Source organism: Sciurus carolinensis, chromosome 2, assembly GCF_902686445.1.
Source record: "Sciurus carolinensis chromosome 2, mSciCar1.2, whole genome shotgun sequence".
Lineage (NCBI taxonomy): Eukaryota > Metazoa > Chordata > Mammalia > Rodentia > Sciuridae > Sciurus > Sciurus carolinensis.
This window is the reverse complement of record NC_062214.1, coordinates 16,973,080-17,045,168: the sequence shown is the minus strand read 5'-3', so window position 1 is coordinate 17,045,168 and position 72,089 is coordinate 16,973,080.

The window sequence follows — 72,089 nt, the reverse complement described above, 5'->3', positions numbered from 1 at the left end:
ATTTCGGCCCCCCACCTGTTGCTGCTCTAGTTTGTTCCTGGGTGGTCCTTAGTCCTGCCCTGCACCCTAGGACAAAAGGCAGAGCTGGAAGAACCTGAGTGCTGGGGCTATTGAGTCTGGAGGACCTAGGCCTGGGAGAGTGAGCTGGGCAGGGATGCTGGTTGCCTGATTGGTCTCAGATTCTCCAACTGATACTGAGTTTTCAGATCTGAGATTAAGAGCCAGGCTTTCCGTTGGACTGACTGGGTTGGTGTGCACCAGTGTGTAACTTCTGAGTCCCTGTTTCCTCATCTATGAATTGCCATTCATTCTGTTGATATTAAGTTCCAGGCACTGTGTAGGAGGATACTTTCACAACTATTGCATGGATTAGGTAAGACTGGGTCTGAGATTACATTGAAAAATGGATGCTCTCATTGAAGAAGTTTTTGAAAAAAAATTATCCATATTTTTCTGCTTCTTAGTCAAGTTGCCCTTTGAAGAGATTTGGGGTCTTTCCTAAAAGAGTCCAGCCTGGGGGTTGACAGCTACCCTGGGCCGACCCTTTCAATCATCCTGACAATGCAGTGTGAAGTGTCAGGACCAAAGTCCAGGGAGTTTTACCAGATGAGACCAGACTGCTGGATTCCATTAGAGCTGTCAGCCTGGCTAACAGAGTGTGCATAGTTATTTATGCACTAAAGTACCCTGATAATTAAACTCATTCAACGTCATGATGATTGGTTGCTTAAGAGACCCAAATCATCATAAGTGAGGACTGTAATTTGAATGTACGCCACACTGTTCCATTCAGAAGTACAGCACAGTTCATTGCAATGAGGACAAAGAAAAATATGCTCATGTGTGGGGGCATAACAGAAATATCAAGTTGGACAAACCCTGCTGTGATCCACAAGGCGCCTCAAGGCTTGAAGACACCCTGTTCTCTTGGTAGAATCCAAGAGGATTCACCACCTTCTACATGCAACAGGATTCGGCCTTGTCAGGAGGTGTGACCTTCTGGAAATATGATTCCAGGATGTCCATGAAGATGAGAACCGTTGCTTGGCACATCTCTTACACTGTCTACCTTGCAGCCTTAGCTACCAGTCCTGCTTTTGGGATTTTGACAGCTGAGATCCTGCAGAACATGTGCAGACCCTCACCTGTGTGGTGAAGGGCACAGAAGAGCCTGTTTTAACTGCAGGGCAAGGTACTGAAGGCGGTATGGGAAAAGTCTGGGTTCTGACTCCAGAATCTTGAAATACCACCTCTTCCATTGACTGCTTGGCTTACCCTGGGCTTGTTTGCTTAACATCTCTCTGAGTTTCAGTTTCTTTATCTGCAGAAATGGGGATGGCAGCTCTCATATTAGATATTCTGAAGATTGAGTGAGAGACTGATTATAAAGTACTTGGCTTGGTGCCTAGCCCACAGTAAGTGCTAAGTCAGTGCTACCTGTCCCTGCTGTCATTGTTGGAAGTCTTCTGTGGTGAGGAGCAACTAGTCAGACCCTCTCTAGATTACAGTTTCCTCCCTTCCCACCTGCTTGTCTTCTAGCATCCTGCCTCCTGTTTCTGTTGGCTTCCTGTCTCTGTTCCTGGGAAAATTCTAGCACATTCCTCTCTTGGTCTTCCTAAAACAGAATGAGTGACCCCTGCTAATAAGGCTGTAGGATTCTGATAGGAAAGTTCTTCAGAATCTTGAGCAAGGTCAGGAAATGTCTCCTTCTGACCTCAGTTCTTGGAAAGTTAGCCTAAATGGGGTCAGTGGAGGTGAAGGACCAATTCTTAAATTGGGACATTTGCACCACCCAAGAGTGGCCTGTTCTTGGATGAATGGTTTAACCATTCTGAGCCCGGGGCTGTTGTAGCTGGGATGGTGACGTGTCTACTGCAAACTCATCCCCCCTTTTCTATAGTATGATGTTATCACAGAGAGGTGCCTGTTGAGCCAGAAATCCCACATCCTGGCTGTACTTCCACCTAAATGGGTCCACAAGACTTATTCTCTCAAATGAGGTGGAAGTGGCAGGAATGTGTCACTCCTGAGCTGGAGAAACAGCAAAGAAAAAGACAGACAGGGGGCCTACTTGTATAAGGAATTTATATGTTCTCTTACTATGTTCTCTTACTGTCTCTATTGGCTAGAAATAAAGGACACTGAGGCTCCCAGAGGATGGTAGAGCCACAAGATGAAAGACCCTGGGATCTTAAATCAGCATGTAGAGGAAAGCAAATAGCCAACTATGAATACTGGCATTGGACATCTATGTAAGTGAGAAGTAAATTTTTATTGTGTAAAGATATTGAAATGTTGGGTTTATTTGTTACAGCAGCTAGTGTTAGTCTGACTTAAAAAACTGTCACATAAAATGGATGTAACTGGTTTGAAGTTCTCCTCCAGCCCACCTTGCAGAGCCCCCATTTATTGATGTATTCATCTGTTCATTTGTAAAAGTAAATATTTATTGAGAACTATTCTGTAGGCTTCACTCTAAGAAGTGGAGAAACAGCAAAGAAAAAGACAGACAGGGGGCCTACTTGTATAAGGAATTTATATTCTGTTTGAGAAAATACCAACAAATAAACCAATAATGAGATTAACTTAGATAATGTTGAGTGCTACAGGAAAAGCGAAACAGGGTGATGTGATAGAAAATGATAGTATTTTGGTAGGATGCTCAGTGAACGTCTTTAGGGAGGTGGTGACATTTGAGAGGGGCTGGCTGATGATGAAATCATCTCCTTCCTCTCTTCCCACATTGAGATGTGGTGCTTCGTCCAGACCATGCACCCTCCCACCTCCACACTATTGGAGAACATTTCTCCTCCAGCGAACCCCTCCCCATAGAGCAGCCCCCAGGGAAAGGGGCAGCAGCTCCCTTCTCTCTGTGCTCCTCCCTGATGGCAGCACGGGCCGTATCGCACTCTATGTGCCTTGGTGTGCTTCGATTTCCCCAGCGGTCCGTGACCTCTTCCTCATTCATCTTTGTATCCTAGGCTACTGCACAGTGCTGGGCACACTGGGTGCTCGCTAAGTATATGTTGAGTTGATTTGAATATAAAACCACTAGAAATGATGACTTGGTTTTGTCAGCAGCCTGCATAATGCGTCGTTTGGAGAGCAGCTTTGTTTAGTGTCAGCGTCTAGAGCGCCAACCCCTTTAACTGCGCATATGGCGACTGAGCCAATTTTAATTAGTATGTGCATAAATACTCATATTTCTCAGATGCAAGGCTAAAGCTCTTTGTTTTCTCCTTTCTTTCTTTTTCTTTTTTTACCTCCTGATTGCAAGACATCATCTGTAGCTCCTGGTGAGCCTAACAGCACTTCGTAAGTTGATGAAACAGTGTCTCCTGACCCTCCATTAGGGGGACATGAGGGTGTAGGGGAAGGGAAGGGCAAGATAAGAACATTCTGACTATGAATGTTCAGACTTGACTCTTCCTTCTTCAAGTTCCTACCAGACTGACAACCCGTGAGAAGAGGTTGACGCATGCATGAGACCATAGCTGAGAAGTCTTCTGTTTATGATAAGGTCATCTTGCCATCATATTCTGGGGAATCCTGCAGCAGGAAGATGGGGAGGAAGAAAGGCCAGCTCCCATTTGGTGAGCCAAAGTTCTTAAACCCAAAGCTCTGGGTATCAATTCTAAGTGTGCAACCCTGATCAAGTTTTTGTCTTCCTTAGCCTTGATTTATTCATCTAGGAGATAAGAGGGCTGGAGATGTAACTTAGTGGTTAAGCACTTGCCTAGCCTGTGCAAGTCCCTGGACTCAATCCCCAGTGACACACACACACATACAAAAGTAAGAGCAGCCATAGTTCAATTTCGTTTGAGGACCATGTAAAATAACAATAATGAATGATTTTAGTTAGAAGTTATTGAGGGCTTGCTGTGTGCCAAGTCCTTTACATACACCGTACTTTTAAATGCTTACAAGTGTCAGGCACACGATTAATATTCAATAAAAAGTAGTTAAATGAATGAGGTAGGTAATTGCCCCCATCTCTCTCTGAGGGAACTGAGGTTTACAGGAGTGAAGTGACTTACTCTGGGCTTGGTTGGCTGTGACAGTATGGTTCAGGACAGGCATGCAAGAGGTGGGGTTATGAAGGGTAGTGATCTGCTGGGTTGTGGGCTCCTCTCCGGAGAAAACCCGTGGCCTTTGAGGCTGGCTTCCGCTGCAGGTAGTGGAGACTGCTTGCTCTCAGCTTCTGCTCCTTGGTGGATATTCTACAATTTAATCAGATTCTATTCAATCTTCTTCAATTTCCCCTGCATTACTGTGCAGCTACGTTTGTCAGCAAACCCATCATCTTCTTGTTGTTGATGTGTGTCAGTAAAACAAAGATTATCTGCCTCAGGAAAGTGAACACTTGGGAGTCATAATTATGGGAGGCACTCGTACTTTGGTTTCGTCCGAATGAAGCCTGTGCTGTACACGAGGCAGAAGGTGTGTGTGAACACCTTTCTCGTTTATTTATTCTACTGAACTGAAAGGGGGAACATTCCAGCCTAAATACTGTTATTGGGGGAAAGGACGAGAAAGAATGACCCAAGTTTTTCTCCAAGAACTGCAATACGGGATGAAATAATGAATAAGTAAGGCCCTTGGGGGCAATCCTTGCAGAAAGTGGGGTGTTTTGAGAAGGGCAGACAGGACTTCGCTGTGGTTCAAATGTCTTCTTTCCCCTGCTTACAGTGTGGAGACCTATCCCCGCCACTGCTGATAAGAGCATGGAGTCTTATGGTAGAACCTCACCTCTAGGACCTCCTGTGTTGTACAGAGCCACCAGGGTAAGTATGACAGAATTAGCAGCCGTGATTGGAATGTAGAACCTAAGAATTTCAAAGACGTGAAGTTGAGCTTTCAAAAATAATTTGTTACCAGTAGACAGCATATATGGTGTGGTTTGGACTGCATGAATATATAGACTAAGTGTCTCCCAGATCCTACCTTGTTGGTAGAACAATCCTCAGGACAGAGATGTTGCCTGTGAAGCTAAAACCAAAAGCTCCTGTAGCCACAGGCTGAACTGGCAGCCATAGCAAACTGACCAGGCTATTATAGCACAATGTTCAAGATGATGGAAGCAGCTGGGATGCTGGTCATCATCATGATAACGACAGGTAACATATATTGAAAATTTTCTGTATGCCAAGCCGCGTGCAAAACATTTCACAAGATGATGCTATTTTCCAATCACAGCAATCAAAGGGATGTCCCTTGCCATACTCTCCTGGAGTGAATGCAAAAATAATCTCTCTTTGCAACCAGTGGTTTTTCCAGCAACTTTTTCTTTCTTTTTTTAAAAATTGGAATCTGGCCCTTCCTAACAAGCCCCCAGCTGCATTCTGTTGCTGGGCGCAGATGTGGCAGGGTTTCTCTTCACCCGGCTTTGGGTCCTGCTCTCATTCCCAAAGAGCAAATGTGCTGCACTAGGGGGAAGCCACTGGCTCATTGTCACCGGCAAAGCGGAGGCAGGGGGAGGACCATTTTGTCTCTGGGTTCAGCAACCCTCCTAGTGGTTAGCAGACAGCAGCATAATGGCCAGCCAGTGTGAAACTGTGCAAATTGCCTCATAAATAACTCGTAATGCACAGGCAACAGAGAGAGGCCGTAGCTCATGGATAAATGACTCCCTGCCATTTCGGGGTATTAAACCCGGGCTAATCCGGACCTCTCCATGGGAATTCATTAACTGCTATGGGTTTCCCGCATGCAGGCCTGCTGGGACGTGGGCGCCTTGCTTGGTACTTCTTGTGGCCTGTGGTGGGGGCCAAACACTTCTGAGCAGGGCCATTAGGAGAGGAAAGTAAGTACCTTTAACAAACAAGGTGGGGATGATCCTCGAAGGAGTTGCCTATTTTCTCTGGGGAATTCACTTTTAGAAGCAATCTCTTTGTGGGGCAGAGAAAAACATAATCGTTAACAGCTAACATTTATTGGGCATTTACTCTGTGCCAGGCATTGTGCTGAGGTGCTTGTGTAATTTACACAGAAGTCTCAGTAAGTAGATAATCTTAGTATCTGCTTAATACAAATAGGAGAAAAATAAGCTAAAATATTCCTATTTTTATAGAGGAAGAAACTAAGGCTCACAGAAGTTTAGTTACTTGGTTTAGGCAATACAGCCAATGTGTAATAACTATCTTGGTCAGTTTTTGTTATATTGTGATAACAAATAAGTTCTTAAATCTTGGTGGTTTAAAAGAAGTTCTTTTTTTCCTTGTTTTTTTTTTTTTTTTTTAAAGAATTTTGTTCCGATTTTGTGCCACTCATAGATCAACTACTCTGCTTTGCCTATCTTTATTCCAGGATCTAGGCTGAAAGATTAGCCCCTCTCTGGGACATGCTATTCTCATTGCAGAAAACCCACAAACCCACAAACAACAGCCTATTCAGGCTCAGAATTGGGAGAAACCAATTCTATTCATGTTTCATTGGTCAAGGGAGGTCATGTGGCCAAGCCTTCTTTCGACAAGCAAGTTGACTCCTAAGAGGGATGTACCGTGATTTATTTTAATGGGGGAAAGATATTTAATTTTTCTACAGGTTAAGCAGAGAACAGAGAATAAGGATGTAATCTGTGCAGGTGAGTTAGTGCAGTTATTTGTGACTCTACATTTTGTGCTTTTAGTCTCTGTCCTTTGCTAAATTTGAATCTGGGAGACTTGGGTTTGGGTCAAGACTCTGTACTGAGACACTGTGTCAGAGGGCAAATTTCTTCTCTCCCTGAGTCCCACTGTTCCCACCTCAGTTAAATTGACCTTGAAGCAGACTCAGACATAAGGATTAAGTGCGAGTTGTTTATTTAGGAGGTAATAAGAGGAAGCTCTGGGAAGGGATGGAAGGTAAGATAGGAAAAGGAAGGAAGTCAGTAAAGTGTGTGTTACCAAGCAGCTGTGTTTTCATCCAATGCGTGTTATCATGCAGGTTACCTTCAGAGCAACTGGGGCACAATTCTGCTGTGGAACTTTGGGGATACACACCATAGAGTCATCCTGCTTGAGGGCTGAGGAAGCTGGGTACTGATTTGCCAACTCTCAGGCCATTTCTGAGGGCCTTGGTTCTCCTACAGTCAGAAAAAAAAAAATCCTTGGGACATAGTTCTGAGTGTTTGCTGTAGGCGTTGTTTGGTGTGCAGTGGTGAGCTCAAGTCCTCATCTTTGCAAAGAACAGTGTTGACTAGAAAAACTCTAAGGTTCCTGTTCCTTTCGCCACCTGCACCTACAGACCTCCTGGCATGGGACTGGCATGCTGGTAATCTGGTTGAGTGTGGGATCATGGGTATTTGCATTTCTTCCAGCCCCACCCCCTGAAGCACCAGGACCTGCTACTGGCCTTTCCTCTTGCTTTTCCACCACACACAAACCTTTGCTTTACAGGTTGCTCCACCTGCCTCCCACCCCTCACAAATGCGGCCCCTCCCCAGGTGCCATAGCTCTTCCACCTGCTCCGGTAGAAGTTGACTTTTCTCTCACCTACTGTAATTTCCCTGGTCCCAAGGAAACTGCATCAGTGATGTCCTTGTTTCCCACTGCCACTTGCAAGTCAGGCCTCTTCCATTCTATACAAAGTGTCTTTTTGCTTTGAAGCCCTTGCCAGGCCCTTGCCACCCTTTTTGGTGCCATCTTTCCTCCACTGTTAACCACCCTCCCCTGTCCTGCCAAGCTCCATTCACCTAGGGCTGGTTCCCAGCCTGTGCAACCTGACTCACCACCCTGGGCCTCTCCCTTGTCTGTGAGGGGCTGCGTCCCACACCTGAATTCTTCCACTGCTGTCCCTGCCTCGTTCAGGCCACCTACATCTCCCTCCAGAACAGCCTCTTCCCCAGTCTCCTGCGTTCCCTGCACCCCCGCCCTGCATTTCTGACTTCCCGTTCATCTATAGTTTGGCCAGAGCAACCTTTCTAAAATATGAATGGGACAGAAGTGGCAAAGTTTAATGGTTAACAGTGGGGACTCCAGAGACAGGCTCTCTGGGTTTTAATCCTGCATCTGCCACTTATTAACTGGGGGAATTTGGAAGAACTATTTATGCTCTCTGTGGCAGTTTCCTCCCCTGCTAGATGGACCTACATCATAGGGTTGTTGCCATAGACCCTCTGGCACACAGCAATTACTGAATCTTTATTTGTTGCTTACATTAAGTTCAGTGATCATGTCTTTCCCCTGTTCCAAAGCTTGCAAATTCCCAGTCACCCACAGAGCAGAACTGAGTGGGCCAGTCTGGCACACAAGGCCCTGGCTAATTGGCTTCTTCCCCATTTTCTGAAAGCAGTCCCTCAGTTCCTATTTACCCCTTTGGGATTCAGCTGCCTCATATCGCGAAGTCTTTGCACACAGTGTGTCCTGCACCCGGTGTGAGGAGCCCAGCCTGGTCCACTTGCCCATTTCTTCTGCTAGAGAATTCCTGGGTGGATCCAGGTACTGATAATTGCTTTTCTCCTGTAGGGACAGGACTCTTCCTGGTCCAGGACTGGGACTAGGGTGAGGTAATGAAGCACCTGCTTCAGGTGTAGTTTAAAGAGGCATCCAAAAGCTCAATAACTAAGCAGAATATTGGAATATTTGAAAAAAAAATCACAACTAACACAACAAATCTATGTTGAACAGAGTATCAAAACTTTAAATAAACGAATCTAACCCTCTCCTCATCAGTCTCACCTCACTCGCTTCATCTGATCCTGGACTTGTTGGATCCTGGGCCAGCCTGCTAGAGAATGAAATGCCATGTGGGGAGAGCTCCACTTTCTCAACTTAAGTTACCCCCAGACTGATCTAGAGCCAGATGACCTCATGCTCATTGGAAAGCCCAGAGAGTTCAGCAGAGTCACCTACATGATCCATAGCTGATGGCAGACACTAGAGTGAGCCCAACTGACATACAGACCTATGACATTTGTGCCTCTGCTTTTCAACTACTGTGTTTGGATGGCTTGTTACACAGCAGTAGCAGACAGAGGCACTCCGACTGGCCATGGAGCATTTGAGTGAGGTTTACTACAGCCTCACGGGCTCTCCATCCCTTGGCCCCCTTTATTCCTTAGGTCTTGCTTAAGTGTTGCTGACTAGAGAGGCCATCCCTGATCTTCCTGACAATGTCACACTCCCTTTACAGGCTCTCATTCTACTATGTAACTTCCTATCTTTGCCCTTCAGTTACAGTTGTATTGTGCATTTATCTGTGTGATTGTCTGATGCTCACTTGCTCCTTGAGGTCAGGAATGATGCTCTTTAGGTCTCTATTATATCTTGATGCAGAGTAGATGCTCAATAAATTTATTGAATGAATGAAGACATGAATGAATAAATTAATTTTTTTATATAAAATTTCAGAGTGTTGCTTAAACCCCATAATGTCTCTGCTTTTTTCCCAGAGGCATAATAGGCAAAATGAACTCTGGATGCAAAGGTATCGGGCCTCTCCTGAAGTCCCCTCCATATGGTACATCATAAGGAACTCTCTTTTGAGCAGTGTTGATTGGCATGACATAAACTATAATGTGAAAGCATTCCTGGAGTTGAGCAGTGCACAGGCTGCAGGGCTGTAAACAGCAGCCCTGTTCTGAGAGTGGAGGAAGAGAGCCTGGCTAAGCCAGGGCCAGGGTGATGCAGACAGTGGGGGTGTGACTTGAAGGGAGAAGCAGCTATGGATGGACCAAAGGGGAGGATTGGGAGGCCTCCACTCTGATTTATTTGGCATCTCCCTCCAACCCTCCCTGGGCTCTGCTCTCCAGCCGTTGACACCTCTGGAAATTTGAAGTCCTACTCTGGGCCCTTCATTATGGTCCTGGTGGCTTTGTGGTCTTGAGCTCTGATACTTGATATCTTTCTTTCTTTCTTTTTTTTGCACAAAAGGAGATAATTGCATTTATTTAATTTTTTCCCTTCTTAATATATCTTTTTAAAAAATTTGTGATACTTGGTTTCTTTTTCTTTAATTTTTTTAGCTGTAGATGGACACTATGCCTTTATTTTATTTATTTATTATTCTGTGGTGCTGAGGATAAAACCCAGTGCCTCACACATGCTAGGCGAGTACTCTATCATTGAGCCACAACCCCAGACCCAGTACTTGATTTCTTGATCTTCTTAAACTTTAATTCTCAACTCATTCTTATTTCTCAGTCTGGTAATATAAGCTGAGACTGGACCTTCAAACCATGCTGGCTGGGTTCAAATCCCATCATGTCTTCTTACTGGCTGTATAGCTTTAGGCAAGTAAGTTAACTCCTCTGTACTTCAATTTTTATCTGTGAAATGGGCTCATACCTAAATGCTGCTGAGGAGCAGCCTGAGCTGAAGTGTGTTAAGGCTCAATGGTGCCTGCTGCAAGGTAAACACATTGTCAGTGATTTCCTTCTTCTCCTTCAGTTGGCCAGGCCTGGGCCCTGGTGTGGGGCTGACAGCCATAGCACATCCAGTTAGGCCGAGCATCCTGTCTCTTGTCAGGGAATGTCCTGTGGCTCTGGCTATGTCTTGGGTAAGCCCCTGTCTCTGTCCGTTGAAGGGCTGGCTCTGCAGGAGAAATGTCCTTGGGTAAGAGGCAAGACTGCTAGCTCTCTCTCTCTCTCTCACACACTCCCACACACCCTCACACACACTCCAGCCCACTCTGAGGCTCTCTTTAAGCCCTTCACACCTTCGTCAGCCTCATCAACACCTTATTATAAAATCCTTTTCCAGCTCTCTGTCCAAAGGTCATCACAATTATAATCACTGCTGTAATTATGTCCAACTTCTTAGCTCCCCACTGAGGAGTGTGGGAGCTTCGTCACCGGCTCGAGAGGCCAGTTCTGCAAGGCAGTCTGGCCCGCCCCTACCTCTGGGGCCAGCTTGGTGCCCCACTCCCATCCACAGGGCTGGCCAAGGTCATGGGTCCTGCCCTGCCCCTGAGAGACCCTTCCATTATTCAGGCCACCAGGGCCCCATGTGTGCTGCTCCCAGGAGAGCCCCTGTCCCCCTGGTGGGGCTGCATGGAGGAATGTGGGCTGGTGTCATGCCAGGGAGGGAGTGACAATTTTCCTCACATCCTTCTGTGGTGCTCTTCAGGCATTTCTCCTGCTGTTCCTGATCCGAGCACAGGCTGCAAAAGTGAGACAGGGATTTTGACAGGAAGGGCCTAGCTAGGTGGCAGGATGGAGGTGAGATCACTGTGGCAGGATGAACGTGTTGTGCATTCATGCGACAAATCGGGCATGCCGGCCTCTCACAGGTTCTGCAGAGAGCGTTGCCATCTCGGGGACGCCTCACCTTGAAGTGCTTTGCTCATTGCTATGGCTAAATTATGCCCACCCATCCCCAATTTGTATATCAAAATCCTAACCCCAGTACTTATAATATGACTGTATATTTGGAGGTAGGGTCCTTAAAGAGGTTGTTAAGGTTAGATGAGGTCTTTAAATAGACCCAAATTAACAGGACTGGTGTCCCAATAAGAAAAGGAGATTAGGACACAGACGTTCTGAGGGAAGGACATGTGAGCACACAGGGAGAAGATGGCTATATTGGTCATGCTTCTCCTGAGGAACAGAGCCAGTGGGAGGTATAGAGACTTACTATAGGCATTGACTCATGTGGTTATGGAGGTTGTGAAGTCCTACAGTCTGCCATCTGCAAGACGGAGGCTCAGGGGGCCAGTGGGGTAATGCTATCTAATCTTGAAGACCAGAGAACCTGAAGTTTCAATGCCCAAGTACAGAATAAGATGAATGTCTGAGCTCAAGGAGAGAGAGAGGGAACAAATCCACCCTTCCTCTACCTCTTCTACTCAGGCACTCAACAGGTCAGATGATGCCCATTCACACTGCTGAGAGTCGGTGGTCTGTACTTAGTCTTCCCATTCGAATGCTAATGTCTTCCAGAAACATCCTCACAGACACACCCAGAGATAATGTTTTACCAATAACCTGGGCATCCCTTAGTCCAGTCAAGTTGACACTTAATGTTTACCATGATAGTGGCTACATACAAGCCAAAGAGAGAGGACTCAGAAGAAACCAACCCTGCTGACACTTTGATCTCTGAATTCTAGCATGAAGAACTGTGAGAAAATACATTCTATTGTTTTAACTACCCATTCTGTGGTAATTTGTTATGGCACTCCTAACAGATCAATACACCCATCTTTTGTTTATTTCCTTGTGGGCAGGTGGGGAACCCATATGAGCCAATCTCCCAAGATGTTCACTTAGGGACCAAGGGCCACTGGATTAATATTTGGTTGAGGAGATATATTTTTCTGGTGGTAAGAACATCCAGAACCTTCATTCAAGTGACTCTTTCACTGTGGAGGCAGAGTTAGCAATTTCTCTATTAGACAGCTAGTTAATAATCATTATTCATTAAATATTTTCTCTGTTCAGGGCACTGTGCCCATTTCTTTTTTTTTTTTTTTTTTTTTTTTTTTTTTTTTTTTTGCGGTACTGGAGATCTAACTCAGGGCCTTGTCCTTGCAAAGCAAGCACTCTACCAGCTGAGCTATCTCCCCAGCCCCACTGTGCCCATTTCTTTATGAGCATTATCTATTCATTTTAATAAAAATCCAATGAGCTGAGTTCAATTTTAAGCCTCAATTTTTAGTGGAAGGAATTAAAGTTCAGGAGGTTAAGTAACATGCCCAAGAACACACAGCTAGGGAATGGCAGGGTATTTGAACCCAGCTTTGTCTGAGGCCAGTGTCCTAGCTGATCAGGGAGTTGAATCAGGAAGTGGTGGGTATTCTAAGAAGATTATGGCATTGGGACTTTGAGAAGTCTGACAGGTCACTCCTGTTCCCTATAGAAAACTTTTGGATGGCCTGCATGTACATTATTTTGCTTTTCTTTCACTAGGGCTACCTAGAAAACCCTCCTATTGTCTCTAGATTTCTGGTCTCTTTGTAGAAAAACTTTTCAAGGCCTGTACAGTCAATTCCCTCCCCTTGAGGGTGGGCCAGACCTACTGACTGACTTCTAACAGAATATGGTTAAAATGATGAGATGTTACTTCTGAGATTAGGTTATAAAAAGACTGTGTCATAAAGGACAAATCAGTCCTTTAGGGTTGATTGTATTTAGCTATTTTTTTTTCCCTGTAGTTGGACTTAGTGGCCTGTCCCTTGTGTCCAAGTAAGTGGGCAGTGAGCTAACTGTAACTGAGTACCCATGGCGTACTTAGCTCTCCACTTAAATTACCTTGTTTATTTCTCATGCACAACTCTGAGAAGCTGGTATTACTACCACCCATTATGCATGTGAAGAATAAAGGAAAAAAGCCCATTAAATGATACATATTTACACACACACATACACACACACACACACACACACACACACACAGATGTGATGGTTTTGGTCTTGGTTGCTTGCTTTCTCTTGTTCTCTTGCTTGCTTGCTCTGCCCACATGCAGAGAACTAAGGGAAGCCACTGAAAACAGCTAGTGAGGAGCCAAATTTTGCCAACAACCAGGAGAGTGAGTTTGAAGGTGGCGTTTCCTCTTGCTGAGCCTTCACATGAGACCCCAGCCCTGGCTGACAGGTGGACTGAAGTTTTTTCAGGGGACACAGCTAATCCATGACTGAATTCCTGACCCTCATAAACCCTGAGATAGTGAGTTTCTGGTGTTCTTCAGTAGTGTATACAGTCAAAGCAGGGGAAAGATCCCAGTTGGTAAGACTGTGACCCATTTTTACTTCAAGACTGGAGTGACCTGGAATTTTGGCTAATATTAATAATGGTTGTGAGAACACCTCACTGAGCATTTGCTGTATACTTAGCAGATGGAGACACTGAGATTTAAAGAGGTTAAGTCAGCTGGGTATGGAGCACAACTGTAATCCCAGGAGATTACAAGTTTGAGGCCAGTTGGGGCAACTTAGTGAGACCCTGTCTCAAAATCAAGAGTATAAAAAGGACTGGGGATGTAACTCCTTGGTAGAGAACTTGCCTAACATGCACAGGACTCGAATTGGTCACCTACTAGTGAATGGCACAGCTGGTTTTCTGAAACAGGAGCCCCCTCTCTTTGTAGCCATATTCTAGTGGAGACAGTGGGGAGTCCGGGGAGACTTATCTGCCATGAGCCCCAGATAGCCAGATGAATTTCAGGCACTTTCCAAAAGAACTTGGAAGTGCACAGTAGGATTCAAAGCAGGGTCTGGGCATCTCGCCTGTGTGTGTGCAGAGGGCTTCCCATGCAGCCCTGTGAGCACGCCCAGCCCACACATGGGAGGCTGAGCTGGTTCTCTCTCCACTTTATTGATGTGGAGTGAGTTGAAGGTTATTGCAATGAATAATAAATGAGCTATCATAGCGGAGCTGATTATTCCGAAGTGTTACCGATGTTTGTGTTGATAAAAATGAATAAATGGCTAAGTGTTTGCAGGGAATGGAAGAGAAAAGGCATAAAGAGGAAATTCATATGTGCCGCTGATAGTTAGAAACAATGAGTCTTGAAACAGAGGCAATCAAGGAATGGGATAAAACAGCTTTGTGATTTGTTATGTAGGGAAAATCATGACAGAATCTTTCATCTCTGGCCATGTTGGCTGCAAAGTGGTAATAGACATTGGCTTTGAATGGAGCAGATAAGGGACCCAGAGAAAAATAAAGTTGAGAACAGTGAATACAAAGGCCAAATCGTCTCTTGGTTTTTCTCATGCAGAGACAGACACAGAGGAAGAACATGACTGCAACCATTTCAGGCTTCTCTGTAGATAGAGGGAAGCTTACTGGCCTCAAATGTGTGTGAGGGGGTTACTCCCAGGGTGGGAGCCCAGGTCAGATTCAGGAAGATCATGAGGAATCAAATTCAACAGACAGTCTGCTGTGGGGTAGCTCTTTAATACAGATGACCCTAACTCAGCTATTCACCAAAAGTCTCTTCAGGCTGAAACACATACACAGGTATAATTTCTGTCAAACTGGCCCTAATTGCTACTCTTTCTTTCCTATTCAAAAAAGGCATTTCTAGTATGTTTCTTGCCTATTTGCCTATGTTGCTTTCTAGGCAAGATTGTGAGAATGGTTTGCCCACAGTTCCCAAATGGTTTGTGAGGGTGCTGCAGAGCACCACAGCGAGCAGACGGGTGCTATGGGCTGTTTGAAGGGTTTTGACCTCAGGCTATTGTGCTAGCCATTGTATCAGGGTAGTTCACAGTTCCAATGTTAAATCAAGCTACATTCCTTTAAATGCCATCAGATCTTTGCAAAGCTGGGTTTTCAAGTTGTTGCTGTGATAAAATCAGGTGTGGAGCACCAATCAGTGTAGAGCAGGCAATGAAGGTGGTGGTGTCTAATCTGATTTCAAGATTCGAGAAGTTGTACAGTGACCAACAGGTACATGCCTACCATTTCTAAGTAATTATGGCTATTTGAGAATGTCATAAAGTATTTTTCTTTCGATTTATGTGCATCGTTTTAGAAATCATCTCTAAGTTATAGTAGGTCATAACTACTTATAAAATAGTTTGAGTTTAATGACTTAAAAACATAATCATTAGATGTTTGTGTTCATCATGTTAATCCTCCATGAAAAAGTCACAGAGACGCTAAAGATGCTGTCAATAGAGAAAGTTTGGGAACTTCTGTGTTATTCATTGAGTTCTTTTGGGAAAACAATGATGCACTTGAACTGGATAATTTGAAGAGTTTTTTTTTTTTTTTTTTTTCCCTACTGGAGATTGAACCCAGGACCAGTCTATCACTGTAATACATCCCCAGTCCTTTTTTAAAATTATGAGACAGGTCTCAGTAAGTTGCCCAGGCTGAGCTTAAACTTGAAATCCTCCTGCCTCAGCCTCCCATGTAACTGAGATTATTGGTGGGTGCTGTCATGACTGGCTGAAGAGAGCTTAGGAAAGGAGTTCTTTCCAAAGGCATGGGAAAGTACTGAGGTTTGGCTATGACTTATCTCCTAAGGGTTCATGAGTTGAAGGCTGGATCCCCAATATAACAGTATTAAAATGGTGGGAACATTAATAAGAGAAGCGAGTAGATCTTTAAGAGGGAATTTATGCCTTTCTTGTAGGATTGGATTGCTTACTGCAAACGTGGGTTTTCACAGTATGAGTTTGGCTTCTTTGGCTTGCTGTCTTACTTCCTCTCTTGCAACATGATCTCTTACATATGCTGCCTCCTTCTGATGCCACTTGCCATGTTATGACATAGACAGAAGGCACTCACCAGAGGCCAACCTGTTGGGGCTGCCTAATCTTGGACTGGCAGCCTCTAAAACTGTGAGTGAAATAAACCTCTTTTTCTTAATAAGTATCCAGTTTTGGGTATTCTGTTATAGCAACACAAAACAGATTAAGACAGGGTATAGAGAAATCACATGGAATAGGTAGTATCCTGGTGCTTGTATTTCCCAGTAGAAATTGATAAGATGGCATTTGATCTCTGTGAGTTACATGTGTTTCCATCCTACAGAATTCAATCTCTTTTGTGTTTCTTATCCTGCTGTGTGGGGGATCAAACAAATGCCAAGTTGGTTTTGCCAAGATGCCACATCTCATGGAGCTCAGCCTACAACACTGACTTAGCTCTGCTGCCCAGTGTTTCTCAAATCATGCCCTCAGGTGACACTAAACTAGCCTTTACTTAACTCATCAATAATATCAAGTTCTCAGGATAGAACCTTCTTAATTTTAACTTTTTATCTCATAAATTTTCCTTAAAGTGGGCCAAAAATGAAAGAATAATAAATATTAATGGGAAATTTAAAAATGTGATTTTAAAAAGGGTGTTTTATGTATTATTTTTTGAGATGCAGAAACCTGCATGCATTTAATAGAGTCATATTTTGTGCTAGTAAAATTGTTGCTGACTTGTGTGACAGAATTAAGTACATCAATTTTTTTTCATATGGTTATGCAGAAGGCATCCCATCTTTTCAATGTCTGAATGAAACTACTTTGATAGAAAAACTTACATGTGGTCTAAAATTTAAGCTCTAAAACATTGCATCACCATCATCATCTTTATTATCATCATCACTATTATTATTCCTTTACAAGGGAATCATAGAGTGTTCTTTACTGCATTATCATAAGCATCAAATGCAACTTCTTGGACCTTCTCTTAGAAAACAGAATTGAACTTTCTGGGTATAGAACCAAGTGATCTGGGTTTTGACTAGTCCCCCAAGCTGAGGATCCACTGCCTCCATTTCAGAGCTACAGGCAGCAGAAGAGGATGTTGCCCATTTCATGGGTGGCGAGAGTAGAGCACAGATGGAATTTTTCTATCCCTAGGATGGGACCTTATCCCATACATAATTCTTATTCATGCACACAACTGATAAATCAAGAAACTGTGTACCTAGTATTTTTGAAAGATAAAATGGTAGGTAAGGTACAGTTGTAGGAACTCATTCTCTTTTTTCCCCATATTTTTTATTGGTGTATTATACCTAATGGCGGTATTCATTGTTACATATTCATACATGCACAAGATGTAACGATATAATTTAGTCGATGTTATTCCCTAGTTCTTCCCTTTTCCCTCCTGTTATGATGTAGATTTCAGATATTCCCCAAAAGCTCATGTGTGAGATAATGCAAGAATTTTCAGAGGTGAAATAATTATATTATGAAAGGTATAACCTAATGGATTAACTGGATAGTAACTGAGCAGGTGCGGTGTGGCTGGAGGAGGTGGGTCACTGGGGAGCGTGACTTTAGAATTTATATTTTGTCCCTATTGAGTGGAACTCTCTCTTTGCAGCCCTGTCCTGAACTGCCTTCCTCCACCATGCCCTTCTGCCATGATGTTCTGCCTCATCTTAGGTCCAGAGATATGAGGTTGACTGATTATGGACTGAACCTCTCAAGTCCTGAGCCCCAAATGAACTTTCCCTCCTCTATGCTGTTCTCGTTAGGTGTTTTGGTCACAGCAATGAAAAAGATGTCTAGAATACCTCCCCTCTTCCTTCCCTCACTTCCTTCCCTCAACTTTCTCAATTTCCCTTTCATTTTTCATAGGACCCACTGTCACCTTTCTTTTCCTTTTTCCTCACTGGCTTCCACATATGAATGAAAACATATGAAACTTGACTTTCCGAGTTTGACTTATTTTGCTTAACACAACATTCTCAAGTTCTACCCATTTTCTTGCAAACTACATAATTTTATTCTTCTCTATGAATAAAACTCCATTGTATATACATACCACATTTTCTTTATCCATTCATCCACTGATGGACACCTAAGCTGGAGGAACTTGCTCTCTTAAGAAGATAAGACAGGAAACATTTAGCAATTAAGTGCTAAATGGCCTCATTACCAATGTCATAGGACTTCAGAGATGGAAGTAGACACTGTGGACTTGGGGCCCTCTGGAATTGTTCAACATGTAGGCTGCTAACATCTTCATCAAATATGTCTAAAAATATGTGGCCTTAATTAGGTCAGGAAAGTCAGAGGAATCTGGAATGAATGGAGGAGGAAGTACAAGTCAATATTGATTAGCAAATGGGCAGGAAGGGAGTGATTTCAACTGGTAAAGTTAGGTTAAAACTGTGAAGCAGCAGCCAGCAATAGTCCCAGTTGAAAAATGAGTGCAGTTGCTGACCTCACCACCTGTTGGTTGGGAGGTAGGATTTTACTCCACAGTGAGGAGGTCACCATGCCCTTTCACCCTTTCCCCTGTTTACTACCATATCAGGGGTTGACCAACCTTTTCTGTAAAGTGTCAGGCAGTCAACATTTTAGTTGTTGCCATCTACATGGTCTCTGTTGCAACTATTCAACTTGCCATGTGAAAGCAGCCAAGCGTAATATGTAACTGAATGGGCATTGTTCTGTGCCAATAAAACTTTATTTGTGGACAGTAAAATGTAAATTTCTTATAATTTTCTTGTGTCACAAAATATTCTTCTTTTGATTTTTTTTCCAACAGTTTAAAAGTATATGTCATTATTAGCTCTTTAGGTTATTAAAAAAACAGGTGGTAGGCCATATTTGGCATATGACAATGGTTTGATGATCCTTATACTAGACCACAAATCTCATGAAGATAGAATCTTTTTGCTCACTATAATACACCCAGGACCCATCACATAATGGCTACTCAACAACGATTGGTTAAATGAATGAACAAGGGAATATGGTTCATTCTCTTTTGTTTCCTCTTCTCTGAATTTGTCCAAAGAATATGTCAGGCAAGGGAGCTGAGAGGGAGTAATCATAAGATATCTGATGCCTTCTCTTGTCTACACTTTAAGTAGGAATTTACAAAGCTCCTGATTTTAGCAAAAGGAACAATTAAATAGAAGTATCTGTAAGGACTTTAGTTGTCAATCTATTCTGAAGCTTTGGGATGCTAGATCCAGAGCTCAAATATGCGAAGAATGTTTTTTATTAAACCCAAGAATGAATTCAGAATTATAAAGTTGTTTTCTATCTAAGCCCAGAGGGAATTCTAAGATTAAGCATGATTGTTCCTAGTTGAAAGCTAGAAAAGATGTGTTCATGATACTAAGATTTGTGTGGTTTTAACTGTTCTGAGTTGTGGATTGCTGTTTATATAATAATTAGATATGAGTGACTGGTGTTGGGGTGGGATTGGGAGTTCATGTAACATATATTTTAGGCTATTCATTTAAACTCTAAAGGCATAATACTGGCAACTTCTGTGAAAGGCCCATGCTAGATGCCATAGCTAAGCCAAACAGGGTTGAGCATCAGGGAACAGGTCGTGTCAATGGTCTTTAACCAATGAAGCATCTTAGAAATATCTGAGAAAAGTGATCATGCATGTGAGAAAAATAATTGGAAAAGAGTCTCAAAGGCTAGACATTCCTCCTGGGATGAGAGGGAGGTCCTAACCCATCTCTATGAATAGAGTAAACTTGGCACTTCAGATCAGGGCCATGGGTGCTGATAACAAGTTTGTGCTGGTTGGAACTTCCTACTGTCTAAGACTATCCTTTTCTTGCTCATTATTAAAAATTATTATTATACTTTAATAATTTAATGCACAGTGTTTATATATATATGTGAGATATATATAAAACTTTCTAAACAAAATGAGCTTAAGCAGGTGAAAAAAATAACTGGCAAGAGTGGTCTTGTCAGATGAGGAAGTGACCTTCTGAGAAGGAAGGTGACACTGATCATGACCACTGCCAGTGTTCTTTTCCTCATGTGGAATCCATGCTTCCTCATCTTTAGAGTAGTGGAGAATAATACATACTAGACAGTGTTTTGTGGATTGCATGCATGAAACTTAGCAGGTATTTGAAAAGCATTGCTACCTTCTTTCCTTTTCTCCCTCTTTCCTTCTCCTTGACCTTGCCTTTATTTAAAGAAAATTCATAGACAAGGAGATTACTTGGGCATAGGCTTGATGACTTTTATCAGTGACTTCCTTCCATGGGACCAGGGAAGCCATGGAGCAATGATCCTGAGATCCCAGTGGAGGTGAAGTGTGCAGGGCTGATGTGACCACGTAGAAGGTGTGGGGAGAGATAAGTGCACGGTGGAGACTAAGGCAGCAGATCTTTGTTGACCATAAGGAAGAATTTTCTAGCCTAAGAACTTCCCAATAAAGGCATATGAGAGGGGTGGTGTGTTTTTGGTCCCTGGGGCATCCAACCAAGGATGGATGACCATCTTTCAGGGTAGCAGTCAGGGTTCTCTGGGAGAGGGAGAAGGACAATAATCTCTCTCTCTCTCTCTCTCTCTCTCCCCCCCACTTTCTCTTTATTTTTAGGCTTAACTTATTTTAAAGAATGGGGTTTTGTGGGGGCTGGCAAGTTCAAAATCCATACTGTAGGCCAGCAGGTCAGAGACCAGGGAAGAGCTAATGTTGCAGCTGGAATCCAAAGACAGACTAGAGGCAGAATCCTCTCTTCCCCAAGGGATGTCCATCTATTTTCTCTTAAGGCTTTCACTTGATTGGATGAGGCCCACCCACATTATGGAAGGTAATTTCTTTTATTTAAAATCTCCTTTGAGTAAAATATCACATGAAAAATACCCTAAAGTCTGGTATTTGACCAAGTATCCAGGTACTGTGACCTAACCAAGTTGACACATAAAATTAACCATCAGAAGTCCACCTCTTGCTAACATCTCCTTAAGACATACTTATTCTTCAGATAGAGATAATAACAAGGTTATGCTTTGCCTAGCATGGAAAACTATCCTGTGTAAACCCAAACACATCACCCTTTCTGAAATACTGGGTAATATTTTCTCTTTCCTTTGCTGTCATGTAACTAAATACTATGATATAGAGTTAAATACTGTGATATAAAAGCAACCCACATTGTTTGATAAGAGGATAAACGAGGAAAGAAAACAAAGGTATTTTCTTAATACACACACACAAACATTCATAACGAAATAAGGAGAAGTACTCCTGATGATTACAGTCCTCATTTCTGTAACTAGTCATACGGTCATAGCAGCTATTTATGACACCTTCATCTACTACCCATTCTGTATTCTCTTGTCTTTGACAAGCACCTTAGTATGTTGCGGTTCTTTTCCTGGTGGGGTGATCCAAATCTTCAGTCTGTTGGGGCCGAAGCCATTATCATTCCAGTTTTGAATTTACTTAATCACAGGACATGGAGATACTAGGAAGTACCCTATGGGATCTCCCATGTTCCAGACGTACTGTTCTTTACTTCTGTTATAGAGGAGCCGGATGCATCACCCAGCTCACACAGTATCTCCTTTCCTAGTTCATAGATTCAGAAGCAGAAGTTAAAAGTGTCTGGAAGTCTAACTTTCCAGTTGGTTTAAGCCTAAAATTCCACTGGGTTTTCCTGGGCGCAGCATTCCTCCCTTTTGGATGAAGACTTCTAGGCCAGCATAAGGTTGCAAAAAAGAGGAAGCAAAAGTTTTGCTAGTGAGTTATTCGGGGCCCCTGAGTGGTGCCACTCCCTTTCTCGCTCTTGATTCCTGGACCTGTGAATTCTGGTTGTGGAAGAAAGTGTATCATATATTAGACACGAATTCAGGGCATAAACAGCTTCCAGGAGAACCTTGACCCACTCCTGCCAGGTCTTGCCACTCAGATGGTGCCATAACTGAGTCTTTGGAAAATCACTCCTTTGTTCTACCAAGTCAGCGACTTCGGAATGGTGGGAGTTATGGTTTGGATGTGAGGTGTCCCCCAGAAGTTCACGTGTGAGACAATGCAAGAAGGTGCAGAGGAGAAATGATTGGGTTGTAAGAGTTTTAAGCCAATCAGTGATTTAATCCCATGATGGGGATTAACTGAGTGGTAACTGAAGTGGCAGGGTATGACTAGAAGAGGTGGGAATTGGGGCGTGGCTTTGGGTATATATTTGTTTTTTTTTTTTTTTTTGGTGCTGGGGATCGAACCCAGGGCCTTGTGCTTGCAAGGCAAGCACTCTACCAACTGAGCTATCTCCCCAGCCCCTTGGGTATATATTTGAATCTGGTGAGTGGGCTCTCTCTCTGCTTCCTTATGATGTCGGCTGCATCCCTCTGCCACACTCTTCCGCCATATTCAGCCTTGCCTGGAGCCCCAAGGAATGGTGCTAGACTTCTTTGGACTGAGGCCTCTGAAACTGTGAACCCTTAAAATAAACCTTTCCTCCTCTAAAATTGTTCTGGCTGGATCCTTTAGTCACAGCAGCAAAAAAGCTGACTAAGACAGTGGGGAACATAGACCCGTGAATTTCATGAATGTGGGTTTTTTGCTACACTCTATTGCTATGGAGTGAGTTTCTTGATCAGAAGCCTTGCTGTGTGGCATATCATGATAGTGGATAAGACATCTATAAGCCTGTGGAAGGTAGTTTTGGTAGAAGCAGGACATGCAGGAAGGAAAATCTGTATCCAGAGTGTTTCTATTCCAAAAAGAATAGAACATTTCCTTTTCTATGATGGAAGAGGTTTAATGTAATCAAACCACCACCAGGAGCTGACTGATCACCCTGGATAATGGTGCATATGGTGACCCAACATTGTTCTCTGTTGTTGGCAGGTTGGGCACTCAGTGGTGGCCATAGTCCAATTAGCCTTGGTGAGTGGATGCTCATGTGGCAGACCTCATGCATAACCTCCACCTTTGCCACTCTGGCCACTTTTTTCATGAGCCCTTTGGACAATGACAGGTGGCTTGGCAAAGAGGCTGACTGGCATCTAAGAATGGGTTGTCCTATCCCACTTTACTATTAAAATACTCCTCTGCCAAGGTCACCCATTGGTGAGCATTGACCGGGGGCACAAATAGCTTCATATTTTTCACCATTTAGAGGGGTCTATCTATATTCCTCTTCCCAGACCTTCTTGTTGTCAGATTTCCCATCACATTCCTTCCAAGTCCCTGACCATGTAGTCAAACCTTTGGCCACAGTCCACAAATTGGTAATTAATTGCATGTCTGACCATTTCTCCTTCCAAATAAAATAAACATCTGGATGCACGGCTTGGAGTTCTGCCCACTGAGAGAATTTCCCCTCACTGCTCTCTTCAGGGATGTCCCAGGAAGGGCTGTATTGCAGCAACTGTCCACTCCCAGGTAATGCCTACATATGGTGCAGAATCATCTGCTAAACAGGACTGTTTTCCTCTGTCAACCAATCATAGGGAATTCCCCATGAGGCCCATCCACATTATGAAGGGTATTTGACTCTGCTCAAAGTCTGCTGGTTAAACTATTAATCTCATCTGAAAATACCTTTCCAACAATATCTGAACCATGAATGACCAAATACTTGGGTCACGTGGTCTAGCCAAGTTGACATGTAAAATTAACCACCACAATCAGGGATGCAATGGGGGGATTTCTGTGCAGGGAAGTGGCTTCCAAGATGACTGCTGGTTTGCACACTAGTCTCACTTGTTCACCTAATGCTGCTCCAAGGTGCACCCTTCAGCCTGGACTGAGAAGAACAACTGGTGGCATAAAGGTATTCTTTCCCTGTGGCAGTGGCTCTTAAGCTCTCACATATGTCAGAATCACCTCAAAAAGTTGTTGAAATACAAATCGTTGGGTCACATCCTGTTTCTGATTCAGCAAGTCTTGGACGGGCCCCTCAATTTACATTTATGACAAGGTTTTTAAAAAAATTTTTGAATTTGTTCTTTTTAGTTAGACATGACAGTAGAATGTATTTTGACATACATATATGAAGTACAACTTCCCATTCTTCCGGTGATACATGATGTGGTATTACATTGCTTGTATATTCATATATGCACCAAGGAAAGATATGTCTGACAAGGTTTTAGGGGATACTGATGCTCCTGGTCTGGGTCTTCTAATTTGATGATCGATAGATGGCACGTTGCTAAAACAAGCACCAGCCTTGGAAATAGGAGACGTGAGTTCTTGTATTTGCTACTCCATTTAGCTGTGAGTCTATGGATACCTTATCTACCTTCTCTGGGCCTTGCTTTCTTCATCTCTAAAAGGAAGCAAGTTGTTCATTTTTTCTTTTTTTTTTTTTTTTGGGTGCTGGGGATCGAACCCAGGGCCTTGTGCTTACAAGGCAAGCACTCTACCGACTGAGCTATCTCCCCAGCCCCTCATTTTTTCTTAATATTGGACCTCTTTCAATCAATTTTCCTTTATGAGGGTATCATGCTTTTAGAGGTTGTTATTTATATCTGATTTTCTTTCTTTCTTTCTTTTTTTTTTTTTAATAATAGCAGTAGCTCAGGAATCTCCAGGTCCATAACCTCTGAGTTAAATTATATTTAAGTTTTTTCTCATAGCTCAAAGAATGTGACACTCCAGGACAGTCAGGGTGTGGGCCAAACTTGGAGTTAACTTTTGGGAAGGTGGGGAACCTTGGGCTCAATAGCTCGTTGAGAAGCTTCCGGGGAAATTTCAGATCTCAATGGGAAGTTTGCCTAGGTGACTTCTGCAGTCTCTTTCTCAGTTCTAAAACTATGGTTTTAAGGACCCACAGCCTCTCCCAGGTCCCACACATTCTCCAGGAGGATTTACAGTGTCCTAAAGAAATTAATGAGTTAAATGGGTTTTGAAGCTGCCTGGTAGAGTTGACTTTGATTCTTGTTAAGCTGAACAAGTTCAGATGTGTCCTATGTTGATAAATATATCACCTGGGCCTCACATGCCCAGAAGGGCTGGCAGCTGAACATCTGGGCCTCTGCTAGCTGCTGCAAACCCTGCCTATGCTGGTTGGCAACACCTCCATACTCACATCTTTTCCAGCTAAGTGAACTGTTAGCTTATGCTAAAAACACGTGTGAGCTTGATCATTTATATGCAATGCGTGGAGTCGAACTGCTGCCATTCCAATGGCTGGTGGTGGAGAAGGGGGGAGCTTGCCGTTTGGAACATCTTTCTCTCTTTGGGAAGATGTAAAACCAAATGTATCTGTGAATTGCAGTGATTTTTAGAGACTTCCCTCATACACTGGAGTTAAGATGATTTTTTTTTTAAATGCAAGTGTTTTCTAAGCATTAACTCCCACCCAGGTTCAGTGCGAGGTCCTGAGAAGATGTCTTTTTGGCCCCAGTTCCTCAGTTGAGTAAGGCAGCCAGTCTAAACAGACATTAAGGGAAACACAGAAAGCTAAGTGAGGACTGATGAGGAAGAAAATTACCTCCCTGGGGCTCCCAGGAAAAGCTGTTCTTCAGACCAGCTGAAGAGCTGACTTTAGGACTGACACAAGCAAGGTAGGCCCTTCAAATGGGAAAATAAGTTCTTGTTTTATTGCTGGATCTTTGAAGGATGTGGTGCTTACAAGGTTAAAGTGAGGCTTCTCAGCAGAGGGAGCAGCAGGTGCAAACCTTCAGTCTCTTTGGAATGGGTCAAAAAGCCATGTGGTTGACTACGAATGGAAGGCCGGGTGGATAGGAGGAAGTGCAGGAAATCAATCAGAGCAAGGCTGGACTGCAAAATTCCTTTTATACCATGACACAGAGCCGTGGCTCTTAAATATGAATCTCCACCAGGCTGAGAAAACTGACTGCTGGCCCCGCCCTGGGAGTTTCTGATTCAGTCGACCTGGGGTGGAGTGGGCTGAAAACCTGCATTTCTATTCGTGTCCTGGTGTTGCTGCTGGTCTAGGGACTGCACTTGGAGAATCGCTGCTTTGGAATTCGGATCTTTGAGCCATGGGATGCTCCTGAACATTTTAAAAGAGTGTGACAAAATCAGAATTGCACTTTGGAAGGAGCATTTTGGTGGAATCTGTGGAGGCTGTTGGTGTGGGTGGTCAGGAGTCAGGGAGGCTAGTTGGAAAGTGGTTAAAGTAACAGAGGATGGGGAGGCCCGAGCTAGTTGGCTTACAGGGGTGGGCATGTGGGAGATGCAGGTGGTGTGGGGCTTTAACTTGGAATATGGGCCCCAGTTCTCAGTCCCAGACTGGCATAGTGATTGGCCCTTCTTGCCTATTGACCCATTCTGCCGGCAGGATGGTCAAGGCTCTGAGTCACGAGCCAGGCCCATACAAAGCTGCACAAAGAGCACAGTGCTGCCTCTCAGTGATGGGATGAAATTATTTTTTAGCCAAAATCTGCAGGATGATCTATTGCAGTTTTCATTTTCTCAGCACATTTTATTCAATTTTATGAGGTCATTTAGCAAATAATTTTAATTTTCTGCTTAGATCAGAATTTTAGAAAGTAATGTACTGTTGTACTGTTAATGAGTCCCCTAATAAGCTCCAGGAGAATGCCATCCGTAAATCATTCCCGAACATAACTGTCACTCAACCTGGTTGCCAATTAGCATACTCCTCAGCAGTTTTCCCTAAGAGGGGCCCAGAGATTTTTGGAAGATTCCTGTATCTGGCTGGGCCTCCTGGGGAGTTCTTTGTGGGAGGGGAAAGCAGATAAGAGAGTCAGAACTCATTTCAGTGCCAAGCTGTGACACCTGCTGTATTCCTGCTTCCCTCCCTAGGCAGCTGGTTCATAATCTCAAAACAGAATGGCACCCTGGGTTGCATGGAGCAGTAACTGAAACCACTTGGCATGTTAACAGTGCAGGGCTGCTGGGATTTTAGTTGTGGTATGGTGGTGGATGAAGAGGATAGGAAACAACATTAGTTAAACATGCTTTACGCCAGGCACTGCATTAGAACACTGTTTAACCATGTTATTTTCAACACAAAAATACCTTAATACATTTTTTTGGTAAATTATTTTAGTAATAAACAATTCACTCCTTACTTTAACAGAGTGTAAAACTATGGCCCATGGGCCAAATCTATCCCGCTGATTATTTTAAACAAAGTTTTATTGGAGCACAACCATTCACTTTCAGCTGTATATCACCTGTGGCTGGGTTCATGCTATAGTGGCAGAGTTGAAGAGGTGTGACAAAGACCAGATGTCCCAACAGAGCTGAAAATATTTACTATCTAGTCCTCTATAGAAGGTTTTTGGTTTAGAATGAACTCTCACATCTTTTTCTGTACCTTTATCCACAGACTGTTTTCCTTTGTGCCTAAATGGGATTGTACCATATACATTGTTCTGAGACTTAACATTTCCCTCTTGATTATTTGTCTTGGGGCTCAGTGCATGGCAGAATATTACTTCATTGATTTATATTTTGTGGCTACACAAAAATCTATAATATAAATATTTTGTAATGTATGCTTTTTTTTTTGAATCTCAGTTAATTTTCTTTACTATTTTAGAAAAGTAGATCTTCTATTTTGGAATAATTTTAGATTCACAGAAAAGTTTCAAAGAGAGTTTCTGTATACTTTTTACATAATTTCCCTTAATTGTTGACATCTTCTGTTACTTAGGTAAACTATCAACCTAAAAAACCGACATTGGTACTATTTATTCCTTTTTAACTATACCAGTAAAGCATAAAGAACCTCTCCTTATAAAAATAAAATGGTACAGTTTAGGTTCACGTTTCTGTTGGCCTCTATCCTAATCTCAGGCTCCTTGGCCCAATTTCTGTTCCAACTCCATTTAGTTTTTATCCTTCCAGGCTTTTCTATAAACATTCATACATACACAGAGCAATATTGAAAGTGTAAAACTGTTTTGCGGTTTAAAGATATAAATAGTATCACACTATGCATATCATTCTTCAACTCATTTTTTTTTTCTCTTTCAAAAGGTCTTGTACTTAGGGCCCTGTGAAGAGACTGGCCTTATTCTTTTAATTGCTGCATAGTTTCTCCATCAGATGAATATAACAAAGTCTCTTTAGTCATCTCCCTATTGATGCCCATTTAGATTTTTTCTATTTTTCTCACTGTTACGAACAATGCTGCAATCAGCACCCTTGTACATTCAGCCCTTTCTTTGCACGTGTGTAATTATTTATTTGTTTTAAGGATAGATACCTATAATTAAAATCACTGTTATCAATGGGTTTGTCTGAATGTTTTCTGGTAGATAATACCAAATTTTCATCTAAAAAACTTTACTATTATGTATTTCTAGCACAGTATATGAGAGTGCCTTTTCATACACAAATTTTGTTTTTTGCTAGGTTGAGAAGTAATATCTCATCTGTTGATTAATTTGCATGCTCCAGTTATGGGATATGGAGGGGCTGTACATATGTCCCACCAATTAATCACCCTAACAGCTCTGTAAGGAAAGTGCATTGCCCCATTTCACTGGTAGAATACTAAGGGTCAGAGAAGCTACTTGTTCCAGATCTTAGAAGGTTGTGAGTGGTAAGTTAGGATTGTGCATGTTCTGAAGCAGAGGAATGTGGGAGAGGATGTGATGGACTTTTAGGGAGTAGGATGATTATATAGTGTGTTCAGGACACTTGTACTGATGTTATTCAAGTGTCTCTGACGTTTGGTGGGTGGGATGCAGCTGTTGGAGACTGAGATTGAGTCTGCACATAGATTTGGGCTTGGTGGCTGAGCTATGAATCTCAGCTGGGGCTGGCATGTAGTTTAGGAAAAAATCTCAGTGATTGGGAGGGTCTATGATGATGGCCTGCCTCCAAAATGAGAGGTTGGCAAAGCCTGGGCAGGGGTGAAAGCCCAGGGCAATAGGTTGAACTTGAAGTCCATATAGAGGGATACCTGGCAGGGGCTAGTACTTGGTGGACATGAAATTGTGCAGATTTCCCATAAGTATGTGTGTTTGAGTCTTAGGAGAGCAAGGTCAACCCTAGCCCCTACCTGCTGTTAGATGCTAGGGTTCTTAATGTTAACCTTGTTAACCTCATTTTGATATGTGTGGGGTTGTCAACCCCTTGTCTCTGCAGCTATTAGAAGCTATTAGAAGCAGCCTAACAAGACAGAAAACTTTTTACAATAATTGCTGTACTCCAGCCAAACACCACAGAAAAAAACTGCATCCCACTTCCACCCATGCCAGCGAGGGCCAGTTATGGAGTCTAGACTTCTCCTCCAGCTATGGAGCCTAATGTGGCTTCCCATTGCCCCTGCTGGTATGGTGTCAGAGAAGTCCAAGTAAGAAATGGGACTTAGCTAATGATGAGTTCACAGTGGCAGTGGAGACTATGTTGGGAGCCTGGACTTTTACCTCACCTGGCAGCACCAAGGTGCTCCTCTCTCCCTGAGGGGATGTCCTCAGAAGAGGCTGAGTGGAGATCATCACCAAATGTTAACTGGTTTCAGTGGAAACCACATGGGGAGCTAGAATTTCCACTGCTGCTCATGAAGAGTATCAAGGAGTTTCCTACTTTGGATGTCAGTCAAAGTCAAGTGGGAAACCTGGACATCTATGTCCATCTAATGGTAATGAGGTGGTGCCCTCACCACTGCCCTTAATCTATTGGAGTAGTGTCAGAGTGTTAGAAAAAAACCAGATAAGCTCAAGGTTTAAATAAAACCCAGAAACTTAAAATATCATCTGAAAATGTCTAGGTTTCACCTCCAAATCATTCCTCATACCAAGAACTAGAGAGATCTCAAACTTATGAAAAAAGATGATCAATAAATGCCAACACTGAAATGATAGAGATGTTAGAATTATGTGACAGAAGATTTTAAAGTGGCCATCAAATCCTTGAAGCAAGCAAACAAAAAGGCTCAGCAAAGACATATAAAGAAACAGAAGATCTAAAGAGGAATTAAATAGAAATTTTAGAACTGTAAAACACATGAACTGAGATACAAACTCAATGGATGGACTCAACAGCAGAGTGGAGCAGACATGGGAGAGAATCAGTAACTTCTAAGATACAACAATGTAAATTATCCACTCTGGACAATACAGAAAATGAACTGAAAACATTAAACAGAGCTTCAGAGATCTGTGTGACTATAACAGAAGATCAAACATTCATATTATTAGTTTCAGAATGGGAGGAGAAAGAGGTCAGAGATGAAAAAAATATATGCTCAAATGGTGTCTGAAATCTTTCCAAATTTGGCAAGAGGTATTATTTAGCTATAGACTCAAGAAGGCAATAAAGCCCTAAGCCAGATAAACCCAAAGAAATCTACCCCAAGAAGCATCATAATTAAATTTCTAAAAACAAAAGAAAATAAAAGAAATCTCAAAAGAACTAAAAAGAAAAACAGTTTACAGAGGAGAAACATCAGATTTCTCATCAGAAACCATAGGGGCAAGAAAAAAGTGGCTAATTTTTCAAGTGCTGAAAGAACTGTTAACACAGTGTCCTATGCCCAGTAAAGATATCATCTGGGGTGAAAGAAAAGTCAAGACATTCTCAGAAGTTAAATGAAGATAATTTGTCATCAGCACAATATCCTAAAAAATAGACAAAGGAAGTTCTCTAAACAGAAATGAAATGACAAAAAATAAAATTTGGAATATCTGCAAAGAGAAAAAAAATAAAAGAACAAGCAAAATATGAGTTAAACAGTAGACTTGCTTTCTCTTGAGTTCTGTAAAAAGTATTTCACAGTTGAAGCAGATGTTATAACATTGATGTAGGTCTAGATTGTGATAATATTTAAGACAATCTTAAATGGAGAAATAAAGGGGTGTAAAGGAAAGTTTGGTTTCCATATTCCACTCAAAATGGTAAGATGATAACATGAGTGGACTGATGAATTACGTATATGTAATGTGATATTTAGAGTAACCCTTAAAACTACACAAGGAGACACATTTAAAAAATACCATAGATAAGTAAAAAAGGAATGCTAAAAAAATGTTCAGATAATCTACAGGAAGGCAGAAAGAAGAAAGCAGAGAAATGAAAATTAGGGAAAACAAAAATATCTGACTTAAGCCCTAACATATCAACTATATTAAATCTAAATGGTCTAAGTACAACAATGACAGATTGAGAGAATGGGATAAAAAACATGACCCAACTGTTTGCTGTCTACAAGAAATTAATTTTAAATATAATGGTAGAGGTGGGTTGAAAGTAAAAGAATGGAAAAAGATACATCATGCAAACATTAATCAGAAGAAAACTGGAGTGGATATACTAATATCAGATAAGATAGAGTTCAGAACAAGGAAAGTTACCAGAGACAGAGAGGGACATTATATACTGATAAACAGGTCAATCCATTAAAAGCATGTAGCAGAGGGCAGAGATGCATACATACAACTCTACAAATATATAAAGTAGGATGGAAAAATTGTACCTACTAAAGCTGAACATATTCCTACAATATGAGCAAACAATTTGAGTACTGCACAATAGCACCAATAGCAAAGACAAATATGAGCATGCTCATAGCAGCATTATTCACAATAGTCCCAAACTAGAAAATGTCTATCATTATAAAGTGGATATATAGATTGTGATGTGTTCACCTTTGGAATACCTGTACCATACAGCAAAGAAAAACAATGGCTTACCATTACTTGCAATAACATTGGTGGTTATTAAATGATATATTGCATTTAAAAAGTTAGACACCAAAGACTATATATATATTGCATGATCCCATTTATATGAAATTCAAAAATAAACAGGGGTTATTATTGTGATTGTGAAGGGACATGAGAAACCTTCTGGGGTAATGTACTACACCAGAAATGTGCCATGTATTGAGCTGAGTGGTTTTCAGGTAAAAATTCATTGACCCTTAAGATTTGTGCCCTTTATGTATATCTTAACAAAGATTTTTTTAAAAAACAAGACATATTCTGATCAGGCAGTATGGATTAGTTACTTACTTTATGTGGGGCACTTTTTCCACATCCTGAGCTGCAGTGTTCCTGCATCCATGGCTCTGGGTACTTGGTTCAGTCTCCCTTCTATGTTCTAATTTCTTACTGCATCTGGGTGTCTCTCCAGTCATCGGTGGGGCTCCTGGTCCATTCCTCATCAGTACTTCATGGATATCCTGTTTGCTCCTCTTTGACCATGAATATTGCTTGTGTTTGGAAGGTCTTCCCATTTTAGCCCCAGAACTGTGTTCCTTTGCAATCGCTACACCTTGAACAAGATCACCTGGAGCGTTTGACTTCCACGTGAAGGAGCCCTGACTGTTACCACTATGTCTACCCTCCTCATTTTTTGCCTCCAGGACTCTCCCAGCCTCGTCCTTGCATACATCATTGCTGGATGGATGTCCCTCTGGAAAATTATAAACACCTCTTTATGGTACTCTGCAGAGCTGCTATCTCATCAGTAGACGTCAACTCAAGGATAGCTGGGAGCTGAGACTCTCATATGTCCCCTCTAACTTCTCCTCTAATGAGCTCCCCTAATTTTAAAGGTGCTATTTTCTGAATGGTTACAGGAAGAAGAGATTTTTGTCAAGGGACTTGCCTGAGCATCATCATTGAAAGTGAATCCACTGAGAGTTTTTGCTGTGAATGTGCCTATTTGTCATTTCACGCCTTACTTGGAGCAGTGACTTTGCTGCCAGGAATGATCAAATCTCTTCTTGCTAAGCCACTGTTGGAACAGATAGCTGGGCAGATGACCCCACTGACTGCTCATGTCTATACAAACTCAAAAGTGATTCAGCAATTCAGAAAAAAAAGCATCAGATGGGTGTAGAGCTTCACAGGCTTGGCTGTCAGAGTGGGGAATGGTAGCCGTGGCCTTTGGCAGGTAATACCTGGTGCTTTGTTTCTGAATTAAACGTACCAGTGTGCCAGTTGTCTCTAACAGCACTTGCTGAACCTGCTTGTGAGCTAACCCTGCAGTCTCTGGGCTAGTGGATCCAAGTTCTTTGTTCTTCATTGCTTGTTCTTTCTTTTCATGTGGAAAGGGAGAAAAGAGTGACTTACTAGCCAGTTCACTTAGATCAGTTTCCATTCCTTTACCAACCTGCCACAAATTGCCGTATTTCTGGTACAAAAGCCACAGAGTTAATATTAGTACCTCAAGAGTCAATATTGGTGATTCAAGAGTCTGAGACAATGGTTATCAGTTGTGCAGGGTCAGGAGTAAGCCTGCTGCAGAGTGCTGGCTGGAATTACTTCTTTTGGAGATCAGTGAATGCCTGCATCCTGGAAGGAATCTGTTCCGTTGCCAGGTTACCAGGGCACTGAGTATAGATACCAGAGATCAGGGTCTTAGTCCCAACTCTGCCATTTTCTAGCCTGACTACCTTGGGCAAGTCAGATCGCATTCATAGAGTTGGAAATCTCAGTTCTGGCTCACCCCTTCTGTCTCAGCTCCATTTTTCCATCTGTCTCTGCCTGAATGTTTCCAGGACTAGAGCACTTACTACCCCTTGAGGAGCCTACTTCAACTGTCAGAAAGTCTGAATATTAAGCATAAGATGCAGTTTGTTCATCCTTTTTCTTGCTGGATGTTGACTGTTCTTGTAGGCATGTCTCCAGGTTCACCAAGCTATGAGCACATGAATATTCACATCTTGTCTGTTGCAGGAAGGCAGTCTTGTGGAATCATTCTTGGAATTCATAAGAGGTAACTTGTTCACAAATTGAACCTGGTCTGTGTGGCTAGCAGGGCTGGCTACTACAGATATTTTTCTTGTATTGGAGCAGGTGAAGCAGGACCTCTGCCTTCCCATGGGAAGAAATAGGGAGGGCAACCCTTTTCCTATCTCTGTGCTTCTTTGTTGTTTGGTTCTTGAAGATGCACTGCGTGCACCCAAACCCTCAAGTATAATCAGTGGAGACTTCTCTTTAATCTTCTGGCCTTCATCCTCCTCACCACAGGGTCTCTGGTCTCTACTAGACCCTCCTTTGCTCATCACTTCCTTTTCTCTCAATGCACAAAACTCCTTTGTTCAGCGAAGACAAAAGTCACTATGCTCGAGACCAGGGCAAATTGTCTTGGAGAGGAGAGAGTATTATCTAAGTCCCACTCACAAAAGGCAATTGAATGCCAGCTCTGACTTGATCTGGACACTGGTAGGAGGCACGGTGCTCAGTATAGTGCCTGGCATTAAGCAATAGCCAATATACTAGCCTTGATCCCACTAGTCAGGCCCAGTGGGAGACACTAGATCCTGGGCTATGGATGGATGAAAGGCAGAAGGTAGACTCCGAATCTGAAGTGCCTAAGACCAGAGCAGCATGGAAGAGGGGAAAGGCTCACATTCTGTACACCTCCAGCTTGCCTGGTTCCCAGCAGAGGCAGCAGGTGGAGCAATCAGCAAAGATCAGCTAATTTTCCTGTGCACATCTTCCTGCCAGAAACCATTGCAATTTCCAAATCTGAGTCCAGTAAGAATGATATGCTTGGTTTAGACCAGAATCGTTCAGAGATTGGCTTCATGGAAGATGAGGCCCGGGACCATACTATGGGCAGGGGTGGATCATTTTGAGGCTTGTTGAAATCCATGTAAGGACTCTGATGATCTCATGTTCTACTCCTGTCACTTTCCTCCATTCCTGTCCAAGTTCCCCTTGAAACACTAGGTCAGGACTCTCTGGGGTACTGACCTTAGGGGGCTGGTGCTGGGCAAGAAGTCTTAAGGGTTTTTTTTGGGGGGGGCAAAGGCAGGGAGTCTAAGGTGAGGTGGGGGCAGAGAGAGAATCTGGAACTTAGACAGGAAGGAAGCAAAGAAGGTAGTGGAGGATGGGGGCAGACCCAGGTACTGGAAATTGGCAGTCCTGGGAGTGGATTGGGTTGTGACATATATTGGGTCCGGATAGGCAGTTCAGCACTAAGGTAGTGATGGGTACAGTGTTGTCTAGTGGCTTCTTTTTGTACTCTGTGAGCAGGAATCTGGGTCATCCCAAATGGCTATTGGAGCCAGGTATGGGTGCGCTTCTATTTTATTCCACTCTGTATGTTTCCGAAGACCTGATGTGTACCCCCATGTGCACATCCCATTGTCGCATCCCCTTGCCGTGGAACCTCGTATTTCCTTCCTCACAGTTCCTCTTCTGGAACTGGAGCCATCATTCATCTAATTGTCCAAGGTGGAAGAGCTTCCCTTCCTTACCAATGATCTCTCCCTAAGCCTGCTTTCCTCCCCGAATATCCCTAGCCTCCCTGCTTACTGCCCCTATGTCAGCCAAGCTTAGTGCTTGTCCCCAGGGCGTCCACAGCCTTCAAGGTCCTGCCTCTGCCCTCTGCCCTGTACCATCTATTGACTTACCTTTCTACAATCAAACATTAGTCAGGTCACTCTCCTACCTAGCCTGAATTATTGTTGTCTTCAGGTTAACGTTCAGACCTTGCATGACCCAAAAAGCTCTCCACATATGAGTTGCTGGAGTATCTGGCCCTTTCTTCCTCTGCTTCCCTCCAGTGCTTATAATCCTCCTCAATAAAATTATTGAGCACTTACTACATGTTGGGTCCTGAATGTTTCCAGGACTGGAGCACTTACTATTTGTGCTTTTCAAATATCATCTCACTGATTCCAAGAATAACCCCATCTGTAGGTCTGCCTATGCTTTGACTACCCTGTGGGACCACCTCTCTCCTCTCCAGCTGCAAGTCCCCAGCCATTCATGTCTTTTGGAGCACAATGCATTTACACAGATGTTGTATCAGACTTACTGGGTTGAATCCTGACTCTTTCACCTAGAAGTTCTTACCCTGTGCATGTTATTTAACTTTTCAATGCCTCAATTTTCTATAAAATGGGAGTAATGATAGTGCCTTCCTTGTAATAGAGCCCACTGCTGGGGGTTGTGAGGATTGAATGAGAAACCACCTGTGAAGTGCTTAGCGTGGTGCCTGGCATGACCAAAGTATCTAACAAATGCCAGGTGTACCCTGCGTGCTCTTTGTACTCAGTTTTCCTTCTGGAAGCACCCAGGCAGTCTAGTCATTGCCAGTTTTCAAGGTCATTCCCTCCTCCAAAGGGCTTGCACAACCCCTTTGGGCTGGGGTGGGAACTCAGTGTCCTGTGCTGATCTCCAACCCAGCACTTGTCAACCTGGGGCAACTGGGGCTCTCTTGTCTCTGATGTTGCAGCCCCTTGAGGGCTGGGTCTGTCTTTGACTGTCTGTGTGCCCAAGGACCGTGATACAGTGTTACACAGAGCAGATCCTGTGAGTGCTTGCCAACAGACAGAAGGAAAGCAAGCCCTTGCAAGATCGCAGACGATGGAGAAAGCTGCTTCATCAAGTCCCCTGTCCTACAACCTGATACGTGACAGAATTTAGGAGTCATGTTGCACCTCTGACCTCCTGACAAATTTCATGTAGGTTGGAGGCTGTCTTTATCTCGGATCTCCCTACCCTACCCCTAGCAGTAGAGTCACATTTGCATACCGCAGCCATGATCAAGTTGAAAGAATAGTGGAGATGAAAGGAGCCAAAAGCCAGGTCTCCTGGGCAATTTTCCTGGTAATGTAGGAACAGAATTATCTAAGGAGTGATTGACAAATTAGAAGCACTTTGCACCTAATTTTAATGCGTTTGGTTCCTTGAGAGGAGGAATATGTTAAACTTAAAATTATTCACCTTGCAGTAGCTTCTGTCTTTCAAATCAAAATCAATCTTCACGTGGGGTACTAAATCTTAAGGAAACAAATTGCTTTCTATGGTACATTGCACACTTTAGATGGCTTTATTTGGAGGGCCAGCTGAGCAAGTTAATTTCAGCAGCACAGCTGGCTGGCGATTGTGGAGTGGCATTCCCACGTGTCGTGGGAGAGAGCCTGGTCTGGTGCTCATTAACCACCCTTGGATTAAAGAAACCGTGAGAATAATTGGCACATGCACTGGACCACGGGGTGGAAATTAAAACAGAGTTTCAAGACCAAGTTGGTTTGTTGATATGCAAGATGGTGAACTTGGTCCTTGGAGCATCCTTTCCTTCCTTTTAAGTGGCTCCCAAATAGCTGCTTCCATAGCTCAGGGCCCTATGACCCCTCTCGTTGACCATCCTGGAAATCCATTCTGGGGAAAGTACCAGGAAACTCATTCACATGGAGGTCTTCATAACTGATCACAGTGAAGATATAGTTTTATCATCAGTGGTCTTAATTTCAAAAGAAGATGAAGCCAAAGGAGTTAATCTCGAATTAGGGAAATTTTGGCAAGAACGGTGAGTGGGAACTTGCCACTATTCCCATAGGAACTTCCTATTCTAGAATCATAACATTTTTGAACTGGAAGGAAACATAGAGGTTTTCAAAGTCTAATTTCCCATAGGATTTATTAAATTCATTACAGAATATTTTAATAGTTACCCATTCTTTGCTTGAGTGTCTTTAGTGACGGGGAGCTCACTGCATTATTAGGTAGCTCCATCCTGCTATTGGGATAGTTCTAATTTTTAAAAAATGTCACGTTATCTTCAACTGAAATTAGTCTCCCTGAAACTTCTACCCATTTAGTTCTGCACTTTAGATCAGATGTCTTCTGAATGACAGGCCTCCAAGTGTTTAAAGATAACCTCATGCCCTCTGTGTCCTCTCTCACATGCCATCTCCTCTCTGGGTTAAACTGTCCCTACTCCTCCAACTGTTCTTCTCACTACACAGCTTCTGGCTGTCTCTGAGTCCTGGCCATTTTTCTTAGGACATATTCCAGTTTGTTCACGTTCTTCTTAAAATGCAGTTAATGTAGTTTTTCTTGATGTAGCCTGGCTTTGGGGGAGATTATCTCTCATTCGTGAAGCTTTGAAGCTCAGCCACTCATGCTGGGGCTGTGCAGACAGGCTCTCCTGGCCTCCTGGGCGGGGCTTTGTCCCCAGCCCTGTTAAATTCGATTTGGTCTATTCTGGTCATCATTCCTGGTCATCCTGTGTCACCTATCCTTCACAGAAACTTGCAACCCTCACATTTGATGAGCTTTCTTCCTGCCAGTCTCTCTGATGAGAAATGAAAGGCCATTATAGATAATTTACTCAGTAGTAAGAGGCAGCAGCAGCAGCAACAGCAATAATAATAATTAAAAAAAAAACCCATGTTTTCCATCACATACGTATTTATTTAAAACATAGATAAACACAAAGAAAGTAACAATTGCCTACAAAAAAGTCCATTTTTGTGTATTTTTTTCATATACACATTTATCTGGTGGGTTCATATATGTATTTTTGCTTTTTTTACATGCTGTGAATACTTTCCTGCTATTAAGCAAAACTTTATACAATTATTTTTAATGCTTTCCTTATATAGGTATGCTATAATTTAATTAATCACCTATTTTGGGGGATTTAGGTTGTTTTCTAATTTCTCCCTCTTGTGAAACATGCTGCTAGGTTTTTGTACTCCTTCATGATCCATTTCTCAACATGGAATTGCTGAGGGCAATGGATAGGCAAAATTTTTGATTTTTGTTGTCAAATTGCACTTGAAAATGATCATGCCATTTGAAATGTACTATGTTATATTTCTAAAAGCAGTGCATTGAAAACGCTGCTTCTGCATTTGTTTCCAGGAGAGTACTTGACAGTGTGGACTGTATTTGGTAATAACATGCTCAAAGAGAAAAGAAGGCACCCCTGCCTTTAGGAACCCTGGATTATGATCAGGTGACACAGAAAGGAACAGTAGAAGGAATCCAGGAGTGGAATCAAATATATAATTTTAAATTCTTGCTTCAAATATGTTTATCTTTTTTTTTTAAAACACTGTGGGAACTACAGAAAATGACATTTGAAGATATCTTTTCTCACTTAGGCCACATGATGTAATTTCCACTGACATGATGAGTATTTCAAACAGCAGACTGAGATTCTGGGGGCTTTGAGGAAGTAACCTGGAATGTTCCCCTTGTCTAAAATGCACACAAACACCTGGTCAAAGTTACCTAGAACAGGTACTGATTCTGGTTGTATTTGTGGTAGAATCAACTAGGATAGTTTTTTGGATGGCATTGTTAAGTAGATCTCCAAACTGGAAACTGATTTTTAAAAAGTTTTTTTTTTTTTTTCTCTTGGCAAAAGATTCAGACTACACTGATTCTGACTAAATATAGTGGGTCCAATCTCTCCAAGATGAATGTGAGGCAATCAGACAGCTGCTGACTTGTCAAAGGAACTGACGCTTCTCAAGTTCCAAAGTGCGTCCCTCAAATGTAAGCCACTTCCTTACACATACACAAAACTATAGAATTCCTTGGGAAACAAATCTTTATTTTAGCTATACAACACGGAAGATGTTTCTAATTTGTTGCCCATCTGACCACAGAGGCGTCGTACAGCAGCTGGATTGCAGTTGGTTGCACATTGCAGAAGCCTGATGACAGCAGTTTAACCAAGCTGGGGCTCATTCCTTTCACATAAGAAGAAGTCCAAGGTTGGTGCAGCTGCTAAAAGAAGTTGCCAGGAATCCAAATGCCATTAGATGCTGTAGTCTGTTTTATGTTGCAATAACAAACTACCCAAGGCTGAGTACTTTATAAGGAAAAGAGGTTCATTTTGGCTTACAGTTTTGGAGACAAAAAAGTCTAAGTTTGGATGGTCACATCTGGCAAAGGTTTCATGCTGTGTCATCACAGGGCAGATGGCATTACATGGCAGGAAAGCAGCAAGCAGCCTGTGTGGAAGAGCTTGTGCATAAGAGACCGAGGGGAGGCGTCAGGTTTATTTGTTATAACTCTTGGGAAAACCAGCTTAGTCCTGTGGGAGCAAGTATTCACTTCTGTGAGAAAAACACCAAACCCTCTTACAGGCCCCCACACCTCCCAACACTGTTTCACTGGGGACCAAACCTCAATAGGAATTTTGATGGAGATAAACCATATTCAAGCCATTGAGTTCATTATCTTTGTAATGAGATTTTAATTCTCTTGATTGCAAGATGATAAGAAGAAAAGGAAAAGATAAAGTTGTTGGCAAGCTGATTCTATCCCTTTTTATATTAAAAAAAGTCTATTTTCATTTTATTACTCAAGCAAAGTCTACATAGCCACCCCTAACTGCGTGGGAAACTAGATATACAAAAGTGAATATTTTCAAATAAAGATTATTAATAAAGATGAAATGGGAGAATGTGTTGGAAAAACATTAGCTGGAGGACCCGAAGTCCTGGGTTTTAATTCCAGCTCTATCACCTGTGGCTCCAAAACACAAGTAAAGCGGTGGTCCTCCTTGGCTTCAGGGAGTCATTTCTGAAATGATGGGATTGGAGAAGATGATTAGGGGGCTGCAGCGTGTTGGAACTGGATCATACCAACTCACAAGAGCTTTTTGTCTATGCTTGTTTTTTCCCAACTCTGTGATTTTTTTTTTTTTTTTTTTTTTTCTGTACTGGGGATTGAACGCAGGGCCTTGTGCTTGCGAGTCATGCACTCTACCAACTGAGCTATATCCCCAGCCCCCAACTCTGTGATCTTTGACATCATGTTGGTGCCCTGAAATTGGCCTCGATGGCAGTATTTACACCACGGAAATTGGCAAGTGATGCAAGTCAGGGCTTTTCCACCATCTCCTACCCAGGCATGTTGTTCAGCATTTTCCACCATTCAGAAGGCCAAGATAGTCTCTGAATCTATCACTTCAGTTTTATAAATCAGACTTTCAAAGAGCAGTGAGACCTTATTTCAGAGACTTCTAAGACTACTCCTTCATTTTTCTATTTTGTCTCTGTGGGTGTGTCTCAGGTCATCATCTCCTTCTCCATTTCTTTTAACTTCTACTCTGTTCTTTTACCTTCTCTCTTTTTTCTTTCAATGACCATAGTATAAAATTTGGAAACAAATGTACTTGTTATGTCATGCACCAGAATTTTGTGTTTCCAGTTGTCAAATGAAAGTGACATATGTGTTAGCTAATTATTTAAGAAACAAACAGCACTCCTTTCTTTTCACCATTATACCTAAAGTTGACTTTTTAAAAAACTTAAGGTCAACCTCAATCACTTCTCTTCCTCCTGTATTTTTTATTATCAAAACTACTTTTAATCATCTGCTAATCAACAACTTGATTAAGCACCCATAAAAGACAAAATTACAACAAATCTAATTTTGCAGGCCTTGATTGACTTTATTTACAGTTATAGAATCAGTCAGCAGTCTGAACCAAAAATGGCTCAGAAAGCTCTGCTCTTACCACATGGGCAGATTGTATTTATAGCCAGAGAAAAGGATGTGACCTACAGAAAACAAAACTGATAGAGACAGCTTGATTGGTTACAGCTCAGATCTGTCTGCTTTGAATATGGTATGAACAATTGGCTGCTTATGATTGGTTGAGATTTGGCGACTTGTCACAAGAGTAGGTTACAGTCAGTTTGCACATCAACTTTGGTTGCAATTCACTATACATGGAGGCAGCTTTAGCCCAAATGATTCAATTTCATAGTACCTTTTCAATTTTGTTGAAAGTACTTAATTGGAAATTTACAGAAGAATTAGTTACCATATTATTAAAGTAATTAACAATTTCTATTGTAGATTTTTTTCTTCTCTTTGTGGTACTGGAGATTGAACCTAGGAATGTTCTCCCAGTGAGCTCATTCCCAGCTCTCTCTATTTTTAATTTTGAGACAGCATCTCCCTAAGTTGCTCAGGAGGCCTTGAACTTATGATGCCTCTGCTTTAGCTTCCTGAGTAGCTGGGATTACAAGTGTGCATCACCATACCTGGCTAACAATTGTTATTGTAATTGTATTGTAATTGTTATTGTTAATTTTAAAAATCAAACTTTTTTTTTCTTTTTGGTACTGGGTATTGAACTCAGGGGTGCTTAACCACTGGAAAACATCCCCAGCACCCTCCCCTTTTAAAAAAATTTTTTATTTAGAGACAGGGTCTTGCTGAGTTGCTTAGGGGCCTTGCTAAGTTGCAGAGGCTGGCTTTGAACTTGCAATTCTCCTGCCTTAGCCTCCCGAGCCACTAGGATTACAGGAAAATTAAACTTTTATTTTGAGATAATTGTAGTTCATGTTCAATTATAAGAAATAGAAAGTCATGAGAATAATGCAGAGGTTACATCTTGCAAAATAGTAGTATAAAATCATAACAAAGATAAGGACACTGATACATTCTGGTGCATTTAAAATTTTTGAACAAATAGTGAAGGTACTGTGACATGGTTTTGGATGTGAAGGGGCATGTACCTTCCACAATCCAAGTTAAGGAAACAAGTTTTACACCCAGAGAAGATTCCAAGGGCTCTAGAAAACTTCCTGTTTTTCTTCAACTCTGTTCCCATCTCAGCTGGGTCCTTTCTAGTAGTTCTGTGAGTTAGCAGCATAGGTGTCGCCATGGAGCGTGTTAAGAAGCAGCACCCTGAGCACTGCCAGCCCTACTGGATCAGAATTTGCACTGTGACAAGCTCTCAGGCTGATGTGTGTGCACCTTGAAGTCTGGGAAACTCTGGTGTAATAGATCACTGGGTAATCTTCTAAGCTGGACATGCACTTCTCCTGGGCCTCTCTAAAGATGCCCACCTCCAGCTTTAAACAGCTCCTTGCCCCAAGGGGTGATGCTGTCTTATGGGGTGGGGCAGAGAATCAGCAGACCCAGATTACTACTGTCTTCATTGTGCCCAGGGATAAGGGATTTTCCCTTGGGATGATCCATAGTCCATAAAGGCCAGGGTTCTGTCTTTCAAGGAGTCCTCAAGGCAGGAATCCTGACAACCTCAAACGGTTCTCCTTCATAGCAATTTCAAAGGCTCGGGAAATTGTCCCCACTCTACTGTGGTCATGAATGACTTGATAAAGTTCTTCCAACCCTATGAAGCTGTCCCCTGTTCTAGCTGTTTCTTTTTTAAATTTTTATGCAGAAGAAATGAATAAGAATAAATGTCTGGTCACTTGCTTTGTATCAAGTGCCAGGTGCTTTAATTACGTGATCTCATTTAAGCCTTGCCTCCCACCATATAAGGCAAATCTGATTACATGTACCCTTTATAGACCTGAAAAAAAATTGTAACTTTCCAAAGATCTTACTTAAGTGAGAAGATGATCATTATTTTGGGTATATAGAACTTGTAAAATTCTCTTCCACTACACAGAAAAAATTGATTCAAGAGCTTTTCCTCACTGGATTATAACTGCTGGCATCTTATTAATGATCTTGTATAGCCCAAGGAAGAATATTTTCTGTGTTCTGTTTCATTTAATTTTGTGATTGCTCTGATTATCACCCCTTAGAACCCTCTTTGTTGGTACAAATATAAAATAGTACAGACACTTTGGAAAGCAGTCTGGTGGTTCCTCTAATGGTTAAACCTTGAGTTATGATGAGATCTAGGAAATCTAGTCTTATGTACATACCAATAGAATTGAAAACGTTCCCACAAAAACATATATGAATATTCATAGCAGGATCATTCATATTCATAACCCTAAAGTGGAAATAACACATATGTCCATTAGCTGATAAGTGACTAAACAACTGTGGTATATCTATACCAAGGAATATTATTCAGCCATAAAAAGGAATACAAATATTGATATGTGCTACAATGTGGATGAGACTTGAAATCATTATACTAAGTGAAAGGCAATTCCATTATAGGTAATGTCCAGAAGAAGCAAATCTGAAAAGACAGAAAACAGATTAGTGGTTGCCTAGAGTTTGGGGGAGAGGGGAAGGTGGGACAAGATGAAACCTAAGGAGTATGGCATTTCTTTTCAGAGTAATGAAATAGTTGATCCTCTGAACATGAATCCACTTGAAAATATTTTTAAAACAGTGTCTGTACCAAACATACATAAGCTTCCACCCTTGTCATTATTCCCTGAACAATATAGCACAAATACTTGCCTAGCATTTATATTATATTTGGTATATGTAATTAAGTCAATTATAAGTAATTGACTTAAAATATGTGGAAAGATATGTGTAGGTTATATGTGGATACTATGTTATTTTATGTAAGGGACTTGAGCATCCTAGGGTTTTTGTATCCAAGGGGGTTCTGGAACCTATTCCTTATGGATACCAAGGGATGACTGTGTTCTATAGTTGGTTGTGGTGATGGTTATTTCAGTTTCTGAATATGTTAAAGTCAATTGAATTATAGAGTTTATATGGATTAATTGTTTGGAATGTGAATATCTCAATAAAGCTGTAAAAGCAAACAAAATAAAATAATATTATGCAGCAGAGTCAATGATCAAAACCAGACTTCCCTGTGTATTCCTCTATTACACCCCATCAAACTCTTAAATCAGTGCTTCTCAGTGTAGGCTCAGCATGGCTCTCCTGATGCCCAGTATCCCTGACCAATTGTGTTAGAAGCTTGGGGTGGGTCCTGGGAGTCAGTATCTTTTAAAGCTTCCAGGTGGTTCCCTGTGGGCGGCCATGTTTCTGATGGAAAAGCTCTTCTCAATCTTGGCTCTGCAGGCTCCATTCCATGGACTTCTGTTCAGTGACTGTGATCTACATGGAATCTAAAAGATTTGGCATGAAATTTTGATCAAAGCAATTACCTGTATGCTTTTTCAGTAGAGGTTGTCTGAGGCATAGCAGTCAGAGAAATTGAACTGTCAGAAACTAATATAAGAATAATAAGGGAATATTTCTTCTTCATTGGACACCCAAGATGAATAGCAGGTAAAATAAAATTTTAAATTAAATTGAATATGTATATGACTTGAATTTTTTTTGTTAAAGGACTATAACATGAATAATGTACATATTAAAAAGAGAAGACCAGACCCTCAATTTCTTTCAATAATGTTAGTGTTGTATATCCTAGCTTGAATAAAACACATTTCATAAAACACCTACACAGTTTTGCAATGCATTATGGATGGCCTCTCTGGAGAAATCTTACATGCCTTTCAATTTTGACATAGTGATATGGTAATAATAGGAGTCTTTGGCATCTAATTCTGCAGGCATTTCTTACAATTCTTTGCTTTATTGATGGAAAACCTGGGCTTGCCTCACCTGGATCTGACCTGCAGTAGAGTTGTGAAGGTAGATGGGGGGAAAAGGACCCTTAATGCTCCCCATATTTGTGGGGCTGTGGAGTTAAAAACTAAGAAGAAACGTGTTTGAAATTGCATGTGTTGGGATAGAATTTTAGCTGTCATGAAAGAGACTCAAAATGAGTAGTTTAATGAATAAGAAACTTTTTCTTGCACAGAGTCTAAGTTGGTATGGCTGCTCTTGTCTTTGCTGGTACTCAGGGATCCAGGTTGCTCATAGGCATGCTTCTCCTGCATTTGTAGAATGGTGTCTCTCTTCATGTGGCCCAATATAGCACACCACCACTGCCAGGTTTGCTGTGGGAAGAGAGCAGGGCAAGAGCAGAGCCTACCTTTCCTGAGGATGGGGACTGGAAGTCATGCGCATCACTTTGTGCTCATGTCTTATTGGAAAGAACTTGATCATCTTAACCACATGCCCACATCTAGCTGCAAGGGAGGCTAGGAATGGTAATATTTATTTTGGTTGGCACAATGCTCAGTTAAGAATCCAGAGTTTCTATTACTAGAGAAAAAAGGAGAAAATGGATATTGGGGCATAATTAGCACTTTCTGCAAAAAGAAGGCTAAACACATCTTGAAATCATGAATTAGAAAGGTAAAATGTGTTTTCTTCTTGGTCATCTAGTACCATCTCTTCATCATGTCATGAGGAAACAGGTCCAGTTAGCTCCTGACCTCCTCCAATCCTGATTGCCTCCACTGAGACCAAGTTTTGACAAAAATTTATTGAGGACTCACTCCAAGTTGAGTGCACAGTGGACACTGAGGTGTTCACAACAATCTCACGAGGTAGGTATTATCTCCATTTACCAATGAGAAGAAGTAGCTTGGAGAAGCTAAGTGATGTTCCTAAAGCCATACTACTGACTGAGGTTGTACTTTTCAGTGGGTCTGTATTAGAAAGCTCCTAACTTACTCTGAGGCAGAGGGAGGGCCAGGAAGGGCTTCCAGGAAGTAAAGTGTTGGGTCTTTAAGAAGACCACAACAGGAAGATGGCAAGGCAGGGGGGTTCAAGAGGAGGGACTGGCAGGAACAGAGGGCAGGGACTGCAAGATACTTCTATAGAGTTACAAAAACTTCTATAAGGTGAAAATTTATGTAGTGATGGGAGATGAAGCAAAAGGAGCAGACAGGAGCCATTTGCAAAGGGCACCTAAATGGCCTTTTATAGGCAAAGGGGAATCCTTATGGGCTTTAAGCAGAATACTGACATGGTCAGATTTGGTTTTTAGAAATCTGCCTAGAAGCAAGGACATCAGTTGGACTGGAGAAAAGACTTAAGTAAGAGATGAATTAACACCTTAACATTGTACATGACAACTTGGGGACAGAGGAAATAGATGTCAAAGAGGGATAATTATAGTTTTGATCAAATGTGGGGTGAGATGATTATAGAACAACTTCTAGGATGATCCTAGGGTTATGGTGTGGATGATATTGATGTCGTTCATGAAGAAACATATAACTAATTTCTTATCAACTGCAAAAATAATAGTTCTAAACACTTTCATGGCAGGCGGCTGTGCAAAGAGAAATTTATGGGAAAAATAAGACTGGAGACCAACATGTTTATAAACTTATGAAAGTCCTTATAAATACATTTTACATTCACAGAATCAAGGCAATAATAATATCCTGCATAAAGATGACGACAGTGATATTTTTTGGCATCTTTATTTGGTAAAATAGCAACAATGGGTTCTGAGCTATTAAGTTCCATATACTAGGACTCTGGAAATTTTTGGTGTTGTCCTTCCCTACAGTTTCATTGGAATGTGCATATATTTGTTTTGCTCTATTGAAGATAATAAGCATACTTAGAAGCATTTTCTTTTAGTACCTGCTTCTCCATTCAAATGCTTAATGCCTTTCTGATTTTATGATTTTGGTCTGCGTAAGTCACCCTAAGTCATGATTCAAAAGTAACTAACAATTCACATTAATTTGATCCAAAATTCTGACATTTCTGGGAGAGGCAGAGGAATCAGTCCATCTATGTGCACCAGAATTTTGAGAAAGGAGAGATTGCCATCAGGGAGGGACTGCCAAATTTTAAAGCTGGTTAGAAGGACCTTGGATTGCAAAGTTGAGTCCCCTCTGGTCCATGTGCTTGTGCATTTGTGTCCGCCACTGGATTCCAACCACAGGCTCAGCCCTCTAACTGGGTCTCGCCAAGATGTGGGGGGCAGGAGGCAGCTTGAGCCACATTCTCAGGGTGTCACCTCTGAATCCTATTCTGGCTGAGCTGGCCTTGACCTAATATTTGAGCTCTGGTAATGGTTTGTCTACCGTGGTCCTCATAAGTAGAGCTAATAAAGGAAAGAGACTAGCTCAGGCTTTGCCATGGCTACTGTTTGATTCAAGGCAGGTTTTCCATCAGCATGGCCTCAGATTTTTGGGAACGATACAGAGCCATAGCTATAGCATTGCTATGTAAAGGTGGCTCAGGTCAACATCGGGTGGGAACTGGGGTAAGAATAGCTGGTGGGCCTGTGAGGAGGTGTCATTTATATGACAAACTGTCCATTTTTAATTTCTTTGTATGTACAGTTCAAATAAAAAAAGCTCCAGGTGGGAGGGGTTAGTGTTAGGGTTAGAGTTAGGGTTAGGGAAGGGGGGCAAGAATGGAGGAGGGAAGGACTGTATAGAGGGAAAAGAGGGGTGGGGGGGTTGGGGGGAAGGGAAAAAATAACAGAATGAATCAAACAACATTACCCTATGTAAATTTATGATTACACAAATGGTATGCCTTTACGCCATGTACAAACAGAGAAACAACATGTATCCCATTTGTTTACAAAAAAAAAAAAAAAAAAAGCTCCAGAGTTTTCTAAAGATGGGTGTATTCACAGTTTATATGAGGTTAAGGAAAATACCAAAGAGGAGGAAGAATAATCATAGAAAGTCATATCAGTAGATAACCCATCAAAGCAGTGATGTTCATCTTGGTTTTATAATGGAATGATATATGGCAAAAAATAACAAGACATTCATCCTATCTTCAAAAAGCCTAGTGAGGCTGAGGAATTATAGCTGTGTGATTCTTTGGTTATGGCTGGAAGCAAATGCTTCAGTGATTTCACTGTAAGTGCTTATCTCTTTTTGAATTTATAACTAATTTGGTTTGTTCTGACATCACTACTGGTACTCTTCAAGAAAGTTTTTGTTAGGCACAGGCAGGAAGAAAAATACGTGTCACATATCGTAGAAATCATTGACAAAGCCACACTGAACGCAGCAAGGCAGTCAGAGTCAGAGGGTGGGTGGAGGGAAGAGTGAATCCTTCTTTCACAGGGCATGGGTGGGATTGAGATGATGTATGTGAAATGCCTAATCTGATGACTAGCATGTAGTAGCAGCTCATTAAATGACACCTCTGATGAGAATTATTCTTTCAAGCGCCATTCTTCATTTCAATCACCAGTTCAATACTTAACTGTTTCTCTTATTCATAGAAATAAGCCTAGCTAGGATCGCCAATCCCAAATTTTTTGCCAGGTTCTTAAGAAAGCATAATGTAGCCTCACTTTTGAAGATTTGCACTGCATGTTTGAATAATAAAGAGAAGCCCAACAGGAAAGAAAAAACTTGTTTAACTTTTGTTTTACCTAATGTTTCAACATTTTTGGACCAAGCGTTCATCTATTATGTCTTATTATGTTTTCATGGATCATCAGTTGGCATTTTGGGGGTCAGATTTTCATTGGATTACCCTATGGCAAAACGACAATTTCACACCCAACAGTTCAGCAAGTCAGAGGATTCTAGGGAATGACTCACTGCAGACTTTTTAGGAGAAAAATTAAGTTCCCTTTTCTCATCCATCAAATGAAATTCACTTGAACTTTGTGGGTTGCGTTTTATGACAGATGAAGCAGCATATTCTGACTTAATTGAGGTTACTGATTTCTAGCCCTAGAGGTCAAGGGAGAGTGGAATTGGTGAGACGAGAGGCTGTGCATTGGTCTTGGCATTACTTGGTAGTCATCCTTCACACCTCTGCAGAACTTCAAAGTTCACATTCACATTTACTTAAATTCATCTTCTTTGACCCAAAAACAGCTGAAGGAATTAGGCCAGAAATGCAATAATCAATTCCATCAACAGCCAAGACATCAAGAGGTGAAGCTATTTAAGGCTTTAGATCCAGAAATTGAATCTCTTGGTTCAATTTAATTCAACAAGCATTTATTTAGCACTTACTATGGTCCTGATGCTGTGCTAGGTTCTGGTAGGGCAGGGTGATAAAATCTGCAGAGTTTAGAAGATACAGGTACAGACACAAATTCTAATAGAGTGTGAAAAGTGTAACAACAGACTCAGAGGGAATCAGAATGGTCAGGGAAGAAAACAAAGGAAAGGTGACTTATGAATTGGGTTTTGAGGGATATACAAGAGTTTTCCCTTGGGAAACAAGCAGGGAAAAAGAGAGGATATTTCAGTCCCCAGAGCAGGTGGTGGGTCTTACAGGATATTATCTGTGTGTGTCTAGGCTCTGAGGCAGACAAATTCTGAGGGTTTCCCCTTCATTTCTTTCTCCTTGTTTCTGAACAAAGTCGGAGACACAATGTTTTGCAAGAGCCACGCCACATGAAAGCGTGATGATGGATGGGAAGAATTTATCAATGTTGGCTGAGAAATTCATCTATGAGGTTAAAGTCGAAAGACTTTAATAAATCAAATTTCAAACTTGGGATTGAAAAATGAATGTGAGGGACAGGCTTCTGGCTTGGAGCTGCCCACGGTTCTCTCACTTGCTGTGGGGCAGGGGACAGCCTTTTCCCTGGGGACTGATGGGCAGTGACTCCTGTCAAGTTTCAGTCCTAAGTTCCCCTTTCTTGATTAATGTGATCTGGTGTTTTCCTGATAACTCAGAACCAAGGAGGAGCAGCGACCTGGGGAAACGCCCCTGCAGGTCCCTTCCACAGGTGCTCAGGGGGACAGAATACTGATTATGGTCGGCATCCAGGTCTTTAAGCAGCATCCCATATCACCTCCACCAGGACCTTCCTGCAACACGGGAGGCGGCGTGGTGACAGGATCATGGAGCCAAGCAGAGCCAGGCTGTCCTCAGTGGAACTGGTACTGCTTTTGGAAGGAAGTATGGGAAGGTTCCTAATTCAAAATATGCCTCCTGGCTGAAATCAGAAGGTCATTGAGCGCAACCCAGAGCTGCTCACGGACATTTCTCTTTCAAGGGGACAGACCTCTAGAGCCAGGCGACAGTGGCTGTTCTTGTTTTTCCTCTGAGAATGGAAAATATTCTGCGACTCAGAAGCAGCCAGACACCAAAGGACTGGTTGAAGCTGGGTAGCACGTGGCGAGGGCTGCTTTGAATTAAAGTTCTTTCTGTTTGATTGCAGTGGCTGAGTCCAGCTTCCTAGAATCCCGTCCCTAGCTTCTTAGAGGGGACTCTAGCTCTGGGTGCAGTTTGAGCAATGTCTTATTTTTAGCACATCTTTCTCTATGAATTTTGAAAGGTAGGATTCATTCAGTTTTCGAAAGAAATGGGCTATGATTTTTCTAGATTGACCAGCCAGCCTGGGTGTGCTGGCTGTTCCGTGCTGGACTCACCCGCACCCCTGAACCATTTTGCACATGGCTCCATCCTGCTCTGGATCCTGTGCGTCTAATACACAATTGTACAATAGGGGTTTCCTTCCTTAACTTCTGCTTGGTTCTGGCCAATGAGAAAAGAACAGAGAGCTTGAAGGGAGAGATTTGGGTACTTGCTCCCATCTCCTCTCCCCCAGCAAAGGTGCCATGTCTGACTACAGCTGTGCCTTCTTCACATGTCTACTGCTTGCTGGGTGACCCCACCTCTCTGGTGTCTATTCTCATTGGGCTTCACTATTACTATACCTGTCCCCTCCCTATTTCTTCAGGGTATCATGGTTAAAGTCTACTTCTTGCTAGTTTCTGGGGGTCTTCCCATCCTTTGTACCCATAACTCTTTTTTTTTTTAATTGAGTTGTAATTCTTAAGGTACAATTAACCATTTTAAAGGGTATGATTCAATGGCATTTGGCACATTCAGTTTTTAAAAAAAATTTTTTTTATTAAAACATTTTACAGACTGCATTTTGATTCATTGCACACAAATGAGGTACAACTTTTCATTTCTATGGTTGTACACAATGCAGATTCATGTAATCATACATATGCATAGGGTAATACTGTCTCAGTCTACTATCTTTCCTTCCCCCATATTCAGTTTTGTTCAACACTAAACAGACAGCCTTATCACACCAGAAGAATACCCCTTTAGACCACTCATAAAATACTCCTCATACCCCCTGACCTCTGGCACCCATGAATCTGCTTTCTGTTTCTGTAGGTTCGCCTATTTTGGGTATTTCGTATAAAAGGAATCTATCCCATGTGTGCTCTCGTGCCTTGCTTCTTTGTTTTTGAGATACATCCAAGTGGTAGCACGTATTAACACTCCATTTTTATGGCTGAATAACATTCCATCATATGGGTATACCTCAATCTTCTTAATTCTAAACTCTGTAGGCTGATGGTTCTCAAAATGTGGTCTTCAGACCAGCAGCAACAGTGTCCCCTGGGAATGTGTTGGAAATGCAAATTCCCAGGTCCACTTACTCCATCAAACTCTGGAGAGACCTAGAAATCTGGTTTTTAATGGGCTCCCCAAGTGATTCTGATGAATCACGATGTTCAACTATGAGGTGCCCTACTGTATGTTGTCTTTTGATTAAGTTCTCCTCATTTGAAGCATCTGGGATGAATTCATCCTAACTAATGCATTTCTAGTCAGGACCACTGGCATCTGTTGCTTGTGACCTTGATTCTGGGTACATCCTGAGCAGGCCAGTGGGATCTCAACAACTTTAGTTCCAGAAGTAGATATAAAGTGCGTGTTTGAAACTGGCTCCCAGAGGTCTCCAAGTGGGATGATGTTCTATTGGTCCAGAGTGAAGCTTTCCATATAGCACACAATTTATTAGCTGCCTTCCTTTTCCTATTGACTCCGCCACTCCACCAGTGGTGCTTCCTGTAGCTACTACCTATTTCCCAGGCCCCCAGCCTCCCAAATAAACTACTTGCACTTGAATCTTTATCTCAGGATCATCTTCTGGGGGAATCTCAACTTAATTAGCCATCTTCAAAGAATGGCCAAGATAGACACTAGTAAGAGATTTTTGGACTTAGATAGCAGTTATGCTATTATAGCTCTGAACTGATCAAAGATGAAGATTGCCTTTGGAGTAATGTAGGTTAACAATGGACTTTATTTCTATTAAGTAACTGTCTGCTCCCAGTTACTTGGTGGCCCTGCATGAGATTTGCCCTGGTGTGTGTCTAACTTTGCTTGTTCTAGGTTGCTACCATAGTAACAAGAGTAATTAACCTTAATTTTCCTATCTCTCTGTCTCTCTCTTTCTCTGTGCAATACCACTCCTCTCCCCCCACACCCCCACTCCAGTTCATTCTGGATTTGCTTTGAAGCATTTCAGGGAAACAGTCAGAACTCCTGTCTACATTCGTCTGTACATTGATGATACCTTTTCCCTGTTTTTTCAGCTGCATATTCCTATTGTCTGTGTAACCATTTTTTTTTTTTTTGGTGATAAAGCACATGCATGTTAAAGTGGAGACATTTAAACAGGGTTTGGCAATTAGTAAACACAGAGTGACATCAACTGGGCCAGTGTTTGGTCCCCCTTTGTCAAATCAGAACATCTGTTTGGCCAACGGGGGCACCTTAGTTTATTGCTGTCATTAGGAGCTGTCAGTCAGAGGAACTGAAACCTGCATTTCCCACTGAGGTGTTGAATATTAATAACTTACACTTCCTACCAAGGGCTCAGTTCTAATTCACATTTTTTTTTTAAAAGAAGGAGTTCTCAGTTTCTGTTCACAAGTATGTATTGGATTCTAGAAGTCATGTAAAAGGCAAAAGACTAATCCTTTTGGAAAGACATTTCTCACCAAAAAGAAATAGAAATGATAAATGTAGTAGGTTCTTGTGATACTCTGTGCCATATCCCATCAGCTATCTGATTCAAAATCTTAGGGGTGGACAGTTTTGTATAACTTGGTGTCCCACATCAAGGTTGTGCTTTGACAGATCTTTTTGTTGTTTTCCCAAAGCTTCAGAAGTCTGCTCATCCTTGATGGGCACAACTAAGAACTCAGCACCCCAGATACCACCCTCATGTAATAGGTTATTGAATGCCCCAGACTCCTTATGCTCTGATGGGACAATTTTGAGGCATATTCTAAGTAACTCTTTGAGGGTCCCCAAAGGAGTAAGGTATTATTAGAATGTATCAGCTCACAGGATTATGGAGGCTGAGAGTCCCATAATCTGCCATCTGCAAGCAGGCAGCTCAGGAAAACTGGTAGTAAAGTTCTAGTTCATTCCCTTAGGCCTGAGAATGGAGAGATCAATGATGTAGTCCCTGGTCTGAGTCTAAAGGTCCAAGAAAGAGGAGTGCTGGTGTCCAACAGCAAGAAAATATGGATGGATAGGCTGGAGTAGAGCAAATTTTCCCTTTCTCCTTTTTTGTTCTATCTGGAACCTCAACAGATTCGATGATGCCCACACATAATGGTGAGGGCAGATTTTTCTATACTTAGTCTACCGATTCAAATGCTCATGTCTTCCCAGAACACTTTCACAGGCATATTGAGAAATACAGCTATCTGGGTTTCCCTTAGCCCAGTCAAGTTGACACACAAAGTTAACCATTACAGACATGATCCCTGATATAGAGAAGTTTGAAGTCTCAGGGGGATTGATGAACACAGAAAAAGATCATTTAAGTATATCCTGACAAGTTCATGGAAATAGAGTAATTAAGACAGGTTGAGTGATGGCCATATTTTGGGCAGAGAGCCCAGATTGCAGAATGTAAATTGTGCTAAATATCATCAGAGACCAGATCCAAAGGTTTATAAGAGTTAGATGCAAAGGCGACAAATGAACTTCCTGTTGTTCATAGAATTTTTAGCCTCTGAGGACCTTGGAGGTTAGTGGGTTCAACCTTTACTTGTGGTCTGGCTCTTCTCTGAAGAATCCTTGCAAGGTAATCATTCGATCTCTTCTTAGCTATAGTTATGTCTTGTGCTTTTATGTCCCTGGAGGGGACACTTCCTGTTGACTCTCAGTTCTACCTAAGCTTTTCTGTTTCTTCCATCACTCAGTGGCCTTCACATTAGGGCTGACACTTTGCAAATTCCCCTCCAAATGAACACCCCCTTCCTTTTTTTAGCTGTTCACCAAATAACATTTTGCAATCCTGTCAATTCTTCCTCCTCAATATCGTTTGGATCTGATCTCTTCTTTTCACCTTGATAATCAATTAACATAGAAAATAAGACAAAGAGCCATGTGGCAATTCATATCAGTTGCTCTATTTTTACCTCCCTTTTCACCGACCTAGACAACTGCAGCGGTTTCCTAGCTACTCTCCCCGCGTCCCTTTCACCCTTTCCACTTAATTCTCACTGTCAGCTGAGAGATCCTCCCAAGATGAAAATATGACCGGGCCATTTCCCCATTTAATGGCATTCAGCAGCTTCTCAGTGATCTTCACATGAAGGACACACACACTGATCATGCCCAAGGTTTGCATTGTCCCTCCCTTTCTTCTCATAGTCCTTGGTGTTGGTGTGCTAGCTGTGGAGAAAGGATTTTAGCACCTTGATTGTGACATGCCTTCTTTGGTCCCAAGTCTCCATGTAGACGGGTCCCTCTTCCTGGAATGTGTGCCTTTGATCTAGCTGAATAAGTTCTGCTCACTTCTCAGTCTGATTTCAGTAGTAACTTCCTCTGACAAGCCTTCGCTGAAGGACATAGAGCCCCCTCTACAGGTTATGGGTCTGTGGTAGAGATTATTCACCTTGCCTGCCGTTCTCTTCCTCCCTCCTTCCTTCCCTCCTTCCTTCCCTCCTTCCCTCCCTCCTTTCTTTCTTTCCTTCCTTCCTTCCTTCCTTCTTTCCTTCCCTCTTATTAATATAAAGCTTATATACCATAAATGGGACCCATTTTAAGTATACAGACATTTGAGAAAGTTATAAAACATCTCCAGCATCCCAAAGGCTTCCATATATATATACACATATACATACATACATACATGTATATATATGAAAAAAAATTTTCTCAGAAGTAACTGCTATTCTGACTTCTATCACCATAGCTCATTGTTGCCTGTTTTTGAACTTCATATAAATGGAATCATGCAGTACTCACTTTTAGTATGGGCTGCTTGCACCCATCTATGCTGGCGAATGTGGCAGCAGCTCATTCTTTTTTCTTTCCTGTGTGCTATTTCACTGTATGATGCACTCTATGAATTTACCATAATTTTCAAAAGTTTTATTTGATTCTCAATTGACAGATAGTTCTGGTGTTCAGAAATAATTTTTTGATCCCTTCTACCCGTAAGATAAACTTTTTTTTTGCTTTTGTCTATTATGAGTATTTCTGTCATGGACATTAGTCTACTTGTATTTTGCTGAAAATATGCATCTGTTATTATACTGTGAGATTGTATTATTTTTTTCCAAAAGATTTGTTGCCTGTTCTTTCTGGGATATTTATCAACGGACCTCTCCTTGCAGAAGGATTTCAAATTTCCACCCAATTGCCACCAGGCTGGCCTTGTGACTTGCTTTGTGTAGTGAAATATGGTAGAAAGAATATGGTATCTCTGATCAGAGGCTCCAAGAATCATTGCATGGTTCTGCCGTTGTGTTTTTCCCTCTGATATGAGGTCAGTTTAGAGGCTGTTCTGGGTCCTAAAGAGAAGGTGGAGTAAAGCCACAGAAGACCTGCAGAGGGCGTTAATGAGAGTGAAAACTAAACATTCATGGTTATAAGCAATTGGAATCTGGGGATTGTTTGTTACCACAGCAAAACATTGTCTAAGTTGACTGATACAATGCCTGTTCTTGTGCTTCCACAGCACCTTCTAATTCCCCGGTTATGAAATGGCACAAATTCCAATAGAGTATTTTTTAACTTTCTCCCTATTTGCTCTCTTCTACCATACCCCCACCTGTAAGGGCGGGTACTATATGTCTTGATCATTGTTTTGAAGCCAGCAAGCATCTAGTACTTTGATGAACAAATAGTAGGATTTTAGTACATCTTCATTAATTTTTAACCTTTTGTTGATGGAAAAATCAGTTCTACTAGAGGTGTTCCCCATAGTGGATGACCCAGAATGTAGCACCATTTTCCTTTGTCTTTAACTTTGGACAATTTGGTTAAAGTATATTGGTGTAAGTCTCTTTGGATTCATTGGGTTTAGTGCCCTTTGTGTGGAGCACCATTTCCAAGTATGGGCAGATTAGTGAGGAGAAGGGAACTCTAATCTCCTTTCCTATGGACACACTACTGCGACTGATGTGGCTCAAGGTGACTTTAGCCTGTTTTGTAGTGACTTTCCACCATTGGCTCTTGTTGAATTTGCTTTTTGGCACTGCCGCTGAGCCAGTTTCCTCATCCTGCACTGGTACCTTGGCGAACTTACTGATCATCGTATTCCCAATAGCCCACTCTGGAGTCTGAGTTTACTTGTTTATTCATTTATTGTAACCATGCCTTTCTCACTGTTTCTCATTTCCCATATCTGATTGTTCTATCTCACCCTGTCCTCCAGCAACACCAAATTACTCTCTTTCAAATCTTATCGCCGGCTTCTGTTCACTTCTGATTGACATGGGCATTTATCAGCTTCCATCAAATTGAACTCCATTGTGCTGAAGTAAAAAGGTGCCAGAGTAAGAAATGGCCTAGTCAAAAATAAGCACTTGCAATTTTAAGCAAATGCCATTGTAACTTTCAATTTAGGAATTATACGTGAAGATTCTGTATCTTCTTGTTGATTTGAAGATGTTCTTTGTATATTCTGTGCATTATCTCTTAGCTAGTTGTATGCATCATAAACAGTTTCAGTTTTCCTACTTTGTCTTGCACTTTGTTTAAAGTATCTTTGTTTTACACAGAAAGTTTTAATTTTGCCCATCATTCTTTTGTGGTTTGTGCTTTTTAATCTTGTTTAAGCAATTCTTCCCAATCGTGATTCACAAAGTATATATCTTCTTCTAAAATTATTTTTCACATTTAGATCTCTAATCCTTCACATTTGTAATTATATGGGGCTCCGGTTACTATAGCTTAAGAATATCTTTTAAGGTAAATCTTTCCTGCTTGTTTTTCTTTTTCAGAACAGTCTCAGTTACACTTGAAATTTTGCTCTTACATGTGAATTTTGGAATTAGTGTAAATTGCATGAAAATTCAATTTGGATTTTGATTAGAATCATGGAATTTAAAAACCAATTTTTAGGGCTGGGGTTGTGACTCAGTGGTAGCGTGCTTGCCTAGCACACGTGAGGCCCTGGGTTTCATCCTTAGCACCACATTAAAAAAAGGTCAATTTTTAGGGAATTTTGCATCCTTGCTATAGGTCTTCCTTTCTATCCTTAGTATAGTTTAGCATTTATACAAGTCTTCAAAAAGTGTTTCAATAATGTTTTGTAATTTTCTTCATAAAGTCTCTTGCTTTTTAACTTTTAGATTTATTCCTAGTCATCATATATTTTTGGATTAATATGAATAGTTTAAAAAATTCTCCATACATTTTCTAATTGGTTATACTTGGTACATAAAAATAACTGCTGGGATTTTTCAAATGTTGAACTTAAATCAAGTAATTCAACTAAAGTATCTCATTTGTTCTAATAGTTTTAACATTCTCTGGGATTCCAGGGTAGTCATCTTATTCTAGGCAAGTAATGACAATTTTTCCTTTTAATTTTTCAGTCCTTGTCCCACGTATTCCTTTTTTCCCCTGTTGAATTGGTGAGGATCTTTAAGAGAATAGAAGGGGCAATAATGCATTTGTGTGTTATTTCTAATTTTTAACAGAAATTCTTTTGAAGTGTAACTGCAAAGTACAGGTGGTCCCCAATTTTTGAGGGTTTGACTTCAGATTTTTTTTGTTTTTTGACTTTTTGATGGTGCAAAAGCAGTATGTACAGTAGTAACTGAACTTTGAATTTTGAAGTTTGACCTTTCACTGGGCTAGAGATAAGTGGTATAACACGCTGGGTAGTGGCCATGAGCCACAGTTCCCATCGGAAACAACTGAATCTCTGCAAGGCTCAGCTGTGGTGTTCACTAAGTTAGTACACTTTATTTAGAACACTTTCAACTTAAAATGGGTTTATCTCAATGTAACCCATCAGAATTCAAGGAGAGGGAAAAAAAGTCAAGGAGACTCTGCAGTATGGTTATTATAGCTTTATATATATATATATATATATATATATATTATTTTTTTATAGCTTTTATTGTTATTTAAGATGGACTTTTAGGTTAAAAATCCAATTTCTTATTTACTAAAATTGTAGAAATGGCTGTTGAATTTCATTGAATTTTTTTGGTAGCTGTTTAGATAATATTAAGTTTTCACATTTTAATGTGCCAATATGGCACACCATCATTGTCGAATTTTCTAACTTTAATTCATTGTTTTGTAAATTCCTGGCATAAATTCTATTTGGCCGTATTTTATAATTTTTTTTTTGGCGGTGCTGGGGATCAAACGCAAGCATTCTACCAACTAAGTTATAACCCCAGCCCAGTATTTTGTGATTTAAAAAAAATTGGATTCAAGGGATTATTTTGCTTAGGATATTTATATTGATATATATTTTTAAATATATATCTATTTTAGTTGTCAATGGATCTTTATTTTATTTATTTCTATGTGGTGCCAAGAATCAAACCCAGTGCTTCACACATGTTAGGCGAGCACTCTGCCACTGATACACAGCCCCAGTCCCTAAACTGATATTTATAAATGAAATTGGTCTATGTTTTTCTTGAGCTCTCTGTTGAAGACTGTATTATTGTTCATAATCATCCGATGGTCTTCCCAGTGTGATACATACTGTGCCCCTGTAGCTACCCTTCATAGCCTTTGTCAAGTCTGACATAAGACACACTTGAACCAAGTATATGGAAACCACTCTGTGCCAATTCTAGGCAGAGGTTGTATTGTCTGCCACGACAGTGGACACGGTCCACAGAGGGGAATATGGCTACGCTGGGGACAACTAGCGATTGCTACCACAGCCCAGCTCTTGGTACCTTGAGCCCTTGAATGTGGAACAGAACTGAGTTTGGGACACAGCCTTATGCGAATAAGGGATACATTTTTGTTTTTTTTGCAAACCTCTGAGGTTTTTGGGTTGTCAACATAGTCAAGCTAATTATTCTTATCTGTTCTGAGAATCAAGGGTAATCTAGCCTCATAAAATGGGCCAATACCTTTCTCCTTCCTCTTCCCTGAAAAAATTTTGCATATTAAAGAAATAGTCTGTTCCTTGAGTGTTTGGCAAAATTTGATTGTAACACTGTCCAGGTCTTTTGTAAATAGAGAAGAATTTTGACAAATTATTCAATTTTAAAAAACTCAATATGTTGACATATTTAGCCTTACTATTTTTTTCCTTGTGTCAATTTTGGTAATTTATATTTTTGTAGAAAAATTCTTCTTGTAATTATGTTTTATGTCAACATAAAGTTGTTTGAAACAATTTCTACTGATTAAAGAACAAACTTTTTCTGTATTTTAATTATGCTCTAATTAGAATATTATTTGTTCCTTGTCTCATTTTCTTGATAAAAATTTAAAAATAAGTTTGTTTACATAATTAGTACTTTTAGAGAACCTGATTATTCTTCATCAAAAATTCTTGTCAAATTTTTTCCAAAACTTCTTGTCAAAACTTCTTTTTCATATTTCGTAACTTATGCCCTTATTTTTGTTTCCTCCTTTCTACTCTTGGGAATTTTTTCTCTAGCTTTAAAGGTGATGTATAATTTCTTTATTCTCAATATTTCTCCTGTTAGTTAGCATTATAAAGTTGGCTGTAGGTAGCAGTTATTTTTCTCATACATAAAATTTTAGAGGGTAGGAAATCCAGAACTATCATAGTGACTGTACTTTGCAAAAGCTTTAGAGACTTGGGATCCCTCTGTCTTCTTGTTTATAGGATGTTTCTCTTGTCGGCCAGACTCAGGACAATTCATCTTTTTGTCTATGCTTCAGACAGCACAAGGAAGAAGGAGCTAAGAAGAGCTTCCCTTCCTTGAAGAGATGACCTGGAAGTTACACACATTACTTCTGCTCACAACCCACTGGCAAAACTCAGTCCCATAGCCACATAAGACAGTAGCATTTCAGTTTTTATTCTGAGGGGCCAAATGTCCAGCTAAAAAGTAAGGGTTCCCTTTCTATGGAAAAAAAAGACAATGGATCTTGAGGACAACTAGCAGTCTCTGCCACAGTACACCCCTTGGGTACCCAAATATCCATGCATACCCATCTTCCCAACCATCTCTACACCAAAACAGATGCTCTAAAATTCCTTGTAGTTATTGAATCTGTTTCAAAGTTTAAGATCTGCTGGTCTTAGACACAACCCTCTCCAGCAGCTCTAGATATGGCTCCTTATGGTGCAGAGACTTAAAATGTGAAAGGTAAGTTATCCGCCTCTCAAATACCCCAAACACAGGATGAAGCAGGAGCAGGAAAGCAGCAGAAACATTTTGTAGAGGTGACTTGAAGCACCTCAGCAAGTACTAACAGTGACCAAACAACCCCTCTGCCCTGCAGCAGCCTTGCTCTTGGCTTCAGTTCCTCATCCTTGGGATCTCTGGTGTTATCTTTTTATACATTCTATCTGATCTGTGATGTTTCCTGACACCCAAGGTGGGTCCTGAAGAGTGGTTTCTACTGGTGGACAGAAAATCTAGCCCATTCTTGCTGGTCCAGGTCAAGTTGGTTCTTTGTCAAGCATCATCACGTGACCCTCTCGTTTGGAAACTGATTTTTGTGCCTGAAGAATTTCATGTTACTCTTTAAAATTCACCTTCTGCCTCACATTACGTTGTCTCTCAACTTGGTGGCAGCTAACTAGTTGCATCTGAAGAGAAGACTTAGGCAGGAAGGGTAATTCCATTAATTATGTCTTTTCCCCAAGATTGGCTCCAATTTTCTGGCAAGAACATCTTCTAAAGGAAGATGTTGATAAAATCTTGGGACCATGGCATTATCTCCTGCCAAGCTGGCAAGACAGAACTATCACTCTTAATAGCTACATTTTAAGAGTATAAAAGCAATTGGTCTTTTCAACCTTAAAAAGTCCCAAATGAAGAGACTCCTGCTAAACCCAGATTGTCAACTTCAGGCAGAGAATTCTTTAGCACTGTACCTCTTTGCATCTCTGTTAGCACACTGGCTAGCTTTTAAATATTTTTTAAAACTGATTTTTTAATTGATAAATAAGATGTGGTATATTTGGGGTACGACATAATGTTTTATTTTAAGTACACATTGTAGAATGGCTACAATATACTACATCTACTACATATAATTTTTTTTGTTTGGTGAGACTACTTAAAATCTATTAGCCATTTTCAAGAATACAATACGCTGTTACTAACTATAGTCACCATGTTACATGACAGATTTTTTAAACTTATTCCTCCTGCCTGAAATTTTGTACCTTTTGGCCAGCATCTCCCCAATCCCTCTCCCCTACCTCCGCCCCTGGTAACTACCACTCTGCAATCTCTGATATATAATAGTAGTAGCAGGAGTTCTGCTTTTTAAGATTCCACATATAAACAAGATTATGCTGTATTTGTCTTTCTGTGCATGACTCATATCTTTTAACACAATGTCCCCCAGGATCCTGAATCTATATCTCTTTAGAATTTTGGTGAAAGCTAAAAGAAGCAGCAATACAGACCAATGATCTCTGTGTATTATATGCACATCTTCTCTTTGTACTTGAGCCTCGGCGAACATGTGTTCTGTTTTCCTAGGTAGCACGTTGTGGGTTGGCCACACGTTTCATCACTGCCTAACAAGGTTATAACTTTCCAACCTGCAAGAGCTGAGTCCCCGTGGCCCATCCCCTGAATGATAATCCAACGGCACCTGTATGTTTATCTGTCTGTGTTTCACAGAAATAGTGAATTTAACAGATACATTTTATTTCTCAAGGACAATTCTAGAGGGGGGTAGTTCAGGCCTACTAGAGGGAGGATCTTCTCTAAGAAATCCTTGAAGACTCAGCACCTCTCTGTATTTTGCTCCACTGTCTTGAATATGTTACCCTTGTTCTTACGACTGAGAAGCACTGGCATGGGAGGCACCCGCTTTTTCCCGATTTGCCTGGGATTTTCTTGGTTTAGCACTGCAACCCCATGTTGGCAAGATTCTTCTGTGTGGTACAAATTGGGATGGTTGGTCGCTATATTGTTTCTGCCTTGACAGGATGTACTGCACTTCATTTCCAATGCTGACCACCCAGAGTTAGCATCAGATCCCACCCTTTAAGGGCTCAGTCTTCCAGCAGACTGCCCCCACTTCAGATACCAGTCACGTGCAGGGTCCTCAGGCCACCTCATTTTTAACCCGCTGGTTACTTGTCTGGGAGTTTCCCATTCCCTTCTCAGGGTTGATAATTTGCTAGAGCAATTTACAGAACTTGCTGGAAACACAGTGGGAAATGAGGGTCAGGATACCAAGATCTGGAAGCAATACTTTACTAGAGACACCAAGGCCCAGAGGTATAATTCCCAATGTCTGAACATAGCAGGGTTTTTATTTTTTTATTTTATTTATTTTTTTGCTGTGCTGGGGATCAAACCCAGGCCTTTGTGTTTGTAAGGCAAGCACTCTACCAACTGAGCTATCTCCCCAGCCCTTTACTTTTATACATAAGCAAGTTTTGGGTACATTGAGGCAAGGGAGTTGGTGCAATTTTATTGGAGGGTGCATCTTACATTCCTGATATAGGTACAAGCTTGTCAACAGCCTGGGGGCTTTTCGCTCATACAGCTTGGGGACTTATATTGCACTAAGCCTAAAGGGGGATTGTTCTGTCTGGCTTCTTTGTTCCCTGCTTCTGCTGCTGTGGTTACCTCTTACAGGTACCTGTTAGCTGCCTCAAGCCTGTATCGTTAAGTGTTAGTAAGCAGAGCTGCTGTGTGTCAGCAGGCAAACCCACAGCCTGACAGTTCTTAAACTGCCAGAGTTTCCAATCTGTCCTACCACAGAAGAGTTCAATGTCTGATTGTAGTTTTATTGTAAATGACACACACTTAGAGAGCCACAGTCTGCCTGCAGAGTCAACCTGTGTTGTCCTCTCAACACAGGAGGATCTGCAACCATCGGGAAGCTGCTCTGAGCCTCGCTGTCCAGAATTCTCGCTGGGGTTTCCCTTCCATACCTTGTAAGGCAGAACACGTGTTCACAGAGGCACGTTTGACGAAGTCACTGGCCACATGGTGGAACTCGATCCCCAGTCTACCTTCCCCTCCCCAGAGGTTGATTGGCTGAAATTCCCAGCCCTCTAATCACTACGTACTCTTCTGGTGACCAGTCCCCATGCTAAAACTAGGTTCCCACCGTGGCCACCTCATCGGTGTAATTGAGACACTCCCATCACTCAGGAAATTGCTAGTGTTTTTGAAGCTCCATGCCAGGAACTTGGGACAAAAACTAGGTAAATTATGGATTCTAGCACAGTCAACCCCCTTTCACCATCTCTGCTTCCAATCAGCAGGAAGGTGAAAATGGCAAAAGGCAGGCTGGAGACATGATCAGACAGGGGCAAGCTTCACTTTTCTTTGCAGCCCATTGGCCGGAACATAAACTCTCGCCATATAACTCCCAAGAGGCTGGAAAGTGCGTCTTTACTGTAGCTAGAATCCAGAGGTTTTATTATTACAGGAAAGCGAGAACAGAAATTGGGGTCCAGACTCAAGTCTGAGCTAGGTTTCTTTGATAACTTTAGGCTACGCATTTCCTTTGATGTCTTGTTTTAGCACTAGCTTACAAGATCGGTATGTGCAGTGTTTTCATTGCTTCTCATTTCTAAATATTTTTTAATTTCCCTTGTGATTTCCACTATATCCCAGGGGTCACTTAAGAGTGTTTTTTAATTCATCAAATGATATTTTCCATTTTAGTAGGCATTTTCTTGATTTCCAATTTAATTCTATTTTCATCATATAATATGGTCATGTGATATCAATCCTTTGAAATGTATTAAGACTGTCTTCATGACCTACTACAGGATCTGTCTTTGTAAATTTTCTGGGTGTGCTGAAAAAAGAATACAGTCTCTATTGTCTGATTCAAGTTTAAAATATGAACTCTCACTTCTGTATTTTTCAAAAGTCTATGTCTATCTTTTTCCAAAATAGTAGGCTCACATTGTGTATATTATCTTGTACATTTATTTTTTAAAATGTAGAAATATATTATGGAAATTGTTCCATTTGAATATATATGACTTGGTGCACATCCTTAACTATTTTGTCAGCATAAATTCCACATGTGAGATCGCTCCTTTAAAGGGTATGCTTTTTAATAAGATGACCTCTAAATTATTCCCATGACTGTGGATTTGCTTCTAAAGGGGGATCAACCCCCATTTTGCTCCTTTCCATCCTGTAAAACATTGCCTATTTTTAATGCCTTTCTTGAATTTTGCATCATATTTTTAGCTTTGTTGATGGTCAAACTGCTTCCTTTTGCTGATGAGGGGACGGAAGTTTAGAGAAGTACAGTAGTTGACAAAATAAAGCAGGGGGAGTTTCAGGAGTCGATTCTGTCTCTCATTTCCTGCTCAGAACTGAGGGCAGAAAAATGACAAAATCCAGCTGTGTCTCTCTCTTTCACATTCAGAACTGTGAATTCCAAAATGATTTTACTCTGTCCAGCACCAACAGGGCTGAAAATCTGTGAAAGGTATGTTCTTCTCTCAAGGGGTGAATCAAACCTACCAATGGCTACACCTCATCCAGAATGGAGAGCTTTAAGATATTTTTCAGTCAAATGTATTTTCTTAGCTAGAAGCTGGAGAGCAATAAAGATTCTCTTTCTTTGACTGTGTAGCTCAGCTGGGTCCTGGCAGCTCTGATCTCTCCTAACATGTTTTTAGAAACTTCCTTCAGAAACTGGAAGCACTGGGGGTTCAAGTACTGGTTTTTCAGAAGCAAGGAAACATGGTCCCTCAACTGCAGAAAACAAAATTACATTTGAAAAAAAAAATTTTTACCAGATTTTATTTTTATTATATTTTTAAAAAATATTTTTAGTTACAGATGGACACAAATACCTTTATTTTATTTATTTATTTTTTATGTGGTGCTGAGAATTGAACCCAGTGCTTCACATGTGCTAGGCAAGCACTCTACCACTGAGCCACAACGCCAGCCCCAAGATTTTATTTTTATTTATTTTTTATTTTTATTTTTACAGATTGCATTTTGATTCATTGTACACAAATGGGGTACCACTTTTCATTTCTCTGGTTGTACACAGTGTAGATTCACACCATTCATGTAACCATACATATACATATGCATATACATATACATATACATATACATATACATAGGGTAATACTGTCTGTCTCAGTCTACTATCTTTTGTTCCTCCACCCCCTCCCACCCCATTTTCCTTTCCACCATCCAAAGTTCCTCTGTTCTTCTCTTGCCACATCCTGCCACCACCACCCCCAATACCGTTATGTATCATCAACCACTTATCAGAGAAAACATTCTGCCTTTGGTTTTTTGGGCTTGGCCTGTTTCACTTAGGATGATAGTCTCCAGCTCCATCCATTTACCAGCAAATGCCATAATTTTATTCTTTTTTATGGCTGAGTAATATTTTTTCTGTAAGATTGAACCCAGAGTCTCATGCACGTGAGGCAAGTGCTCTACCTCTGAGTCAGCAACTCCCCACCTCCTCTGCTTTTGAGAAAGAGTCTTGCTAAATTGTTGAGGCTGGCCTTGAACTTGCAATCCTCCTGCCTCAGCCTCCTGCCTCTGGGATCACAGACATGCACCACCATGCCCAGCAACAATTGTACTTTTATACTTCTGATTCTATTTGAATCTTATAACTACTCTGTGAGCTAAGAGTGATGATTGTCCCCCCTTTTAAAGATGAGGACACTGAGGGCTAAAGAAGGCTTAAAGAACTAATGTTAGAGCTCTAGACTAGGTAACTAGCTGGCCCCTGCTAGTTACATACCAGCAGTTCTGTGTTTTCTTAATATCACTGACGGCAGTGCGTGATTATTGCCTTATTTGTTTGCTTTTTGTGTAGATAGCCTCCAAAAGGGTGCCCAGTGGTCCTCCCCTCCTGGTAGCCAGGCTGTGGTGTGGTCTCATCTCATACTGACTCATGGTCTGTGTGGTCTGTGTGACAGAGTATGGCAGAGATGGTGACATGTGACTTCCCCAAGGCTAAGTCACAAAGGGCACTAGCTATAGTTTGGATCTTAAATGTCCCACAAAGTCTCATGTATTAAAGGCCTAGTCCCCAGCCTGGGCCCATTAGGAGGTGGTAGAAAGTTTATGAGGTGTGGTCTATTGGAGGGTCTTTAGGTCATGGGAGGTGTTCCCTTGATGGGGACTGTGAGACCCCCTTCCTTCCTTGCTCTTTCACACCCCAGTCTTAAGGTGAGCAGCTTTGCTCCACCATGTGCTTCTGCCATCATGTGCTCTACCCCCCACCCCAGGCCCAAAAGCAATGGGGCCAACTGATCATGGACTGAAATCTCCAAAACTGAACCAAAATAAACCTTTTCTCTTCATACATTGATTCTCTCAGGCATTTGTTATAGTCTTGAAAAGCTGCCAAACACAACATTGTGACCCTGCCTTGCTGCCACTTGGCATGCAATAGAGACACTCAATACCCCATGGAGAAGCCCACCCTAACTCACGAGGCCTCCTTCCCAGAGCCAGCATTGACTTGCCGGTCATGTGAATGAGCCACCTTAGAAGTAAACCCACCTGACCAGTCAAGTTCAGGCCAAGTCTAACTGCAATCTCACCAATGGCCCTGAGCCAGAACTGCACAGCCAAGCTGCTCCTGAGATCCTGACCCACTTGTGATTCCATTCAAGATTCGCAATTGAAATATAATGAATGTTTATTGTTGTTTCGAGGAAATGTTGGGTAATTTCTCATTCGGCCAAAGCTAGCTAAGACACTTACTGGTCTGTTCTCCTTGGTAGACTGCACACTCTGTGAGGGCAGGCTCCTGTCTAGCACTGGTCTCGCACCTGGAGCGACAGCAAGCACACAGCGGCAGCCTAGTGAGTCTCAGACATCGGCGAATCACTGGGAGTGCTACTGAGAGGATTAAAATCTTTAGGCTCCCATCTCAACTTCTGGCCTTTCTTGGCGGCGTTCTGTTGCCTCTTTACCGAGTTGAGCCACACAGCCACCCCGGGGGTGGGCTTTTTCCTGTTGCCTACGCAGCAATTCACAGTTAATTAAACCTTTGCATAAACAGAACAAGGGAGGATGTAAAAGTAATGAGCTGACAGCCCAGTGTGTATTATGCTGGGCTGAGAAGAGAATTTAATTTAGAGAAGAATTATGCACAGGCGGACGAGCAGTCCATTAAAACAAAGCAACTGTCTGGAAACAGATAAAACAAAAATGGATTCAGCATCCTGTGAAGTAAATAGTGAAGTTGGGGCGCTTTGGAGCCCTCAGAGCTGGGACCCCCACGGAGGCTGGGACAGGAGAACGCTGGGTGGTGGAGGCAGGAGGCAGGAGGCAGGAGGGGCTCCTCCAGGTCTGGGTGGGTTGCGGGATGTGTCTTGCTGGAGCACAGTCCTCGTCCTAGGATCCTTTGGCTCAAACCCATCTGTCTTGGTGTGGGGCTCCCGCAGAGCAGGCTTGGTGCTTGAGTGGAGGAGAGGATTAGAGGGCAAATGTGTGGTTGGAAAGCGCCAGGAACGTGGATAGATGAGGAGGGAGGTAACCCAGGGGAAGAGAAGCAGGAAATGAAGAATGAGTCATTAATCCAGCTGCACATGGGCAGCCGGAGGAATCATGGTCAGACCTTGTGCCTTAGTCAGTTTTCAGTGGCTGTAACTGAGTACCATAAACTGGGTAATTTATAAATAATGGAGGCTTATGTATAGCTCAGGATTCTGGAGGCTGGGAAGTTTAAGAGCACGTTGCCTGTATGCCTGTATCTGGTGAGGGTTTTTTTTTTTAACTTTAATTAGCTCTGTTTTTTTCCCAATTAAAAAATTTCTATTTAGTTGACACATAATTATACATATTTATGAGAAAATGGCATACATATTTATTCTGTAAATATATACAATGTATAATGACCAAATTGAGGTAATTAGCATTTCTATCTTCTTATAATTTCTTTATGTTTGGGACCTTCAAACTCCTCTCCCCTAGTTATTCATAAAACATACACTAGGCTTTTGTAAACTATATTCATACTATACTATGCTGGAGAAAGACGAGGGCTTTTCCATTTCTCCTATTATGTTTGGTATCTTTATCTAATTTCCCTCTATTCTTGTATCCTCCATATCTTCCTAATGTCTAGTAATTACTATTCTACTCTCTTCTTTGAGATCAACCTTTTTATCTTCCACATAGATAAGAGAACATGTGGTATTTGTCTTTCTGCCTCTGGCTTATTTTCCTCAACATAATATCCTCCAGTTCCATTCATTTTGCCGGATGTGAGGGCGATCTGGCTGCGACATCTGTCACCCCATTGATCGCCAGGGTTGATTCGGCTGATCTGGCTGGCTAGGCTGGTGTCCCCTTCCTCCCTCACCGCTCCATGTGCGTCCCTCCCGAAGCTGCGCGCTCGGTGGAAGAGGACGACCTTCCCCGATAGAGGAGGACCGTTCTTCGGTCAAGGGTATACAAGTAGCTGCGCTCCCCTGCTAGAACCTCCAAACAAGCTCTCAAGGTCCCTTCATTTTGCCACAAATGACAGTGTTTCATTCTTTTTTATGACTAAATAATATTCCATTCTGTATATTTCCACATTTTCTTTATCCTTTTATATGCTGATGGATGTCAGTTGATTCTGTATCTTGGCTCTTGTGAATAGTGGTGCAGAAAACATAGATGTGTGGGTATCTCTTTGAAATGCTAATTTCATTTCTTTTGGATAAATACCCAGAAGTGGGACAGCTACATAATATGGTAGATCTAAATTTAGTTTCTTGAGGAATATCCAGGGAGAGTTTTGTTTTCTTGCTGCATGGCAGAGGGCCTCACGTGGTGAGATGGAGCAAGCATGCCAGCTCATGTCTCTTTTTCTCTTATAAAACAACTAATACCATCATTGGGATCCTATCTTCATGACCTCATCTAAACCTATTAACCTCCCAAAAGTCTTACCTGGAAATACGTTTCACATTTGAACTTGGGGCAGAAGTTTTCAATAATAAGCTTTTGGGAGACATATTCAAACCATGGTTTCTTGTAACACACAAACTTCAGATTTATCCCAGATAAAGGGTGAGTTAGCCGGGGTGCTTATAACCCCATGCCCATCAATCATGAGTTAAGGGCTACTCTAAGGCAATGCTAATCTTCAGGTACCAGGTAGGTGGGCAAAGTGGCATAACCTCAAAGCAGGGTTCTTATAATTATGCAGGACCTGGGCTCTGTTAGGTGCAGGAATGGCAGAGAGCCTGGAGGATTCTGGGGAGAGCACTGAAGAAAATCGGTTACACCACCCACGACAGCTCTAGAACTCTACCAATTTGACTTCCGCCCCTGCAGACCACAAAGATTCCAAAGGTCCCCTTTGACTTCTTCAGTACGCACCTCTGTCCTAGAATCAAGTCAGTTCCCAGGTTCTGGCACTTGGTCTTGTGTCATCTTTCACATCCTCTACATGTGACTCTGATCATTTATTTCACCTGGGTCATTCATTCCCTAAGATTTACCTCCCGTCCACTGAGCTAGGTGCTGGGTTCACAGACTGAACACAGATGTGTGATCGCAGGCTGAGTCTTTGAATACACATTAACTCTTTAACATGTTCCCAGAGGAAACACCTTGGAGTGCAGGATTCCCCAAACTCCTCCACTCTGCAGGGTCCCGAATTATGGAGGTGCTGGGGAAGAGTTTCAAGGGGAATAATCTAGTCTTATCTGGGGGTGTCCAGGAAGATTTCTCCAAAGAAATGGCGTTTAACAGTTAAGGCAAGTTATCCCAATTATGATAAAGAATCATGCAATTGTTAATATCTGCCACATCTCACTAGAGGCTCCACAAGGGCAGGGGTCATGCCTGTCTCCTTCAGTGCCATAACCTACTACTTAGCACAGGACCCAGCAAGTATAGAGCACTCTAACTCCTATTTGAAAAGAAAGTTACATACTGTGTAACCGAGCTGCAGTAACAAAAACCAAATACGCAATGGTTCAACAAGATAGAATATTTGTCCTTAAAACTTTTAAATTTTGTAATAATGTAGCATTTATGGACAAGCTGCAAGAATTGAACAAAGAATTCCTGCCTACTTTTAGATTCTCCAGTTGTTAACTTTTCACCACGTTTATCTTATGATTCTCTTCTGCCTGTTTTTCTCTGTGCATACTTTTTTTCTGAAATATTTGGGAGTAAATTGCAGATATCATGGCCCACAACCCTTAAATAGTTCAGTGTATATTTTCCAAAGAGATGCTTTGCATAGCCTCAGTACGACCATAAAAACAGGGACATTAACACCGATACGGTAATCCTGTGCAATCCACAGACTTATTCAAATCTTGCCAATTGCTTCAACAGACAACCTTTATAAACACCTTGTTTTTCTGGCTGAGGATTTATCCAGGATCACGCTTTGCATTTAGTTGTCATCTCTTCAGTTCTCTTTAATCTGAAACAGTCCTTCAGTTTTTCAATATCTTTCATGACTGACATTTCTGAAGAGTACAGACCAGATATTTTCTAGACTGCTTCTCAATGTGGCTTTGTCTGATGTCTATGATTAAATTAGGATCACAAATTCATCTGTATTGATTACAATTGAAGTTCCAATCTCACGCCCAGCCTCTGTCCCTTCTGAATTCGTGTGTCCCTCCTCTGCCAATGGTCCCTGGTCCTCTGTCACTCTTTTCTCAGTGGCGCTGTGTAAAACCAATCTCCGGTTATGCAGACCCGCCCGTCTCTGCCTCAGCCCTTACCCACCTGTCGTCCTCGGGGGCCACCTCTCCCTCCATTTCCCTGTGGCTTTGTGGGGTCAGTTCCTCCCCTCCTGCATCCCACAGGCGCGGGGAGTCCAGGCCAGTTTCCCCACAGCTACGAGGGCTAAGTGGGCACCAGCCCTGACTCCATCCCACTGCTGCTGTCACTCAATATTTTTGTCTGGCTCACATTATGGTCATGAGCAGGTGAAGAATTCTGTGGGGCGACCTCTTCTTCATGGCCACTCAGGATTCAGACTGACTCTTGGTGTTCTAGGCCATTATACTCCTCTTAGCCTGCTGGAAGGAGAAAGGAGGAGGGAAGAGATGGGTGGGAAGGTTTTTTTTTTTTTTTTTTTTTTGCGGTGCTGGGGATTGAACCCCACTGAGCTACATCCCCAGCCCTGGTGGGAAATTTTAATGGAACACCCGCTTCCACTCATGTTCCATTGGCCAGGACCCAGTCACTCGTGGTGCCCCACTGAAAGAAGGTTGGGAAATGTAGACATTTTGATCATGAAGAAGAAATGCATTTATAGCTTCAGCTTATAAAACTGGAGGGCTCTCATCTGTCATCCCTTTGTCTAGGCTGTTTCCCTCCCATCTCAGATCCTGAATGATTTCCTGTGCTCCTCTTTTCCTCTGGGAAGGTACATGTATAGCTTAAGATTGACAAATAAGTGGCAGCGTCTCTCGCTCCCCGTTCTGAATGTTCCCGACCACCTTCGTCTCCTGATGAGGGAAAGACCACCTTGGTGGGGTTGAAATTTCAGGGTGGCCCCTGTGAGTTTTCACTGCCAACTCGCGACACTTTTCTATCCCTGTTTCCTTCAATGGAGGTGCTTTAATCTGAAGAATTCCCTGTACTGGGAGGAGTGCACGGGATGTTGCTTTTGGAATTGCCATTTTTCTTTCTCTTCCAGGTTAAGGAGGCGTGGAACAGAGTGGGCAACGTGGGATTATTTGGAGTCA